Below are 72,089 nucleotides of genomic sequence, written 5' to 3'. Positions count from 1 at the left end.
AAGGTTTACTAAAGGCAAACAGACTGTTCACTTTGCAGTGATTTTTTTCACTTTTCAAGGGAATATATATTTTTAGATTAGCTAATGAGGTAAGCTTTGCTACCTTCCTTCATCCAATCATGTGCAAGCAAAAATACATTTTTTTTCTTCCTTGCACATTATTCAGTATTCTTTGTAAAGTGAATTTTCTCCACATTCACTAAACTATGGAAAAATTCCCCTTCAAAGTGATAATTACCTTGCAAACTTAACAGCTTATTTCTCTTTAGTAGGGATGACCTTCGTGTTCGAGTTGAACCCATGTTCGACTCGAACATCGGCTGTTTGACCTTTCGCCGAATTACGAACGTAATGGGCCATTCGCAAATTCGAGTGGCGCGTCACGGCCCATATTTCACTGCGGCATTGCAGTGCATTGCTGGCTGACCCGCATGCTTGGCCAATCACAGCTCTGTCTGTTTAGCGAGCAATAATTGGCCAAAGATAGGGTGGCTTTGGCCAATAAGGGCTCAGGGGGTTTAGTACATACCCCACAATATATAAGGCCACCTGGAAGTCGGCCTTGTGTAGTGTGTTCCGGCGTGGTGATAGAGAGAGAGATAGACGGTGTCATTTAATTTAATTTGAGTTAGATAGAGCAGGCAGGAGGTTAGTCAGTTAGCTGCAGTCAGTGTAGTGTGTATATATATATGCATCCTAGGTGTTGTGTGTGTGTATATATATATATATATATATATATATATATATATATATATATATATATACTGTATTCAGTTTAGCTAGATTCGTTCCTGTGTTCTGTGTCCTTTGCACAGTGTGCACTTAAAGCTACCCCAATTGCTCTGGTGTTCTGCTGATCCTATCCACAGGAAGCTGTAGTAATTACAGTTGGTGTATTGTGTAATCTGCACAGTGTACACCTAAAGCTACCCCAATTGCTGGTGTTCTTCTGATCCTATCCGCATGCAGCTGTAGTAATTACAGTTGGTGTACTGTGTATTCTGCACAGTGTGCACCTAAAGCTACACCAATTGCTGGTGTTCTTCTGATCCTATACTGCAGGCAGATGTGGTAATTACAGTTTGTATACTGTGTACTTTGCACAGTGTGCACCTAAAGCTACCCCAATTGCTAGTGTTCTTCTGATCCTATCCGCAGGCAGCTGTAGTAATTACAGTTGGTGTATTGTGTAAACTGCACAGTGTGCACCTAAAGCTACACCAATTTCTGGTGTTCTTCTGATCCTATACCGCAGGCAGATGTGGTAATTACAGTTGGTGTATTGTGTACTCTGCACAGTGTGCACCTAAAGCTACCCCAATTGCTAGTGTTCTTCTGATCCTATACCGCAGGCAGCTGTAGTAATTACAGTTGGTGTACTGTGTACTCTGCACAGTGTGCACCTAAAGCTACCCCAATTGCTGGTTTTCTTCTGATCCTATACCACAAGCAGGCAGCTGCATTAATTACAGTTGGTGTACTGTGTGCTCTGCACAGTGTGCACATAAAGCTACCCCAATTGCTGGTGTTCTCATACTAATAATACTGCAGGCAGGCAGTTGATTCTGCTAGCTGCAGTATAATCAGTATATACGTCCCAGCTTTGTGCAGCTACATCTCCCTGCAGGCCATTAGTATGTCTGGAAGGCCAACAAGAAGAGGCAGACAGTCATGAGCCAATAAAAGAGGGCAAGCAGGCTCTGTGTCGAGAGGCAACAGTGCTGGTTTTGGACACGGTGCATCCTCATCAGCACGTGGCCATGGGACACGCTTGTCCTATTTTTACGGCAGCTTGCCGCGTTGAGCTGCAACATGCCAAAGACTTGGTAGAGTAGATGACCAAGCCATCCTCATCCTCTCTCACCCAGGCTCAGGGTACTTTGTCTGGCAAAGCAGCTGCTAACGTGGCCTCTTCCCTTGGCTCAATAGCATCATTCACTCCTTCCCTAGCCCCACCATGTCCTCCTGAGGAGTCCCCCGAACTGTTTGACCACAGTGTTAGGTACATGCTCCAGGAGAATGCCCAGCATTTTGAAGGCTCTGATGATGATAGCAAGCTAGAGAAAGGCAGTAATGTGAGCCCAGAGAGAGGGGATGCCTAAGAAGGACAGCATTCTGGCAGTCATGTTCCCCCAGCTGCAGCATACTGCCAGGTTTGCTCAAGTGATGAGGAGGGAGGGGATGATGAGGTCACTGACTCCACGTGGGTGCATAATAGGAAAGAGGAGGAGGAGGATTCACATCTCCAAGGAGACAGGATGCCCTCCAGGGGCCATCTTAAGAGTGGCACACCTACTGCATCACACTGCAGAGCTATGCATATGCAGGGCACTGTCTATGCGTGTTATTCCAAAAGTTCTTTGGTGTGGGCCTTTTTTGAGACGAGTGGATCAGATCGCACTGCTGCTATTTGCAACATATGTCTCAAGTGTATCTTGCGTGGCCAAAACATCAGCCACTTGGGAACCACATGCTTGACCAGACATATGTCGACCTGCCATGCAGTTCTTTGGCAAGTGTACCTAAAAGACCCACACCAAAGAACAAAGCGGACCTCTCTTTGCTCCTCATCAGCTGGAATCTCCAACCCCACTATACCTTCAGTCCTCTCTGAAACCTGCACTGCGAGAAATGAAGGTGTAGAATTAGGTGTGTCACAGCCAAGTAATTGTGGGCAATCTGCTAGCAGTACACCGACGTCCGATTGTACCAGGTAAATTTCCCTGCCCCATCTGCTGCACCGCCAAAAGAAGTTCACTCCCAGCCATCCACATGCCCAGCGGTTAAATGCTAGCTTGGCTAAATTGCTACCACTTCAACTGCTGCCTTTTCAGTTGGTAGATTCTGCCCCCTTCAGTGAGTTAGTGGAATGTGCAGTTCCTCAGTGGCAGGCTCCCAAATGCCACTTTTTCACACGGAAGGCGATTCCGGCTCTCTACTGGCATGTGGAAGGCAATGTCTTGGCCTCACTGGACAGGGCGGTCAGTGGTAAGGTGCATATTACCGCTGACTCATGGTCCAGCAGGCATGAACAGGGACATTACCTATCTTGCACAGCAAATTGGGTGACTCTACTGGCAGCTGGGAAGGATGCAGGACAAGGTGCAGTAGTGTTGGAGGTTGTTCCACCACCACGCTTCCAAAATTCTTCTACTGGTGATTCTGACACACCTCTCTCCTCAACCCCCTCCTCTTCTTCTTCCTCCATGGCCTCTTCCTGTGCTTTGTCCTCAGAACCAGCGGTGCTCCATAGGCGTTCAAGAGGCTGCACAAGTACACAGGCAAAAAGATGCCATGCGGTGCTTACGACGGTGTGCTTAGGGGACAGGAGCCACACTGGGGCAGAGATTCTGTCAGCTCTGCAGGGGCAGGCCGAGAGGTGGTTAACACCACAACAGATTAAGCCAGGAATAGTGGTTTGCAATGTCACCAACCTCCTCTCCGCCCTCCGACAGGGACAACTGACCCATGTGCCCTGTGTGGCTCACATCCTTAACCTGGTGGTGCAGCGGTTCTTGGGCAGGTACCCGGGCTTACAGGATGTCCTGAAGCAGGCCAGGAAAGTCTGTGTGCATTTCCACCAATCATTTAATGCCTGTGCTTGGCTGTCTGAGCTCCAAAAGGAGTTGAACCTGCCCAAGAACCGCCTTATATGTGACATGCCCACCAGGTGGAACTCAACGTTGGCCATGCTGCAGCGGCTGCACGCGCAGCAGAGGGCCATCAATGAGTACCTGTGCGACTACGGCACCAGGACAGGGTCAGAGGAGCTCAGTTTTTTCTCACCACGCCAGTGGGGCATGATCAGGGATGCATGCACTGTCCTGTCACCGTTTGAGGAGGCCACAAGGATGGTGAGCAGTGACAGTGCATGCATCAGTGACACTGTACCTCTTGTCCACCTGTTGGAGCATACGCTGTGTGGAATAATGGACAGGGCACTTGAGGCAGAACAGAGGCAGAAAGAGGATGACTTCCTTGCCTCTCAAGGCCCCCTTTATCCAGACAGTGTTCCTGCTGTCCCACCCATCACACAGGAAGAGGAGGAGGAGGATGATTGTGTCAGCATGGAGGTGGAGGCTGGCACTCAGCATCAGCAGCAGCAGAAGTCTTGTAGGGATGATTTACAGTCCCAAGAAACCCATGGACTTGTACGTGGCTGGGAGGAGGTAGCTGAAGATCATGTTGTCCTTAGTGACCCAGAGGACTCCGGACCGAATGCCTCAGCTAACCTACGCCGCATGGCCTCCCTGATCCTGAAAAGCCTGCGGAAGGATCCTCGTATTCTTCGGATCAAGGAGAGGGATCATTACTGGCTGGCAACCTTCCTTGATCCATGTTACAAGGGTAAGGTTGCAGACCTTATCTTGCCGTCGCAGAGGGAACAGAGTATGAAACATCTTCGGGAGGCCTTGCAGACTTGTTGTGCAACGCGTTCCCAGAGACTGGGAGGTTACAAATTCCTAGTCCTGGACAACGTGTTGCTGAGGCTTTGGTCAGTCATAGAAGGAGCAGTGGAGAAGGTGGCCGTCTGACCGATGCATTCAGACAATTTTTTAGTCCGCAGCCCCAAGGTATGATCGGTTCCAGCAACCATCGACAGCATCTGATTTACATGATGCAGGAATACCAAGGGGCAAGATAAGACTTGGACACCTTTCCCACCAAAAATCCTCTGAGTTACTGGGTCTTGAGGATAGATCACTGGCTAGAGCTTGCACAGTATGCAATTGAACTACTGGCCTGTCCTGCAGCCAGCGTTCTTTCGGAATGCACATTTAGTGCTGCTGGAGGCTTTGTAACCAATCACAGGAGGGTACGCCTGTCCACCAACTCGTTTGATCGACTGACCTTCATAAAAATGAATCAGTCTTGGATCACCACCAGCCACCAAGCACCTGATGCAACCTGATGTAACTGAATATTTTTTTTGAAATGTTAGATCCCTTTAAGACTGCCTATGCTGATGCTGAGTGACTATCCTGTTATGCTGAGTGACTATCCTCTTCCTTCTCAATGATCATGCTGATAGTTTGTAAGAACACTTTTTTTTCTGGGCCCAATTTTTCAGACCCTGTTTAACAGGGGCATGTAATTACAATTTTTGATTTAATACTTTGCAGCAGGGCTCATTCCCACGCTCCAACTAGAGGGGTTGCCGTGTTGTGGCACCAGCACCAGTGCCTAAGGCACAATTTTTCAGCCCCTGTTCAACAGTGTCGTGTAATTACAATGTTTGATGCAAAATTTTGCAGGAGGGTTCGTTGCTGCGCTCAACTTCAATATCTGTGAGTGGTTGCACTTTTGTGGCACCAGCACCAGTGCCTAAGGCCCAATGTTTCAGCCCCTGTTTAACAGGGGCGTGTAATTACAATTTTTGATGCAATACTTTGCAGCAGGGCTCATTCCTGCACTCCAACTAGAGTATCTGTGAGGGGTTGCAGTGTTGTGGCACCAGTGCCTAAGGCCCAATTTTTATGCCCATGTTCAACAGGGACATGTAATTACAATTCCTGATCTAATGTTACACAGCAGGGCCCATTCCTGCACCCACCAAGAGTAACTGTGAGGACTTACAGTGTTGTGGCAACACCACCACCAAAGGCCCAATTTTTCTGATTACAATTCTTGATATTATAGTTCACAGCAGGGCGTTCCAGCGCCCAACAAGAGTAACTGTGAGGGCTTACGGTGTTGTGGCAACACGAACACCTTAGGTCCAAATTTTTGCAGAGCATATAGGGCAGGCCTCTACTTTCAAACATCCAACTTACAAACGTCTCCTACTTGCAAACGGAAGGAGACAACAGGAAGTGAAATGAAATCTACTCCTAGGAAGGGGAATTCTCTCCTGTAAGAGTTGAAATGGGAAAAACGTGTCTCCTCTCCACTGATGCTTTATCACCAATCCTTGTTTCACTAAAAAACCCAAATCTTCACAAAAAAATTGTCATTGGGACAGAAAGTGAGGTGAAATCTTCTAAAGAGGTGCACAGACAACAAAGAAAAATGTTACAGAGGATGATAACCCTTCCCTATGTTTTCCAAAAAGCTTAAATATAATTTTTTTGACTGGAGCTACACTTTAAAAATGTACCAGTTCAAAATTACAAACAAAATTAACAACAAACCTACAGTCCCTGTCTTGTTTGCACCACCTGTATACTGCTGTTCAGAGTATATAGGGCCTGGGGGCCCCCACACCTTTGGGGGTAGCCATGCCATTTGTCTCACTGATTTTCATCCATATTGCCGGGACCAGACATTACATTAAAGCCAAAGCAGTTTAAAATGACTTTTATTCCTTTAAAAATGTCATTTGTGCAGGGACTGTTCTAAGCACGGGAAACACACGTCACTTTACAGGCATACTATAGACCCCCCCCCAGGTATGATATTTAAAGGAATATTTCATTTTTTGTTACGTTAAGCATCATTAAAATCACTGCTCCCGAAAAAACGTGCATTTTTAAAACTTTTTTTGCATTGGGGCAGGACCCAAGTCCCCAAACCCTTTTTAAGACAATAACTTGCATATTAGCCTTTAAAATTAGCACTTTTGATTTTGAACGTTCAAGTCCCATAGACGTTAACAGGCATCTAAAGTTCACACAAATTTTCGGTCTGTTCGCCTGGGGGGGGGGGGGGTTCAGATCATCCCTACTCTTTAGTAATCAACCCCTATGGCTCTGCCTCCTAGTTTCCCATAGTTTTCCAACTGCCTTGACCTTCTTCCCATGCTGTAATCTACTTGATTCATGCCACCTTTTGTTTTCACTTTGACTTGTCAGCAGTGAAGCCACTGGTTTCTGTTGGTACTGTAAATTCCAAATGTCTCTGGCCAGCAATCTGGTTTTGGATATTTTTCAGCTGTCATTGATGTTCTAATTTTGATATGATTTTGCTAGACTCATAACACATTCCTCTCGCGCTTTACCTTTTTATTCAGTTTCTCCAGAAGCAGCTATGCTCTGACCTTCACAGCTCCAGCTGGTGAGAGCATTTTTTCTTATATCTTTATTGTTTTCCAACTTTTACAAGTGAGAAGGAAAAAAAAAGTCAAATGAAACAAACATACATACTTTTCATCTAGTACCGTGTTTCCCCAAAAGTAAGACAGTGTCTTACTTTCTTTTTATCCCCAAAAGCCCTACTATGTCTTACTTTCGGGGTATGTCTTATATTGGAAAAAAAAATTCGAATTTTTTGTTTTAACCATAAAATTAACATTTATTAACAACCTGAACAGTATTGTATTCACCACAAAACAGTTTTATAAAAGGAAGTGCCAAGAATGTCTTGTTACAACATTGCATAACATGTAAAACAATGAAAAATGGTAAGAACGAACAGTGGAATACTGGAAGATAAAACAGATTTATTCCATGACAACCATGTCATCATCCTCAGGAATATCATCATAAACATCCACACTCTTAGGTTCCTGTGGATTTTCTTGGGACTCTCGGGACGACATTTCTTGCCGAATCATAGTATTTTAAGCAGGAGGCGGCAGTGACAAGTGCAGGGGACGGCGCGGTGACGTATGGAGAGGGGGACGGCTCAGGCGTGGGCAGGAGGCGGCGCTCATTAAGATCAGAGGGAAATGGCAGACGCGGCGACGTATGGAGAGGGGGACGGTGCGGACGTGGGCAGGAGGCGGCGCGCAGCTAGATGAGAGGGAGGCGGCAATACCTCCGTGTTTCCCCGGAAGTTAGACATATGTCTTACTTTCGGGGTACGGCTTATATTAGCCGACCCCTCTGAAACTCCCGATACGTCTTACAATCGGGGGTGTCTTACTATCGGGGAAACACGGTATGTATTCCCTGTCCAATATAAACTTTTAGAGAAGTAAGTACAACAACATAAACTATACTAAATACACAAACATTAACTATACAAGCATACTTCTAAAAACAGTATCATTGAGGCCGCGTACACACGGGCGGACTGTTCGCCCAACTTTGTCCGCTGAACAGTGTTTCAGCGGACAGTCCGCTCGTGTGTGGGCTTCAGCGGACTGTTTCAGCGGACAGTCTGACGAACAACGTTTTTCGGAAATTTCCGTAAGACTGTCCGCCCAAACTTGGTTTCAGCGGACAGTCCGCTCGTGTGTAGGCTCGTTCGACAAACTAAGTTTCGCGCATGCTCAGAAAGGATTTACACGGCGAAGGTTGCATTGCAGTGTATAGGACGTCGTTTTTCTAGTCCCGTCGTACGTGCCGTTCACGTCATCGCGCACGCTTTCAGTGGACTGTTCGTTCATCGTGTGTGGTCAAGTCCGTTCATGCAAATTTTGAGCGGACTGTTTGTCGGATTGTTTGACGAACTAAGTTGGGCGAACAGTCCGCCCGTGTGTATGCGGGCTGAGAATTCATTGCTACATTTAGTCCTTTTTTTACCACACTTATCTTTCTCCTTGGAGCAATGCTTCCTGAGCATTTGTACCTTAACCAAAATATTAAGGGCTCATTCATACTATATTGGTCTTTTGCATTACATTAAGCATGTTGTGCCATTCATTCATTTAGAATGGGCTGCCAAGACACCAGAATGGACAAAAAAACAGCAATTTATCTGTCAACCGACTTTAGAGCCTCTGCTGTGGCATCTCTGTCTCCCATGTAGGTGTATTCCACTTAGGGTCCAAGGCAGCCTAAAAGTCCATCCTGACTCCATGAAATCCACAGAATGTTTCTGATGCAGAACACATATTGCAGCCCATGTGCATTTAAACCTATCAAGTAACTTTGAGTGCCACTCAAAGCGATGATAACAATACTCCGGTGATCCAATGGACTGGTGTCTGTGGTATTTATCCAAACCAACTAAGTAATATTGAGTGCATATATGCTGCATTTCCTCTCAGCCCATGCACAAGGTAAGGATCAAAAAAACCTTAGCTTCGCCCCCCCCAGCCACGCCCCCAACATGTTTTACCTTGCCCACAGGGCTTAGTCATAGCGTTATGACTAAGTTCTATGAATGAATGAATGAAGTCCTGTGGTCGAGGTGAAATAAATTAAGGGGTGTGGCCGAATAGGAGCCAAGGCCATTTTTGACCATTGCCTTGTACAAGGGCTGATAGTCAGTGCAGCATCTTTGCACTCAATATTACCATGTGCGTTGAAGCTATGTTGTCTTAGTGCATTAAGATACCATTCAAAATAAAGCTGATCTTGGTATATATTTTCCATATTGTAGAGGACCCTGACTATGGGAAGTGATGTGCATTCCATGTCTAAGATAAAATGCTACATAACATTTGATAATTCTTTCTAAAGGCATTCTTAATATCTTTGTTTCTCAAGCTATATATTATAGGGTTCATTAATGGTGTCCCCACAGTGTATAGCAGAGATAAGACTTTGCTTATTTTCAGGGATTGCCCCTTGATTGGAAAGCCATACATAGAGATCAAGGTTACATAATAGGTAGACACAACAGTGAGGTGGGAGCTGCAGGTAGAGAAGGCTTTCTGCCTCCCAATATTGGATGGAATCCTTAGAATGATCTTGATAATTTGAATGTATGAGAAGGTGATAATAATAAAAGGAATAACAAGTACGGGAAAGCTAAGTAGGGTAACCTCCAACTGAACTAACGAGGTGTCCGAACATGATAATTCTATCAAAGGGGAGTAATCACAGAAGAAATGGTCAATAATATTACTGCCACAAAACTCAAGTAACCCTAGAGAAAGGGCATTGATGAAGGATATAAAAATACTCAACATCCAACATGTCACAATAAGTTTCTTGCACATTATGTTATTCATGATTGAAATATAGTTTAAGGGGTTACAGATGGCCAAGTAGCGATCGTAGGACATGACTGTTAGAAGAAGACACTCTGAACATTCTGAAAAGGAGAAGAAGTAGAACTGAGAGATGCAGCCAACAAAAGATATATAAGTTCTCAAGTTGACCACCACATGAAGCATTTTGGGCACAATATTTGTACTCAGTATTAGGTCTGATAAAGAGAGTAGGGTAAGGAAGAAGTACATGGGAGTTTGGAGGTTTTTGGTGTTGATCACCAATGTGATGATGAAAAGATTTCCAAATATGGTCATAACGTAAATCAAAAGGAAAAGAGCGAAGAGATAATTCTGTAAACCATAGAGCTCTTGAAATCCCAGAAGAATAAACCCCATAGACAAAGAAGTGTTCATCTGTAGATGTAAGAATTGTTGCATGGTAATGGTAAAAAAAACATATATATATATATATATATATATATATATATATATATATATATATATATATAATATATATATATATATATATATATATATATATATATATATATATATATTTAAATGTTGACGTTTTGTGGTGGTATATGTAGGTAATGGAGGCAATATTGTTTACACATTCTAAAACAAGCAGTAATTGAATACAATTTTACAAAAAATAAAAAAATAACGTTTTATAGTCTTAAGCTGGCCATACATATAAAGATTCCCTAATTTCCCCACCCTCACTTAACAGCTTATCTTCCCTGCTGGCTGCTATATTCTGACAGTTGGCGCTCACGGATGTTAAAATACCCAGGCAGTGACTGCAGCCGATTGGCTGACTTTTTCTACCAAGATTCTTAAATTTCTTATGCCACGTACACACGACAGGACTTAAGTCTGGCAGACTTTCGACGGAGTTCTGACGGAGTTCTGACAGAGTTCTGACGGACTTTCCGAATGAACGGACTTGGCCACACACAATCACACCAAAGTCCAACGGATTCGAACATGATGACGTATGACTGGACTAGAATAAGGAAGTTCATAGCCAGTAGCCAATAGCTGCCCTAGCGTCGGTTTTAGTCCGTCAGACTAGCACACACACGAGCGGATTTCTGGGTCCGGCAGAGTTCTGTCAGAAAAATTTGAAACATGTTCCATTTCTAAAGTCTGTCAGACTTTTGCAAATCAAAAGTCCACTGCAGCCCACACACGTTCGAATAGTCTGCCGGAATCATTCCGTCAGACTTTTGATGTTGAAAAGTCTGGTCGTGTGTACGGGGCATTAGTCGTCACCCACAGCTCCAATTTCAGCTGAATTGGATGAATGAGCCGAATTTGAGCTGTGTTTTGCCAGCTTAACCTCTTAAGGACTAGAAGATTTACCCCTTAATGACGAGGCCATTTTTTGTGATATGGCACTGCGTCCCTTTAACTGACAATTGCGCAGTCTTGCGATGCTGTAACCAAAGAAAATTGGCGCATTTTTTTCTCACAAATAGAGCTTTCTTTTGGTGGTAGTTGATCACCTCTGCGGTTTTTATTTTTCATGCTATAAATAAAAAAAAGAGCGAACATTTTGAAAAAAAAAAACAATATTTTTAACGTTTTGCTATAATAAATATCCCCCCCCCCCCCAAAAAAAAAAAAAATAGTTTAGGCCAATATGTATTTTTCTACATATTTTTGGTAAAAAAAATTGTAATAAGTGTATATTGAATGGTTTGTGCAAAAGTTATAACGTCTATAAAATAGGGGATAGATTTAAGGCAGTTTTATTATTATTATTTTTTTTACTAGTAATGGTGGTGATCTGTGATTTATAGTAGAACTGCAACATTACGGTAGACAGATCTGACACTTTTGACACTTTTTCGAGACCATTGATTACTTTATCAATGTCACTGGCAGGGAAGGGGTTAATACTAAGGGGGGCGGGCATCAAGGGGTTAAATGTGTGTCCTAGGGAGTGTTTCTAACTGTGGGGGGAGTGTAGTGACTGGAGGAGGAGAGAGATTGCTGTTCCTGATCACTAGGAACAGAAAATATCTCTACTTCCCTGACAGAACGGGAATCTGCCTGTTTACATTGACAGGATATGCGGGAATGATGGATAGTCTCTCACCGCTCCTTAACTGTACCACCACTTTACAAGGATCAATGTAAGATGTTCAGCATCCTATATGTACCTCTCTCTTGACTTAATCATGGAACTGGTCACTAGTAGTGATGGACGAACGTTTCGCCCGGCGGTCGTTTCGCGGCGAATTTCCGACATTCGCGGTCCGCACGTTCGAACGCCTTTTTCCGTCGTTCGCCGCGGCGGACTTACGTGTTTAATGTATACAAGAACTTTAACCTTTGGTGACACGTTTATCATGTGATACAGGACAGCCAATTGAGACATGACAGCACATGGACACTTGGACATTCCCCCTAACCTATAAATACACCCGATCCGGTGGCCATTTTACATTCTTTCTTCTGTTACGATAGGGACAGGTTCCTGTGTGGAGTAGGGAGAGATAAACCACTAGCTATTTGGTACACAAAAGTTCTTTTCAGGACTGGTATAGGTGTTAGGTGTTGATAGGTTTGCTGTGCTGCTGATTCTTGCAGCAGCCTGAGTGTCTTTTGTTAGTTTAGAGAAAGGGAAAGGACGGTGTATGCTACAGGGACAGCCAGATTAGTCTTTCATCATCATCATCATCATCATCATCATTAGCTGTTACTATCAAGGTCCACAAAAGAGCTGTTCCAGTAACCACTAATCGTTCTCTTTTTTTGCCAATTTGTATAGGGACAGGAAGGAAGCAGTGTTGTCAGGCAGTGAGGGTAATTTTAAAGACTTGCTGTTATTATTAGTTCCACAAAGGTTCTTTTCAGGACTGGTATCAGTGGTACAGTAATAGGCTTGTACATGTATAATATTCTTTCTTCCAAATATAGAAAGGATATTATACTTGACTGCTGCCCTTCTGCTGCAGTCTGCTAAACATTCACAACTCACTTGTTCCACAAAAGTTCTTATAAGGACTGGTAACTTGGTATAGGGTGCTACGGTACATAGGCTTGAGTGCGGTACAGTCTGCTGTTCTGTAAGGACCGCTATCGGTCCACAATAGATAGGGTTGACGTGCACCACTGCTGACCGCTGCCCTATACTGCAGCAGTCCTTCAGCGGTATAGGGACTGACGTACAGTCTGCTAATCACTAACACACAACCTGCTTGTTCCACAAAAGTTCTTATAAGGACTGGTAACTTGGTATAGGGTGCTACGGTACATAGGCTTGAGTGCGGTACAGTCTGCTGTTCTGTAAGGACCGCTATCGGTCCACAATAGATAGGGTTGACGTGCACCACTGCTGACCGCTGCCCTATACTGCAGCAGTCCTTCAGCGGTATAGGGACTGACGTACAGTCTGCTAATCACTAACACACAACCTGCTTGTTCCACAAAAGTTCTTATAAGGACTGGTAACTTGGTATAGGGTGCTACGGTACATAGGCTTGAGTGCGGTACAGTCTGCTGTTCTGTAAGGACCGCTATCGGTCCACAATAGATAGGGTTGACGTGCACCACTGCTGACCGCTGCCCTATACTGCAGCAGTCCTTCAGCGGTATAGGGACTGACGTACAGTCTGCTCACTTCCTTGACCCAAAAAAGCACACCGTACTATATGCCCCTACCCTCCTCTTTGAAGAGGTTGAGCGGTGTCATATTTCTACTGGGGCTGCTTATGATATCCCTGTGCTGTGCTGACTTCCTCCTGGGGGTTCTTATTATGAAGGGATCACACTATCCCTGTGCTGTGCTGACTTCCTCCTGGGGGTTCTTATTATGAGGGGATCACACCATCCCTGTGCTGTGCTGACTTCCTCCTGGGGCTGCTTACGGTGCTGCTGTCAGTGCTGTATGTCACGGTGCTGCTGTCAGCGCTGTATGTCACGGTGCTGCTGTCAGCGCTGTATGTCACGGTGCTGCTGTCAGCGCTGTATGTCACGGTGCTGCTGTCAGCGCTGTATGTCACGGTGCTGCTGTCAGCGCTGTATGTCACGGTGCTGCTGTCAGTGCTCTGTATTACGGTGCTGCTGTCAGATGCCTCTATCACGGTGCATGTGTCATTCCGGTATGTCACGCTGCTGGTGATCATCTCCTGCACCCTCTTCTTTGCCTACCCTGGTCCCTGACCTTCCCTCTCCTCCATTGCCTTCATTAGCTCCATAGTCCTGAATTGTTAGAACAATTTCCCAAATAAAATAAAAATGCTTGTAGTTATCGATCCCAAATTCACCTCATACATGTATTATGTCATTGTCCAGATGGTGGGACTACGTTTTACCCCCTAATAATTACCACGTGGCCGCAAATTCGACATGAAGGTTTGCAAAGTTCGCCTCCCATTGAAGTCAATGGGGCCCGCGGCGAACGTTCGGTTTCGCGAACGTTTGGGTCCGTTCGCATTTCGCTTTCGCGAAACGTCCCGTCGGAAGTTCGTCCATCACTAGTCACTAGGCAAGACAAACTGACTTTTATTTTCCCCAAACTGCTCTCAATGGACTGTGTGTAATTACACACCGCCCATTGAGAGCAGTTTGGGGAAAATAAAACTGTGACTTTTTATATTTGGCGTGTTTACTCATCCTTTGATGTGAGTGCAATGTGAGAGGTTTTTTATGTGTGATTTAAAATTTTTATACTGTATCACGCTATAGAAACAAATCTGTTCTATGTTGCATGAGAGCATCTATGGAAACAGCCGTGGTATCTATGGAAACAGCCGTGGTATCTATGAGAACAGCCGTGGCATCTATGAGAACAGCCGTGGCATCTATGAGAACAGCCGTCGCACCAGCCCTGTATTCTGAATTGGAAATGTGGATATCCCATTTAAACCCTGTAAAGGGGAAAAGCGTATCCAGCCAAACACGAAAGTGTGAGGCATATACAGCGGGTGAGTGTAACCACATAAGGGGAGAGGAGTCACATCTAGAGCGGTGTGGTGGAGGAGTGTAGATGTAACCTGTTTTTTATTCAAGTGACACTGGTTAACGTTTTTTCACTATTTCATTATTTGGATTATGATCCGAAGATAGAACTTGAAACAATTCATTTGATTCTCGTTCTCTGTTTATTTTCAGTGTTGAACAATATTTAGTCACAGGGTGATTTGTTTTAATACATTGTATGTATTTGCCATCACTATTCATCTGGTGACATGCACTATATAATAATTTGTGTTAATTGATTTTGAAGCAATTTATATTTTTTTATTTTTATTTTTTTTCTATTTCTGTATGCACAGGGCAGGGTTTGCACAGTGAAGTAACATTTAGTAATTCATGTTCACTGGAGTGGATCTATAGTATTTAATATATATTTTTTAATTCACTGGTGTGGATTTATATTATATTCAACGCTGCTTATTCTATCGTTTAAATAAGGATTATTGTACACATTTTGTTTTTATAAAGTGGCGGCTTGGTTTAAAGTTTTTGCTCAGTGCAGTGGTGATACACAGTAGTGTGAGTGTATCTTTGTTTTCCCATCTTATATGATATCTACGTTAATTGCCCATTGTTTTCGGATGCTAAACCCCTCCCCATCCCCTTTCCTGTCAGTCCCTTCTGCCCTGATTGTGGAATCTGCATGGTCCCCTTGGTGTTCCGGAAAGAGTGAGCCCTGGCATTTGCTGCCACCTCCAATGCAATTGTGTGACATCACTGACAATGGGGGGGGGGATCAAGGGACACCATCGGCACAAAAGAGGCTCCCCACAGAATCCCTAAAGGGGCTTAACTGTGGGAAAAAAAAGGTTGGGGAGAACTGTAAAGGTAATTGCATCTCCCCACTGTACCTTAACCACTTCCCGACCAGCACGCGACGATGTACGTCGACAGAATGGCACGGGCAGGCATATTGGCGTACATGTACGTCCAATCTTCAATGCCGCCCTGCCATCAGTGGCGCGCCGCCGGTGGCGCGCTCCCACGCTGGTCGGGACGGCTGAATGGAGGAAATGCCGTGTAAACAGCATTTCTCCATTCTGCCTAGCAACTAGTGACGCTGATCTCTGCTCCATGTGATTGGAGCAGAGATCAGTGTTCACTAAATAAAAGCCCGACCACCCACAGTTAGTAACACACCCCTAGGAACACTTAACCCCTACACTGCCACCCACTGGTGAACCCCTTCACTGCCAGTGTCATTTACACAGGAATCACTGCATTTATATAGCAGTGATTACTGTATAAATGACAATGGTCCCAAAAATGTGTCAAAAATGTCCGATGGGTCCCCCACAATGTCGCAGTCACAATAAAAATCGCTGATCGCCGCCATTACTAGTAAAAAAAAATAATAAAAAAGTATTAATAAAAATGCTATAAAACTATCCCTATTTTGTAAACGCTATAACTTTTGCGCAAACCAATCAATAATCGCTTATTGCGATTTTTTTTTACCAAAAATATGTAGAAGAATACGTATTGGCCTAAACTGAGGGAAAAAAATGTTTTTTTATATATTTTTGGGGGATATTTATTATAACAAAAAGTAAAAAATAATGCGTTTTTTTTCAAAATTGTTGCTCTATTTTTGTTTATAGCGCAAAAAATAAAAACCGTAGGGGTGATCAAATACCACCAAAATAAAGCTCTATTTGTGGGTAAAAAAGGACGTCAATTTTGTTTGGGAGCCACGTCGCACGACTGCGCAATTGTCAGTTAAAGCGACGCAGTGCCGAATCGCAAAAGTGGTCTGGTCATTGACCAGCAAAATGGTCCGGTCTGAAAGTGGTTAAATTAGAATTTTTTTTTATATATTTCCAAGAATAAAATCCCCCTGAAGAAGACCAGAAATGAAAGGGTCACAATGCATTGAGGTATTCATGGGGATAGTAATGTTGTAAACGTAATTGACAAACCACTTTTTCCATTGGGTGTTTTTTGTCATGGGTGATGTTTTATGTTGCTGTTTGTGTCGAAAACCAGGGTTTGTATTTTAAAATGTAATTAATTGTATATCTGAAGCTATCATTTATTTCCTGACCTATTAAAATATTTTTACATATTTACCTTGTTTGGCACTCCATACTCTATTTTGGTTCACTTAACATATGGCTTTTCTCACTAGCTAAGGCACTAAATGCTCACCATCAAGTCATCTGTATTTTTCAGTATGATTCATTGTTTTTTTCAACACCAGTTTTCTAGTGTCTTGTATCACATTCAAATCATATTCCTATACCCTTAATTTTTTTTATCATCACATACACTACCTCAACTAATGCACACACCCACTTTATACTTTGATTAATTGGCTAATAATACCCAATTTTCCATTTCATTCAAATTCATTTTTTTTATGTTAATTAAAATCAATTTACAAATTAACCCAACAAATGAATAAACTATGTAATAAAATGAATAGGTAATTCAAATTAACATGAATTTAATATTTGATTCAGTACCAGCCACCATTACTAGTATAAAAAATAATAAAAATGCCATAAATCTATCCCCTATTTTGTAGACGCTATAACTTTTGTGCAAACCAACAGCTTAGCATGACCGCGCAATTGTCAGTTAAAACAACGCAGCGCCGTATCACAAAAGAGTTTGGTTTTAAGAAAAAAAATTGAAAAATGAAAGTTCACTTGCAAATGATTAGGTGGCCTAAAAGAACATACACTATATTGCCAAAAGTATTGGGATGCCTGCCTTTACACGCACATGAATGGCATCCCAGTCTTAGTACGTAGGGTTCAATATTGACTTGGCCCACCCTTCACAGCTGTCACAGCTTCAACTCTTCTGGGAAGGCTGTCCACAAGGTTTAGGAGTGTATGTATTTTTGAGGTCAGGCACTGATATGGGCGAGAAGGCCTGACTCACAGTCTTAGCTCTAATTCGCCCCAAAGGTGTTCTATCGGGTTGTGGTCAGGACTGTACAGGCCAGTCAAGTTCCTCCCTCCCAAACACGCTAATCCATGTCTTTATGGACTTTGAGCACTGCTCCAAAAAATTTGGTTGAGGAGTGATTAAGGGGACTCTTAAGGTGTCAGCATACCAAGACATTTTGGAAAATTTCATGCTCCCCTCAACCCTTTCCTGTTCCAACATAACTGCACACCAATGCACAAAGCAAGGTTCATAAAGACATGGATGAGTTGGGGTGGGGGAACTTGATTGGCCTGCAGAGTCCTGAGTCCTGACCTGAACACAATAGAACACCTTTGGGATGAATTAGAGCAGAGACAGGCCTTCTCTTCCAACATCAGTGCCTGACCCCACAAATGCGGTTTCGGAAGAACGGTTAAACATTCCCATAGACACACTCCTAAACCTTGTGGACAGCCTTCCCAGAAGAGTTTTTATAGCTGTAAAGGGTGGGCCAACTCAATGTTGAACCCTACGGACTAAGACTGGGATGCCATACATGCATGTAAAGGCAGGCATCCCAATACTTTTCACAAAATAGTGTAGCTTCATTGGGCTATGTAACCTTTTATTTCCTTCAGTAAACCTATTTTTTTTCTAATCGTAGCAAAATAGCATCCCATTGTAGTTTATTATTTCTATTGCAAGAGTTTTGTAGAACACATCTTTTTATTACAAAAGAACAATAAACTTGCATGTTTGTTAAAAATTCTATATTTCAATTACAGCATAAGCCATGATTTACTACACACATACTTACCATATCTCCTAAAGAAAGAAAAATGCAATGTAGCTACAATTCAATTAGGTGCAATCCAAAATATGCATATCAGAAACATACAGAGTAGATCTAAACTAAACATAATGCATATTTTTCCATAAAATATGCTTAAAAGAAATGTAATAAATAAAAAGTAATATATATGAATTTTGCAAAATGATTTAAACTATTTGGACCAAATAAGCTATAAAATAATAAATGATCTGTTTAGTTCTCTGTCTGTAGTATCATTTATACGCATAGTGACATTCTACTGATAAAAGAACGTGCCACTATTTATATACAGAAGAAGCATACACCACCATCTGGGATCATTGCAAGTCTATAGAGAGTACTTCTAATTATTGTGTTTACTTTATATTATTATGTTTTAATGAAAATAATAGAGTAAAATAAATAGGAATAAAGAAAATAATAAAGTATTAGAAAGTAGTCATATCCTTCATAATAAAACATTACAAAAGTTATAAAAAAAAATATATAGATATCTATATAAATAAATATCAACTTTCATTCATACAAAGGAATATTTAAAGCATATGTTTACAAATAAAGGACAACTAAGAAATTCACTTACTTGGATAAAGAAAAATAAATAAATGAATAAAATAAAGTATATATAATCCCTAACAATAAACCTCTCTTTGATATAGTTTAGAGTTTTGGGGTGCAATCATTTTAATAAAGATATCTTTGCTATTTTTTATTGAATTTTTTTATTTTTTTAAGGATTCACTGTTACATAATACAATAGTACAATCGTGTATATCACGTAAAATGGTATTTAAAAGAAATGTGTATGTAACAGCAGCATATAAAGTCAGGATTCACATGTTTTAAAGAGTAACTCCATTTTGCTGTGAAAAAAAAGAAATCCTCTCTTGGTGATCAATGTACATTGTAGGAATTTTAACACATTGTTTTGCAGATTCCCACCTGCTTCTGCTCTGAAGAAAAAGTTGTGTGTTTTATGTCAATGTGCAAAGTGAGTTTGAATGTGAGTGATTTTTTTTATTAATAATCAGCTCCTAATGAGCAAAGTTGCAGCGTCAGCATCTCTTTAGAAAATATTAAAACTTCTCACCCTGACATTTTTATTGCAGAGGATGCCTAAAATTTTATTTGGCATCTTAGTGCAGACTTCTGAGAAAATTAGTGAGCCAGGAGCGGGAAATGACATCTCTGGGTGCGTTCTGTACAAAAACTGTGTACAGAAGGCCTCTAGGTTGCTATATTGCATTGAATTTAAAAGCGCTGGAAATTGAACAGAGGGGGAGATTTTTCATCACTTGACCTCTATAAGGTTTTACCCCCCTAATGACTAGACCAAATTTGCTATTCAGCACTGTACTAATTCAAGCACTTAAGGGGCGCGCTACAGCTGAATGATGGCTACAACGCAGTCTTCCAGATCTAGAAGGATGTCCATTGATGTCCTCGCAGAACTGCGCCTCCCGTGCCCCTGAACCTGACGCACTCTGTTATTGCTGTGTCCTTTAGACACAGCAGATCACAGATCGGGATAAAGCGCCAAATAAGGTGGCTCTTTAACATGTGATCATCTGTGTCCAATCACAGCTGATCACAATGTAAACACATTTGCCGGTTATCGAAATTCTTTTCCTGTCACAGCTAGAGGAAAGGAGAGATGGTAACTGGCAAATGTGAAAGGGACATCTACTTTAAAAGTCAGGGCACTGATCGTCAGTGTCCTGATTAACAGTGCAGCCCCAACAGTGCCTATCAGTGCCCATCAGTGCCATCTATCATTGCCTCCCCATTAGTGCTGACAATCAGTGCCCATCAGTAGGGGTGAGCTGAACATCCCCGGTTCGGTTCATAGCAGCACATGCAAAGAGGCAAAAAATGAGTTTGAACACTGGAACACCTTTAACCACTTGCTTACTGGGCACTTAAACCCCCCTCAGTCCCAGACCAATTTTTAGCTTTCAGCTCTGATGCACTTTGAATGACAATTGCGCGGGCATACAACACTGTACCCAAATGAAATTTTTATCGTTTTTTTCCCACAAATAGAGCTTTCTTTTGGTGGTATTTAGTTAAAGCTCGGAGTTTTATTTTTTGCTAAACAAACAAAAAAAGACGCAAAAAAAAAAAAAATCATGTTTAATAGTTTGTTATAAAATTTTGCAAACGGGTCATTTTTCTCCTTCATTGAAGTGCGCTGATTAGGCGGCACTGATAGGCTGCACTGGTGGGCATTGATGGGCTGCATTGGTGGGCACTGATAGGCTGCATTGGTGGGCACTGATAGGCTGCACTGGTGGGCACTGATAGGCATAGTTAAGGCGGCACTAATAGGCACAGATAAGGCGGCACCGATGGGCACAGATAAGGCGGCACTGATGGGCAAAGATGGGCACAGATGGGTGGCACGGATAGGTGGCACAGATGGGTGGCACGGATGGGTGGCACGGATGGGCACTGATAGGTACCACTGATAGACGGGACTGATGGGCACTGATAGGTGGCACTGATAGGTGGCTCTGATAGGTGGCACTGCTGGGCACTAATGGGCGGCACTGCTGGGCACTGGTAGATGACACTGATGGGCACGGATAAGTGGCCCTGGGGTGCAGCACCTTTGAGGCAGATTGTGGGCACTGCTGGGTGGCACTGTGGGTGGCACTGTGGGTGGCACTGCTGGGTAGCACTGTGGGCACTGCTGGGTGGCACTGTGGGCACTGCTGGGTGGCACTGACGGGGGGCACTTACTTTTAAAACATTTGGCACTGCAGGGGGCAGGTGGGCACTGGCAGGGGGCAGGTGGGCACTAGCAGGGCTGGCCCTGATCGGGAATGATGTCCCGATCACGGCCGCCGGTGATCGGCTTTTGTTTTTCTCCTCGCGCTGAAAGCGCGAGGAGGAATAATAGCCGATTACCGGCTCCATTATATCACATGATCAGCTGTCATTGGCTGACAGATGATCACGTGATAAGGGGTCGGGATCGACCCCTTGCACGGATCGTGATCAGGTGAGTCTCATGGACTCGCCGATCACAGAGTGCGCCGCGCGCGCCCCTCAGGGGGCGCGCAGGCCGCTCGTGCACGGGACGATGTCAATAGACGTAGTCCCGGCAAAGGAGATCCGCGCTGTAGCCGTCATTTGGCTATAGCACGGATCTCAAGTGGTTAAAGTCTATGGGACATGAACGTGAACAAAACAAAAGTGCTAAATGTAAAGGCTTATATGCAAGTTATGCCCCAGGGGACATGTATTGATGCAAAAAAAGTTTTAAAAATTGCATTTTTTTCAGGAGCAGTGATTTTAATATGTTTAAAGGGAAACGATAAAAAATGAAAAGTTCCTTTAAATTTTGTGCCTGGGGGGTGTCCTTACTATGCCTGTAAATTAGCACATTTTTTGTTAAACACCGGCAGAAAAATTGGGTGTTGAAAAATTGAAATAATATTATAAAAATTTTAATTACATGCCCCTGTTAAACAGGGGCATAAAAATTGGGCCTTGGGTGGTGGAGGTGCCACAACATTGTAACCCCTTACAGATACTCTTGTTGGGCGCAGGAACAGACCCTGCTGTTAAATATTAGATCAAAAATTGTAATTACATGCCCCTGTTAAACATGAGCAGAAATATTGGGCCTTGGGTGGTGGTGCCCTAAGCCAAAAATATTGCGGGAAGCTAGTCTCTGGCCAGGTGCACTGTTTGATCCATTACAAACCCTCCAGTAGCACTGAATGTGCATTTAGTAAGCACACTGGATGCAGGACAGGCCAGTAGCTCAATTGCATATTGAGCAAGTTCTGGCCAGTAGTACATCCTCAAGACCCAGTAACCCAGTGGATGCTCTTTTGGAAAGTTCTCCAAGTCTGCTCTTTCCCCTAGATATTCCTGCACCATGTAATGCAGACACTGGCAATGGTTGCTTGAACCGATCAGACCTTGGTGCTGAGGACTGAAAAATAGTTTAAAGGCACTTTCTCCACCGTCCCAGCCGCGTACAATTCCTTGGGTTTCTGGGGACTGAAAACCATCCCTTGAAGACTGAGGCTGAGTGTTATCTTCTACATTCATGCTGACACAATCCTCCTCCTCCTCTTCTTCTTGTGTGTTTGTGGGGCCTGCAGGAAAGCTATCTGGATAAAGGAGGCCTTGAGAGTTAAGGAAGTCCTCCTCTTCCTCCCGCTGTTCTGTCTCAAGTGCCCTGTCCATAATTCCACAAAGTGTGTGCTTCAACAAGAAGACTAGAGGGACAGTGTCACTAATGCATGCATTGTTGCTGCTCACCATCCTTGTGACCTCCTCAAATGGTGACAGGACAGTACATGTATCCTTGATCTGTAGCCACTGGCTTAGCAAAAAGAAGCCAAGCTCCCCTGACCCTGTCCTGGTGCCATACTCACATGGGTACTCATTGATGGCCCTCTGCTGTGTGTGCAGCCGCTGCAGCATTTCCACCTGGTGGGCATGTCACAAATGAGGCAATTGGTGGGCAGGTTGCATTAACTTTGAATGTAAGCCATCCAAACACTGGCATTGTATGACCAGTGGAAATGACCACAGATTTTTCTGGCCTGCCTCAGGAGATCCTGTAAGCCTGGGTGCCTGCTCAAGAACTGCTGCACCACCAAATTCAGGACAAATTCTGTGCCAAACATGGAACATGAGTCAAGAGTCCCTGTCAGAGGGCGCAGAGAAGGTTGGTGCCATTGTCACATTCAACCATTCCTGGCTGAAGCTGGCGTGGTGTCAACCACCTCTGAGCCTGCCCCTACAGAGCTGACAGAATCTCTGCTCCAGTGTGGCTCTTCTCCCCTAAGACCGACTCAAGCACCGCATGGCATCTTTTAGCCTGACTGCTGACTGAAAAATTTGCAGAAGAGGCCATAGAGGAAGAAGAAGAGGAGGGGGGAGGAGAGAACTGTGGCAGAATCACCACTAGCATTTTGGAGGCATGGTGGCGAAACAAGCTCCAACAACACTGAACCCTGTCCTGCACCCCTCCCAGTTGCCAGCAGAGCTACCCAGCGTGCCGTGAAGGAAAGGTAACGTCCCTGCTCATGCCTGCTGGACCATGAGTCAGCGGTAATATGCTTACTGCTGACCGGCCTGTCCAACAAGCCCAAGACATTGCCTTCCACATGCCGGTAGAGAGCCGGAATGGCCTCCTGTGAAAAGAAATGGAATTTTGGAACCTGCCACTGAGGTACAGCACATTCCACAAATTCACGAAAGCAGGCATAGTCTACCAGCTGAAAAGGCAGCAGTTGCAGTGCTAGAAATTTGGCCAAGCTATCATTTAGACGCTGAGCATGTGGATGGGTGGAACTGAATTTCTTTTTACGGTTCAACAACTGAGGTAGGGAAATTTGCCTGCTAAAATCAGGTGGTGGTGTACTGCTAGCACATTGGCTGCAAGTACTTGGGACATCTATTTCTATACCTTCATTCCTCTCAGTGCAGGTTTTTGAGAGGAGGTATAGTAGGGTTGGAAATCCCAGATGAGAAGCAAGGAGAAGTCTGCTTTTTTCTTTGATGTGGGTCTTTCAAGTGCTGTTGCCAATGGACTGCATGGCAGGTTATCATATGTCTGGTCAAGCATGTGGTGCCCAAGCGGCTGCTGTTGTGACCATGCTTGATCCACTTCAGACATAGGTTGCAAACAGCAACAGTGTGATCTGCTGCACACGTGTTGAAAAAGGCCCACACAAAGGAATTTTTAAAAGTTAGGGGGAAGTCAGCAGTGCCCTGCACCTGCGGAGCTCTGCTGTGTGTTGCAATAGGGTGGCTGCCCTTAAGCTGCCCCCTAGAGGACATCCTGCCTTGTTGGAGTTGTGCCTCCTCCTCTCTTCTATCAGGCACCAAAGTAGGGTCAGTGACCTCATCATCCCCTCCCTCCTTGTCACTGGAGCAAACTTGGCAGTATGCTGAAGCTGTGGGAACATGACTGCCAGTTTCTTGTCCTTCTTGGGCTCCCCTCTCTCTAGACTCATGTTACTTCCTTACTCAACCTAGGAACCAACATCGGAGCCTTCTAATCATTGTGCATCCTCCAGAAGCATGCACCCGACACTATGATCGAATAGTTTGGGGGACTCCTCTGTTCATGATGGTGGGGCTACAGAAGGAGTGAATGTGGACAAGGAGCTGGTGGAATAGGCTGATTTGGAAGCTGCATTGGAAGGCAAACTACTCTGAGCCTGGGTGACAGTGGATAAGGAGGATGAGGACGACTTTGTTATCCACTCCACCAACTCTTCTGCATGTTGTGGCTCAATAACACGGCCAGCAGCAGAAAAAAAGGACAAGTGTGCCCCACGGCCACCCGCAGAGATTGCACCATGTCCACGACCAGCACTGTTGACTGCAGACACAGAGGCTACTTGCCCTCTTTTAGTAGCCTGTGAGCGTCTGCCTCTCCCTGGTGGCTTTCTGGACATGATGTATATTTTTTTTGCGACAGCACACTATACTGTATTGTGTACACCACCAGAAAAGTAGTAGAAAGTGCACTAAGGCTGCACTGTATTGTGTACTGTGTACACCAACAGAAAAGTAGTAGCAAGTGCACTAAGGCTGCACTGTATTGTGTACTGTGTACACCACCAGAAAAGTAGTAGCAAGTGCACTAAGGCGTTACTGTATTGTGTACTGCACCAGAAAAGTAGTAGCAACTGCACTATGGCGGCACTGTATTGTGTACTGCGGAAAACCACCAGAAGTGTAATAGACACTGTACACACTGTATTAGATACTGTGTACACCGCCTACACTGTATTGGCAACTATACTACGGCTGCACTGTATTGTGTACTGTGTACACCACCAGAAGTGTAGTAGCAACTGCACCATATTGTGTACTTTGTACACCACCAGAATAGTAGTAGCAACTGCAATAAGACAGCACTGTATAGTGTACTGCACCATATAAGTAGTAGAAACTGCACTGTGGCTGCACTGTATTGTGTACTGCGTACACCACCAGAAGTGTAATAGAAACTGTACACACTGTATTAGATACTGTGTACAGCGCCTACACTGTATTGGCATTAAAATACCATTCAAAATAAAGCTGATCTTGGTATACATTTTCCTTATCTTAAAGAGGACCCTGACTATGGAAAGTGATGCCCATAGTATTCTAAGATAAAATTCTACAAAACATTTGATAATTCTTTCTAAAGGCATTCTTAATATCTTTGTTTCTCAAGCTATATATAATAGGGTTCATTAATGGTGTCCCCACAGTGTATAGCAGAGATAAGACTTTGTATATTTTGAGGGATTGCCCCTTGACTGGAAATCCATACATAAAGATCAAGGTTACATAATAGGTAGACACAACAGTGAGGTGGGAGCTGCAGGTAGAGAAGGCTTTCTGCCTCCCGATATTGGATGGAATCCTTAGAATGATCTTGACAATATGAATGTATGAGAAGATGATAATAATAAAAGGAATAACAAGTATGGGAAAGCTAAGTAGGGTAACCACCAACTGAATTAACGAGGTGTCCGAACATGATAATTCTATCAAAGGGGAGTAATCACAGAAGAAATGGTCAATAATATTACTGCCACAAAACTCAAGTAACCCTAGAGAAAGGGCAGTGATGAAGGCTATAGAAATACTCAATATCCAACATGTCACAATAAGTTTCTTGCACATTATGTTATTCATGATTGAAATATAGTTTAAGGGGTTACAGATGGCCAAGTAGCGATCGTAGGACATGACTGTTAGAAGAAGACACTCTGAACATTCTGAAAAGGAGAAGAAGTAGAACTGAGTGATGCAGCCAATAAAAGATATATAAGTTCTCAAGTTGACCACCACATGAAGCATTTTGGGCACAATATTTGTACTCAGTATTAGGTCTGATAAAGAGAGTAGGGTAAGGAAGAAGTACATGGGAGTTTGGAGGTTTTTGGTGTTGATCACCAATGTGATGATGAAAAGATTTCCACATATGGTCATAACGTAAATCAAAAGGAAAAAAGTGAACAGATAATTCTGTAAACCGTAGAGCTCTTGAAATCCCAGAAGAATAAACCCCATAGACAAAGAAGTGTTCATCTGTAGATGTAAGAATTATTGCATGGTAATGGTAAAAACTATATATATATATATATATATTGTTTTTATTTTATTTTTTTAAATGTTGACACAAGTGGACGTTTTGTGGTTGTATATGTAAGTAATGGAGGCAATATTGTTTACACATTCTAAAACAAGCAGTAATTGAATACAATTTTACAAAATATAAAAAAAAAAAAAATAATGTTTTATAGTCTTAAGCTGGCCATACATGTAAAGATTCCCTAATTTCCCCATCCTCACTTAACAGCTTAGATGGATGAATCTTCCCTGCTGGCTGCTGTATTCTGACAGTTGGCACTCATGGATGTTAAATACCCGGACAGTGACTGCAGCCAATTGGCTGCAATCACTGTTTATCTGACTTTTTCAACCAAGATTCTTAAATTTCTTAGTCTTCACCCACAGCTCCAATTTCAACTGAATTGAATGAATCAGCCAAATTTGAGCTGTGTATTGCCAGCTTAACCTCTTAAGGACTGGAAGATTTACCCCCTTATGCTGGATTCACACCTATGCATTTTTAGTGCTTTTTCCATTTTGAAGATTTGTACTACAGTCCATTCACCATGGTTTCCTATGGAACACGTTCTGTTGTGCAAATCTGCAAAATGCAAAATGCACTAAAAATGCATAGGTGTGAAACCAGCCTTAATGACCAGGCCATTTTTTGCGATATGGCACTGCGCCCCTTTAACTGACAATTGCGTGGTCGTGCGACGTTGTACCCAAAGAAAATTTACACATTTTTCTCACAAATAGAGCTTTCTTTCGGTGGTAGTTGACCACCTCTGCGGTTTTTATTTTTCATGCTATAAATAAAAAAAGAGCGAAAATTTAGAAAAAAAAAATCCAATATTTTTAACTTTTTGCTATAATAAATATCCCCCCCCCCCCCTAAAAAATAGTTTAGGCCAATATGTATTTTTCTACATATTTTTGGTTAAAAAAATTGTAATAAGTGTATATTGAATGGTTTGTGCAAAAGTTATAACCTCTTCAAAATAGGGGATAGATTTAAGGCATTTTTATTATTATTATTATTATTATTTTTTTACTAGTAATGGCGGTGATCTGTGATTTATAGTGGAACTGCAACATTACGGTAGACAGATCGGACACTTTTGACACTTTTTTAGGACCATTAATTACTTTATAAATGTCACTGGCAGGGAAGAGGTTAATACTAGGGGGCCATCAAGGGGTTAAATGTGTGTCCTAGGAAGTGTTTCTAACTGCACAAACAACAACATAAATCATCACTCATGACTATGATTTATTTCCTGACCTATTAAAAGATGTTTTACATAATTACCCTCTTACAAACTTTTTTCTGCCTAAAACAAAACAAACGATAAAACTTTTTTGTATTGAGTTTTGTATGTTTTGTAATACGATGGTTAGCTTTTCAGTGACTATCCGGTGGAGTGGTTTGCACTCCATAAAAATACCTAATTTACTAATATTTCCCATTTCGGGGTTAATAAAAATCCCCCTGAAGAAGACCAGAAATGAAAGGGTCGCAATGCATTGGGGTATTCATGGGGATAGTAATGTTGTAAATGTAATTTGCAAACCACGTTTTCCATGGGGTGTTTTTTTGTCATGAGTGATGTTTTATGTTGCTGAGTGGTTTGCACTCCATACGAATACCTCATTTACGCATTATTCCCATTTTGTTTTTTTATTTAAAAAACAAATGAATATACTGTAATTTTAATTTCACTACAGGCATTGCTTTACCCTCATACACGTTGAACATTCGTATTCAGCGTCCTACACTCCTTGTTTGTTTGGCACTCCATACTCTATTTTAGTTCACTTAGCATTCAGCTTTTCTCAATAGCAAAGGCACTAAATGCTCACCATCAAGTCATCTGTATTTTTCAGTATGATTCATTGTTTTTTTTCAACACCAGTTTTCTAGTGTCTTGTATCACATTCAAATCATATTCCTATACCCTTAATTTTTTTTATCATCACATACACTACCTCAACTAATGCACACACATACTTTGATTAATTGGGTAATAATACCCAATTTTCCATTTCATTCAAGTTATATTTTTTTTTTTATGTTAATTAAAATCAATTTACAAATTAACCCAACAAATGAATAAACTATGTAATAAAATGAATAGGTAATTCAAATTAACATGAATTTAATATTTGATTCAGTACCAGCCACCATTACTAGTAAAAAATAAAAAATAATAAAAATGCCATAAATCTATCCCCTATGTTGTAGACGCTATAACTTTTATGCAAACCAACAGCTTAGCATGACCGCGCAATTGTCAGTTAAAGCAACGCAGCGCCGTATCACAAAAGAGTTTGGTTTTAAGAAAAAAAATTTGAAAAATGAAAGTTCACTTGCAAATGATCAGGTGGCCTAAAAGAAAATACACTATATTGTCAAAAGTATTGGGATGCCTGCCTTTACACGCACATAATTGGCATCCCAGTCTTACTACGTAGGGTTCAATATTGAGTTGGCCCACCCTTCACAGCTGTAACAGCTTCAACTCTTCTGGGAAGGCTGTCCACAAGGTTTAGGCGTGTGTCTGTGGGAATGTTTGACCATTCTTCAATTTTTGAGGTCAAGCACTGATGTGGATGAGAAGGCCTGGCTCAGAGTCTCAGCTCCAATTCATCTCAAAGGTGTTCTATCGGGTTTAGGTTAGGACTGTGCAGGCCTGCATAGTCCTGAATCATGACTTGAACCGGATATAACACCTTTGGGATGAACTAGAGCGGACATAGGCCTTCTCTTCCAACATCAGTGCCTGACCTCACAAATGCGCTTCTGGAAGAATGGTCAAACATTCCCATAGACACACTCCTAAACCTTGTGGACAGCCTTCCCAGAAGAGTTGTTATAGCTGTAAAGGGTGGGCCAACTCAATGTTGAACTCTACGGACTAAGACTTGGATGCCATTAAAGTTCACATGCGTGTAAAGGCAGGTGTCCCAATACTTTTGACAATATAGTGTAGCTTCATTGGGCTATGTAACCTTTTATCTCCTTCAGTAAACCTAATTATTTTTTTTTCTAATTGTAGCAAGATCGCATCCCATTGTAGTTTATTATTTCTATTGCAATCGTTTTGTAGAACACATCTTTTTATTACAAAAGAACAACAAACTTGCATAATTGTTAAAAATACTATATTTTAATTACAGCATAAGCCATGATTTACTACACACATACTTACCATATCTCCTAAAGAAAGAACAATGCAATGTAGCTACAATTCAATTAGGTGCAATCCAAAATATGCATATCAGAAATATACAGATTAGATCTAAACTAAACATAATGCATATTTTTCCATAAAATCTGTTTAAACAAAATGTAATAAATAAAAAGTAATATATAAATTTTGTAAAATGAATTAAAATATTTGGACCAAATAAGCTATAAAATAATAAATGGTCTGTTTAGTTCTCTGTCTGTAGTATCTTTTATAAGCATAGTCACATTCTACTGATAAAAGAACGTGCCACTATTTATATACAGAAGAAGCATACACCACCATCTGGGATCATTGTAAGTCTATAGAGAGTACTTCTAATTATTGTGTTTACTTTCAATTTTTTTTTTTTTTTTTTTTTTTTATGAAACTAGAGTAAAATAAATAGGAATAAAGAAAATAATAAAGTATTAGAAAGTAGTCATAGCCTTCATAATAAAACATCACAATATGGCTAACTTATTTAAAAAATATAGATATCTATATAAATAAATATCTATCAACTTTCATTCACACAAAGAAATATTTTTACAAATAAAGGACAACTAAGAAATTTGTTTACTTGGATAAAGAAAAATTAATAAAATAAAGTATATATATAAACCCTAACAATAAACCTCTCTTTGATATAGTTTAGGGTTTTGGGGTGCAATCATTTGAATAAAGGATATTTTTTTTTATTTTCTATTGTTTTTTTTTAAGGATTCACTGTTACATCATACAATGGTACAATTGTATATATCATGTAAAATGGTATTTCAAAGAAATGTGTATGTAACAGCAGCATATAAAGGCAGGATTCACATGTTTTAAAGAGTAACTCCCTTTTGCTGTGAAAAAAAAATAAATTCTCTCTTGGTGATCAATGTACATTGCAGCACATTTTTTTGCAGATTCCCACCTGCTTCTGCTCTGAAGAAAAAGTTGTGTATTTTATGTCAATGTGCAAAATGAGTTTGAATGGGAGTGATTTTTTTATTAATAATCAGCTCCTAATGAGCAAAGTTGCAGCGTCAGCATCCCTTTAGAAAATATTAAAACTTCTCACCCTGGCATTTTTATTCCTTTGGACACAGCAGATCACAGGCTAAAGGACCAATTAAGGTGGCTCTTTAACATGTGATCAACTGTGTCCAATCACAGCTGATGACAATGTAAACACACTTGCCGGTTATCGAAATTCCTTTCCTGTCACAGCGTGAGGAAAGGAGATATGGTAACTGGCAAGTGTGTAAGGGACATCTACCCTAAAAGTCAGGGCACTGATCGTCAGTGTCCTGATTAACAGTGCAGCCTCAACAGTGCCTATCAGTGCCCATCAGTGCCGCCTATCAGTGCCTCCCCATTAGTGCTGCCAATCAGTGCCCATCAGTAGGGATGAGCCGAACACCCGCCGTTCGGTTCACAGCAGAACATGCAAAAAGGCAAAATATTTGTTTGGACACGTAAACACCTTTAAAGTCTATGGGACACGAATGTGAAAAAACAAAAGTGCTAATTTTAAAGGCTTATATGAAAGTTATTGCCATAAAAAGTGTTTGGGGACCCAGGTCATGCCCCAGGGGACATGTATCAATGCAAAAAAAAGTTTTAAAAATGGCAGTTTTTTCAGGAGCAGTGACTTTAATAATGCTTAAAGGGAAACAATAAAAAATGAATTATTCCTTTAAATATTGTGCCTGGGGGTGTCCTTAGTATGCCTGAAAAGTAGCACATTTTTTGTTAAACAGAGGCAGAAAAATTGGGTGTTGAAAAATTGAAATAATATTCAAAAAATTTTAATTAAATGCCCCTGTTAAACAGGGGCATAAAAATTGGGCCTTGGGTGGTGGAGGTGCCACAACATTGTAACCCCTCACAGATACTCTTGTTGGGCGCAGGAACAGACCCTGCTGTGAAATATTAAATCAAAAATTGTAATTACATGCCCCTGGTAAACATGAGCAGAAATATTGGGCCTTGGGTGGTGGTGCCTTAGACCAAAAATATTGTGGGAAGCTAGCATCATCAAGATTTAGGAGGAATAGGATAGTCAGCATAGGCGAGGGATCACACATCCATAGCAAATTCAATAAGTTACATCAGCATCAGGTGCTTGATAGCTTCTGATCCAAGACTGATTATATTTTATGAAGGTGAGCCTATCAATGGAGTCTGTGTACAGGCACACTCTTTTATCCGTTACAAACCCTTGAGCAGCACTGATTATGCATTTAGTAAGCACACTGGATGCAGGACAGACCAGTAGCTCAATTGCATATTGAGCAAGTTCTGGCCAGTAATCCATCCTCAAGACCCAGTAACCCAGTGGATGCTCTTTTGGAAAGGTCTCCAAGTCTGCTCTTTCCCGTAGATATTCCTGCACCATGTAATGCAAACACTGGCAATGGTTGCTTGAACTGATCAGACCTTGGTGCTGATGACTGAAAAATTGTTTAAATGCATTGCCCAGCCGGCCACTTTCTCCACTGCTCTTCCTCTGACTGAACAAAGCCTCAGAAACACATTGTCCAGCACCAGGAAATTGTAACCTCCCAGGGTCTGGAAATGCATTGCCCAAACCATTCTTCAAGGACTCCTGTTAATACTCTGCTCCCTCTGTGAAGGATCAGAGGATGTAACATGGCTCAAGAAGGGTTGCCAGCAAGTAATGATCCCTCTCCTTGACACCACGAGTCCTAGGGTACTTTCGCATGCTATGCAGAATCATGGAGGCCATGCAGCGTAAGTTTGCAGAGGCATTATATTCTGAGTCCTCTGGGTCACTAAGGATCACATGATCCATAACAACCTCCTCCCAGACACGTACAACTCCTTGGGTTTCTGGGGACTGAAAAACATTCCTTGAAGACTGCGGCTGAGTGTTATCTTCTACATCCATGCTGACACAATCCTCCTCCTCCTACTCTTCTTCCTGTGTGCTTGTGGGGCCTGCAGGACTGCTATCTGGATAAAGGAAGCCTTGAGAGGTAAGGAAGTCCTCCTCTTCCTCCCACTGTTCTGCCTCAAATGCCCAGTCCATGATTCCACAAAGTGTGTGCTCCAACAGCAAGACTAGAAGGACAGTGTCACTGATGCATGCATTGTCGCTTCTCACCGTCCTTGTGACCTCCTCAAATGGTGACAGGACAGTACATGCATCCTTGATCTGTAGCCACTGGCTTAGCGAAAAGAAGCCAAGCTCCCCTGACCCTGTCCTGATGCCATACTCACATGGATACTCATTAATGGTCCTCTGCTGTGTGTTCAACCGTTGCAGCATTTCCACCTGGTGGGCATGTCACAAATGAGGTGATTGGTGGGCAGGTGGCATTCCTTTTGAATGTAAGCCATCCGAACACTGGCAATGTATGATCGGTGGAAATGACCACAGATTTTTCTGGCCTGCCTCAGGAGATCCTGTAAGTCTGGGTGCCTGCTCAAGAACCGCTGCACCACCAAATTCAGGACAAATTCAGTGCCAAACATGGAACATGAGTCAAGAGTCCCTGTCGGAGGGTGCAGAGAAGGCTGGTGCCATGGTCGCATTCAACCATTTCTGGCTGAAGCTGGCATGGTGTCAACCACCTCTGAGCCTGCCCCTACAAAGCTGACAGAATCTCTGCTTCAGTGTGGCTCCTGTCCTCAAAACCATCTTAAGCATCACATGGCATCTTTTAGCCTGACTGCTGACTGAAAAATCTGCAGAAGAGGCCATGGAGGAAGAATCCCCTTCTGCCACAGGAGAGAGCTGTGGCAGAATCACCACTAGCATTTTGGAGGCATTGTGGTGAAACAAGCTCCAACAACACTGAACCCTGTCCTGCATCCTTCCCAGCTGCCAGCAGAGTTACCCAGTGCACCGTGAAGGAAAGGTAACGTCCCTGTTCATGCCTGCTGGACCATGAGTCAGCGGTAATATGCACCTTACTGCTGACCGCCCTGTCCAACGAGGCCAAAACATTGCCTTTCACATGCCAGTAGAGAGCTGGAATGGCCTTCCGTGAAAAGAAATTGAATTTTGGAACCTGCCACTGAGGTACAGCACATTCCACAAATTCACGAAAGCAGGCAAAGTCTACCAGCTGAGAAAGCAGCAGTTGCAGTGCTAGCAATTTGGCCAAGCTATCATTTAGACGCTGAGCATGTGGATGGCTGGAGCCGAATTTCTTTTTACGGTTCAACAACTGAGGTAGGAAAATGTGCCTGCTAAAATCAGATGGGGGTGTACTGCTAGCACATTGGCTGCAAGTACTTGGGACACCTATTGCTATACTATCATTCCTCTCAGTGCAGGTTTTTGAGAGGAGGTATAGTAGGGTTGGAGATCCCAGATGAGGAGCAAGGAGAAGTCTGCTTTTTTCTTTGATGTGGGTCTTTCAAGTGCTGTTGCCAATGGACTGCATGGCAGGTCATCATGTCTGGTCAAGCATGCGGTACCCAAGCGGCTGCTGTTGTGACCATGCTTGATCCACTTCAGACATAGGTTTCAAACAGCAACAGTGCGATCTGCTGCACACGTGTTGAAAAAGGTCCACACCAAGGAACTTTTAAAAGTTAGCGGGAATTCAGCAGTGCCCGGCACCTGCGGAGCTCTGCTGTGTGATGCAATAGGGTGGCTGCCCTTAAGCTGCCCCCTAGAGGACATCCTGTTGGAGTTGTGCCTCCCCCTCTCTTCTATCAGGCACCAAAGTAGAGACAGTGACCTCATCACCCCCCCCCCTCCTTGTCACTGGAGCAAACTTGGCAGTATGCTGCAGCTGAGGGAACATGACTGCCAGTTTTTTGTCCTTCTTGGACACACCCTCTCTCTAGGCTCACGTTACTTCCTTCCTCAACCTAGGAACCAACATTGGCGCCTTCCAATCGCTGTGCATCCTCCAGCAGCATGCACCCGACACAATGATCAAATAGTTTGGGGGACTCCTCCGTCCATGATGGTGGGGCTATGGAAGGAGTGACTGTGGACAAGGAGCCGGTGGAATAGGCTGATTTGGAAGCTGCATTGGAAGGCAAACTACTCTGAGCCTAGGTGACAGTGGATGAGGAGGACAAGGACAGCTTTGTTATCCACTCTACCAACTCTTCTGCATGTTGTGGCTCTCTGGACATGATGTATATATTTTTTGCAACACCACACTATACTGTATTGTGTACTGTGTACACCACCAGAAAAGTAGTAGAAAGTGCACTAAGGCTGCACTGTATTGTGTACTGTGTACACCACCAGGAAAGTAGTAGCAAGTGCACTAAGGCTGCACTGTATTGTGTTCTGTGTACACCACCAGAAAAGTAGTAGCAACTACACTATGGTTGCACTGTATTGTGTACTGTGTACACCACCAGAAAAGTAGTAGCAACTGCACTAAGGCTGCACCATATTATGTACTGTGTACACCACCAGAAAAGTAGTAGCAAATTCACTAAGGCTTCACTGTATTGTGTACTACACCAGAAAAGTAGTAGCAACTGCACTATGACTGCACTGTATTGTGTAGTGCGTACACCACAAGAAGTGTAATAGAAACTGTACACACTGTATTAGATACTGTGTACACCGCCTGCATTATATTGGCAACTGTACTATGGCTGCACTGTATTGTGTACTGTGTACACCACCAGAAGTGTAGTAGAAACTATGCACACTGTATTAGATATTGTGTACACCGCCTGCACTGTATTAGGCACTATATTGTGTACATCAATAGAAATGTAGTAGAAACTGTACACCGCATGCACTGCATTAGCAACTGTACAATGGCTGCACTGTATTTTAAACTGTGTACACCACCAGAAGTGTAGTAGAAACAGTACACCACAGAATGCACTGTAGATATAGGCTACACTGGACGCAGAGTATATATATATATATATATATATATATGGTCTGTGGAAATTAAAGATTAATTCCTCGATTAATGGATTAATTTTTTTGATTGATCAAAATTCTTTTGATCGGTACTCACCTCTCTGCCAGCTTTCGTGTCTTCAGGGAGTTCCTTCGGAGATTCGGTGACGTCACAGACATGAACGTCACTGGACTCCTCCCCCCTTCCCCAAGTGCCTCCGTCTGCTAACGAAGGGGGAGGAGGAGTCTGGTGCTGCCCTACAGAACTAACATGATTGTCGGCTTTACATGCTGTGTTTTTATCATCTTTATGTGAGAAGTTTGTGTTTGAACACAAAAATGTAATCTTATACTTAAGCAGTGAGCACTTCTACCCATGATCTGGCGTCCTTGCTGAGATCTAAGGAGACGTGAGAGAAGTTTATGGTTAACCCTTTTGATACCCGCTTGCATGACCACCTGTTTGCACAGGGGTCCATGCCATAAGGTGAGAGTGATTAGTTAGACCGGAGGTGGAGGGATTGTCATGTTACTGTGGAAAAAAAAACTACTTACTTCAGTGCTACAGTTTGAATTTAAAACGTATTTGTGTGAACTGTGAAGTTAAGTCATGGATTGTGGAAACGAACTAGTGTCGGGTGATTGTATATAGTGTATACCACATTTTCCACTGACTAATGCAGAGGTGCAATGCAAGGAGATCAGCTAAAAGTAGTTGGATCTGTATGTGCGTTATAATTAATTGAAATTAGTAAATTAATTGATAAAAAAAATCAATTAATTGAACACAAAAGTTTTAATAAGTAACAGCCCTAATATATTTATATTGAATAACCTGGCTACTTAATCTAAATCAAGCTATCTCTCTGTCCACACAAACAACACTACACACGGCCGCTGGCCAATTATGGCTCTCTTAGCAGAGGGCGCTGTGATTTGACAAAACATGCAGATCAGGTGCATGCTATTGCAAATCATCATACAGCAATGTACGGCGATCTCGCAGTGCCTTATGGGGCAGTTTGTGGTGCTCAAATTTACTGAGAATGCCCCATAATGTTTGCTCTCTGGCAGATGGGCGAACACCCGATGTTCGAGTCAAAATTATGTTCGACCCGAACATCAAGCTCATCCCTACCCACCAATGCTGCCTATCAGTGCTTCCTCATTAGTGCTGCCAATCAGTGTCCATCAGTGCCGCCTATCAGTGCTTCCTCATTAGTGCTGCCAATCAGTGTCCATCAGTGCCACCTATCAGTGCTTCCTCACTAGTGCTGCCAATCAGGGCCCATCAGTGCCAAGTATCAATGCCTTCTCATCAGTGCTGCCAATCAGTACCCATCAGTGCTGCTAATCAGAGCCCATCAGTGCCACCTATCAGTGCCGTCTCTCAGTTCTGCCTATCAGTGGCATCTATTAGTGCCCATCAGTGCTGCCTATCAGTGCCCTTCAGTGCTGCCTATCAGTCCCTCCTCAATAGTGCTGCCAATTAGTGCCCATCAGTGCTGTTAATCAATGTCCATCAGTACTGCTAATCATCGGTGCTGCATATCAGTGCCCACCAGTGCCGCATATCAGTGCCTCATATTCAGTGCTGCCTATTACTGCCATCAGTGCCACATATCAGTTCAGCCTCATCAGTGCCTCCTCATCAGTACCCACCAGTGCGGCCTCATCTGTGCCCATCTGTGCCACCTCATCAGCACATATCAGTGAAGGAGAAAAATTACCTGTTTTCAAAATTGCAGAAATTAAGAAAGATTTATTTTCCCCAAAGTTTATGGTATTTTTTTCATTTGTTTAGCAAAAAAAAAAAAAAAGTGGTGATTAACTACCACCAAAAGAAAGCTCTATCTCAAAAAAAAGATACAAAGTTCATATGAGTACAGTGTTGCATGACTGCACAATTGTCATTCAAAGTGTGACAGAGCTGAAAACTGAAAATTTACCTGTGCAGGGAGGGGGTTTAAAGTGCTAAGTAGACAAGTTGTACTGCACACAAATTAAATTGATGTTATTTTTTTTCACATAAATATAGCTTTCTTTTGGTGCTGTGCTGTGTCCAATACCAGTGCCAGTCAGCAGGTGGCATGTGCATGCATAAAACCTGAAGGCAAGCTGGTGGTGCACATGTACCAGCCTGCCTGTGCCACCAGTTTGCAGTAAAACTGCTTTGGGTGGGTGGCAAATGGTTAATAACATTAAATTACTATATGGCTATGTAGGAATTGTATATGATATATTGTTTTTTTTTTTCCAACTGTACAAGTGGAGAAAATGTAAGAACATAAAATAAAACCAAAAGCAGTGGTATTTATGCTCTTAAAGTTCCTATGTTAGTGAATCATACTGGATAAGGGTCTGGCATGGATTTTGGAGGGCCCCATGCTGTTTATTTATTTTTTTTAAATCAGTCGCTGGGTGCTGGCTAATGTAACTGTAAGGCCGCGTACACACGGGCGGACTGTTCGCCCAACCTTGTCCGCTGAACAGTGTTTGGGCGGACAGTCCGCTCGTGTGTGGGGCTTCAGCGGACAGTTTCAGCGGACAGTTGGACGAACAAGGTCTTACGGAAATTCCGAAAAACTGTCCGCTGAAACAAGGTTTCAGCGGACTGTTCGCTCGTGTGTAGGCTTGTTCGGCCAACTAAGTCTCGCGCATGCTCAGAAAGGATTTCCACGTCGGAAGGTTGCATTGCAGTGTATTGGACGTCGAAATTTTCGATCCGTCGTGCGTGCCGAAACGTCATCGCGCACGGTTTCAGCAAACTGTTCGTCCGTCGTGTGTGGCCATGTTGGGCGAACAGTCCGCGCGTGTGTACGCGGCCTCAGCCCTTGTACACACGGTCGGAGATTCCGACAACCAAATCCATTGGATTTTGTCCGTCAGATTTTGTCCGAAACTGTTGTATACACACGGTCGGACGAAGTTGTCAGAAAATCTGATCGTTCAGAACGTGATGACGTTATTTTGTTACGACGGGACTATGTTCAGGCTAGTAGCCAATAGCTTTGATGTAGGAATTTGATCTGAGCATGCGTGACACTTTGTCCGATCAAAATTCTCTACACATGATCGGAGTATGTCCGATCGGAGCATTTTGTCTGAAAATATTTCCGTCAAGTTGGAAAATTTGGTCCGACGGATATTCCGACGGAAACAGTCCATTGCAGACCACACACAGTCGGAATATCCGACAAAACGCTCCAATCGGACACATTCCGTCGGAATCTCCGATCGTGTGTACAAGGACTAAGTCATTGTAAATGGGATGTGACTCGTTTTTTTTTTATTTTAGAATTTTTTTGCTGTAGCATGTTTTATACATGCAGTCACAGGAATGAATGGAATGTTAACCTGTGACTACATCTGTCTGTATTACAATAAAGACGTTTTATTGCTATCCCGTTGCGATGTGCCGCTGTCTTTTCCAAGTTCTTGCTTATCACAGTAGTGAGCCGGGCCCAGCACCTGTAGGGTTGCTTGCTGTGGGATCTCCTTGGCTCACCTGGAGCAGTGATTTCTCTTTTGCCTTTCTGCCTTCAGAAGCAGAGCACACATGCTCCCGTAGCAGTAAATGTGCTATAGGGTGGCTGTTAAGTGGATAAGCATGCGGAACATTGAATATACCTGTCTAAAATTCAGATTCAGGGGGATCTTTGTAGGTAACATAAGAAACTCAAACCCCCCAGCTGTAAACATGAGTAGCTCAGTTAAGAAAAGGATGGCTAGCCAGTATTTTGTTGTCAAAGTCACCACCCTGGGGAAGGGAGAGAATTCTATCCAATGCCAAAAATGATAGCCCCTGTGATTGTAAATTAGGGCAAAGCATCTAGATAGTGGACTGTGAAAATTATCATTAGAAAATCTTGTACACATAAATTATTTTCCACAACCATCATTTTGTTTTGCCCACATAGAAAGCTTAACAATTATATGGTTGGAAAATGAAAGTGGAAGTAACCCTCCTATCGTTTTCAGCCAAGGAAGCTGCCATCTTGGCCTCCCTTTAATCTTTAGCTGCCATGAAGCTGCACATGTGATCAGTTATGACACCAGCCATTGGATGGTTTGACAGTTTGGGTGAGAGTGACAGTTAACATTGCCGGCATGCTGGGAATGTAACTGTTTTTTCAAACTGTTAGATCGATGGGTTTACTTCCACTTTAAAAAAAAAAATGTCAGTTTGTGGTAGAATCACATTTTGAATAGTGTTAATGATCTCTGTCCTGCACTTAAAGGGCATAAAAGTAAAGAAGTACATGAGTCACTTGTATGTGTATTCTTTAACCACTTCTTTAACTTGGTCCGAGCCTCTTTTTGAGATTTGGTGTTTTCAAGTTAAAAACATTATTTTTTTCTAGAAAATCACTTAGAACCCCCAAACAATATATATTGTTTTAACACTCTAGAGAAAAAAATGGCGGTTGTTGCAATACATTCTGCCACACCGTATTTGTGCAGCGGTCTTACAAATGCACTTTTTTGGGGGAAAAACTACACTTTTTTGAATTAAAAAATAAGACAACAGTAAAGTTAGCCCAATTTTTTACATTGTGAAAGATAATGTTAAGTAAATTGATACCCAACATGTCACGCTTCAAAATTGAGCCCGCTGGTAAATGGCGACAAACTTTTACCCTTAAAAATCTCCATAGGTGATCTTTAAAAAATTCTACAGGTTTCATGTTTTGAGTTACAGACGAGGTCTAGAATTATTGCTCTCGCTCTACCGATCGTGGTGATACCTCAGAACATTTTCGTATGCGTTTGTTTCTGCACACGAGCTCGGCGGGACAGGGTTTAAAATGTTTATTTTTTTTCTTATTTATTTTACCTTTTAATTTTTATTTTTACACTGTTCTTTAAAAAAAAAAAAAAAAGTGTCACTTGTATTCCTATTACAAGGGATGTAAAAATCACATTTAATAGAAAGAAAGCATGACAGAACCTCTTGAATATGAGATCTGGGGTCAAAAAGACCTCAGATCTCATATTTACACTAAAATGCAATAAAAAAAAACATGTTGTTTAAAAAAAAAAATTAAAAAAGAAATAAAAATGTCTCTTTAAGAGCTGTGGGCAGAAGTGACACTTTGACATCGCTTCCACGCTGCAATGGTATGGAGACAGGTGGGGGCCATCTTCCCCTCACTCATCTCCATATTTAAAAGGAGAGCAGACTTGCCCCTGCCGGAGGCCCTGGTAAGTGATGGAGGGCACCGGAGCGTGGGGGGAGGGGACCTCTCCTGCCGCCGATAAAAGTAATCTTGTGGCGAATCTGCCACAGAGACCACTTTTATCTGAAAGTGGGCCACCCGCTGAAGAAGGGGATACTGAGGTTATGGTAGCCATCTGCTGCAATAACAACAATATCACTCTTCAAAGTACAGACCTATAACGACGGCGGGCGGTCCGTAAGTGGTTAAAGCATAACTCCACCTTTGTTGAGAAAAAAACATTCCCCTCTGGGTGATCTCTGTACATTGCAAGGATCCTAACAACCTTTGTTGCATATTCTTACCCTTTTGTTATTCTGAAGAAAGCCCTGCGTGTTTGTCTGCACCTCTGTACTGAACGGGTCTAATGGAAGTGGTTTCATAATTAACTGTCATCCGTGGAGCTACAGGGCACTAATGAGGAAATCTGCTGGGCCTGCAACCCTTTAGATGTGCTCCTATTGCAAGTATCTCTCCAAAAATGAAAATTTTGTTTCAGGGGATGCCTGAAATCTGACTTGTATCTTTCTGGGAAAATTGGTGAGCCAATCACACAAGCAGGAAATGATGTTTCTGGGGCGTGGTCAGTACACACTCTGTGTACAGAACAACTCCAGGTCTGCCCTCATGTAAATCTCTGCACAAACTGTTGGTGCTATATCAATCCTGTATAATAATAGTAATAATAATTATAATAGGAATGCTAGTAAGAATCTACCTGATTGTTATCTTAGAGGGCTTCTACTATCAGCTGCTTCAGCAGTATTGGCTTACCCAGGTGCACTGCTTTACTAATGTCTCTCTCTTTCATGGTAATCTCCCACCTTTATCCAATCAGACCCATTACTGGTGCTACCTAGTCCAGTCTCTAAGGACCCTTTCACATGGGCAGGATACATTTTTGCTCAGCAGGGGATCTGCCTGCTGATCCCCTGCTGAGCTGAGCCGAGTGGGCGTATGACAGGTCTGTGCCTGACCCCCTTATGCAGAGCAGTCAAAGATACAGCCTGCTCTGCTCTATGGGCAGCCGGATGTAAACGGACCATTCCAGGCTGATCCAAACAGCCAGAGGGGAACATACCCCCCCCTTCCGTTTTTTTTTTTTGACAGATTGGATCGGGCACAGAGGGTATTAACAAACACAAGAAAATTTACATCCGGCGCTCCAAAGAGGAGAATGGAGGGTCCGATTGACAGCAGCTAAAAAAACAGATAGCCGGACCTGCTTAAATCTTTTGTATGAAAGGGGCCTAAGTAATTCTTTGCTTGCCAACAATGGCTCTGTTAGTGTCTTTTAACATGTTTTGACAATCAGCTCTTGTAAGTAACCACATGTTGGCGTTGACTTACTAAAGGCAAATAGGCTGTTCAGTTTGCAAGTGAATATTCCCCAGAGCTTAGTGAATGAGGTATAGTGCAAGGAGTACCCAATGGAAGTTCTAAGAAATAATAAAAAACTAAAGTTTTTCCTTTGTGTGATTGAATTATTGATGTTAACAGAGAGTCACCTCATTCACTAAGCTTAGGGGCAAATGTGCTTGCACAGTGAAACTTCCCTTGAAAAGAGAAGCGTCTACATACCTTTACCTTCACAATTGGGTTGATTTACCTTTAGTAATCAATAGACATGTGCACTGTCTAAATATTTCTTCGTTTTCGCTTGATTTTTTTATTTTTTTTGCTTTATTTTTTGTTTTTTCAGGTCATTAATTATGATCACAATTCGTAAATTTGAAAATCCAAAAATAAGAAAGAAAATCTGAAAATATGAAAGAATAACTAACTAGAAAAATAGAAGTAGCCTCTACAACAGTAATGGTAGTAAAACATATATGGAAAATTGTACCATCATCCAGAAACTTAGAGCTTTGACTGCGAAACTAGTTGAGATGTACCCGTGATCAACTATCTCACTGTGATCTTCCCTCATTTGGGGACCACTGTTTTGGTGATACACATGGATGGTTACCATGCTTTTATTCTGTATTTGAGTATTTGTTTTGTTTTAATACTTTTGTATTAATAAACCTTTATATAAAATATTTTACATACTTGTTTACACATTTGAATTTACCTCAGCTTATCTTGTACCAAGATAGTCCAATTGCCCCTGTACTCTAAGGAGACCTGATTGGGGACCGAGCTTCCGACCCCTATATCTCTAACTAACTAATAATAACTCACTATCAAATTATAGGTATTGGAATTTCCTTTCAAATTTGGCTGTTAGTGAAAACAACGAATACAAATGTATTCAAAAAATAACGAATGCCACATCTAAACAAATGAGACAAAACAAATTAATAATATAATAATTTTATTATTATTATTGTTATTTATTATTATTAATTTGTTATGTTCCATTCATTTAGATACGGCATTCATTATTTTGGATAATTCATAACTTCAGATAAATTAGTATTTGTTACCTTCACTAACAGACAAATTTGTTTTCAATCTCTTTTTATTAATTTTTAAAACCATTGAAACAAATACATACGTACGCATATTAATCACATTATAAAATTGGATATTATAATACATCATTTGTGAGGAAAAATAAAATCTTATAGTCATTTTCTACTTTACAATTCTATTCCTGTATTTTAAAATCAACTTTTATGATTAATATATAGAACATTCCTATACCGACACATTCTATTCCTTGAAGTATTGAGGCTGAAGCAATTATTCCAGACGGGGGTGGCTTAAATGGTTTTGCGTGTGGAAGGCATCCAATTTTTGCCGTGATTGTAGCACCCCGCCTATATAATGCACCTCTAAGAATGCCAAGCCACGCCCCTGATGATGTCAAATGTATGACGAAATGCATAGACAGAAGCTTGTGATGGGACATGATGAGAGTGTATGCCGGGATGTGGTGGCCATCTTGCTGGCGGTTTTAAGCTACTATACAGTGCCTGTTTTTCATCTTGAACATGTGAGTGCAATATAGCATTTTTATTAATAAAGCAGTTTTTTAAAGCTTACTACACTATGAGGCGCATTTATTTCTATTTCATGGGTCAATTCATATATATGGATTCAACGTTATGAGAACGGGAATCGAGTGTGGAGAGTGTTATATATCCTGCATCCAGTCTGCTATATTTGCTGGTGTCCGATGGTCTATGGCGGTTTGAGGTTTCCCTCTTCCATGGAATGCTTATTCGACCCCTGTAATAAGGGTCCAAAGAGGAGGGTAAGAGACAGTGTGTCTGGGTACCGTTGGTGGTGATTTTCTCCCATACCATTCTCTGCTGTACCCTATGGACCTTATTACTAACATTTTCTATGTATGATCACAAAGGATCTATGGACATTTCTATGGAATGTCTATGGACATTTTGTAGTGCTGCACCTATTTTATATCTATCAACTCATCTAAAAAAATGAAAAAAGAAAACTATAACACCTGGACATCTAAAAAAAAAATAAAAAAATAATAAAAATGAGGAGGGGATATAGTCATATTCATAAATATTATATAGAAAAAAATCTGCGCTAGTGTGTTATCAAAAAGTAAATACAGCAGATGTGCACTAAAACCTAAATACCATGTCAATCAAAAATGTATGTCCTAAAAGTGCAGCTCTAAATAAAAGCACCATGTGCAAAACACCATTTTTGACATTGACAGTGCAAAACCTTTGAAGTGAACAGAAAATCCAATCAAAATATTATTCAATCCAAAAAGGTCCTTATGTAATAGTGCAAAATATATTATATTCATAAATTGATCACTAGTGTACTCCTGTGCAAACAATTCATGCATGCCAGTGTCCCACGCTGGATAGATTGATCCTGACAGTGCAGTGCTCAGACATTCACTGTTGTGACACCTTCAGCATAAATCAGATGAGGGCTTACCAGATCACCAGCAATCTCTTCCTTATTCAGGAAGATCATTCAGTGCTTATTGGGATCTCTGATCATCAGCCGAAAATCCAGAAATGTTCCCCCCCGCCAGCCTCACTGTGTTCCCCTTATGGTGACAAAGATGATCCAGCTCACCATATCAAAAGGGAAGGATGGATGAATCCTCAGTTTAATATGGTTAAAAAATAGGTAGACTCCTCATAGTTTAACCTCCCTGGCGGTAATCCCGAGTCTGGCTCGGGCTGTGATTTCAGTACCACGAGCGGTAACCCTGAGCCAGACTCGGGATCGCATCGCTGGATACAGGGAGAGTTACTTACCTTGTCCCCTGGATCCAGCGATGTCCCCCCACTGTGTGTGCGAGCCGTCCTCCGCTCGATTCACACAGTGGGCGAGTGCCGCTGAGTTCCGTTCCCTGCAACGTTACGACGCACGGGAGCGGCGACAAATTAAAAAAAGTTAAAATACACAAAACACATACAGTACTGTAATATTACAGATTACAGTACTATATTAAAAAAAAAAATACACATCCCCTTTGAGGTCTGTCCAGTGCCCTGCATGTAGTTTTATATTATAAATACTGTCCATAGCAAGCAAAAAGTGTCCCTTTATGTCAAAAGTGATTTTAGACCAGCTAGAAAACAGCGATAATAAATTAGAATCACTTGTACAATTGAGCGATTTGTGAGGAGATCCTTCATCAAACACTAAATCTAATGACAGCGACAATTCTGCAAATGAGCAAATTTCTGTGTTTTTGGATTTGATTACATTATTGAATAATAATTATTATTATTATTTGTTATCATTATTTATAGTTATTTATTATATTATAAACTTTATCATACCCGGGATGTCTACTAGACTCTGGTTTGAACAGATTTAAGTGAGTTATTCCTAAGCCCCTGTACACACGGTCGGAGATTTCGACAACCAAATCCGTCGGATTTTGTCCGTCGGATCTTGTCCGAAACTGTTGCATACACACGGTCGGACAAAGTTGTCGAAAAATCCGATCATTCAGAACGTGATGACGTAATTTCGTTACGATGGGACTACATTCAGGCTAGTAGCCAATAGCTTTGATGTAGGAATTTGATCTGAGCATGCGTGGCACTTTGTTCGATCAAAATTCTCTTCACATGATCGGAGTATGTCCTATCGGACCAGTTTGTCGGAAAATATTTCCAACAAGTTGGAAAATTGGGTCTGATGGATATTCCGACGGAAACAGTCCGATGCATACCACACACAGTCGGATTATCCGACAAACCGGTCCGATAGGATACATTCCATCGGAATCTCCGACCGCGTGTACAAGGGCTTAGAATTGCAGGCCTACAATATAATACGCCAAATTTCCATGCGAAATAATTGTACCACTTTCAGCACCTAAAATCAGAAATAATCACACCGCCAGGGAGGTTAATAAGGTCTCAACAGTTTTATTTTAAAATCAGTGCACTTACATATAAAACAAAAAATTTAGCTGTCTGTAAATCTCTCCACTATAGCCAGTGCTATCCTTCAAACAGTCATACATTCAAAACATTTAAAAAAAAAAAAGCATCTGTGCAGCAGTGTATGTGCACATACATATTCCTAAATATTGTTTAAGAATTGCTGAGAGCCGTAACTCTTCCCAATGTTGCCATTTTTTTGTTTGTTTATTTAAATTCTCCACGAACATAATCATTTCCTCCATGGATTGCATCCCGTTCATCTTACATACCCATTCTACTATTGTAGGACTCTTTGCTTTTCGGAACAGCCAAATTTGAAAGGAAATTCCAATAACCTCTAATTTAATAGTCAGTAACAGTTACCTTATTATTAGTTATTATTTCAGATTTTCAAATTTTCAGTTTTTTTCAAATTTCAAATTTACAAATTTGCAAATTTACGAATTTTCCTATATTCGAATATTTCAATTTATGAATGTTCAGAAAAAAATGTTAAATGGGTTTAAGTTAATTCATATATTTCCAAATTACAGAATTTGTCGAAAAATGTGTTAAACAATGAATTTGGAACGGAACAAATTGCACTCCTAATCAACCCCATTGTATCATAGTTAACCACAGCGGTAATCCTGAAGCTATAGAGTTCTTGAAATCCCAAAACAAAAAAAAAATCATAGATATGATGCAGTGATTTGTAGAAACTATACAATAGCTCCCCCTTAACATTTGTGCCATAAGGAATTAATAATTGCAATCAATAAATGACCTGTGTTATAAGATTTCAATGGCTTGTACAAGAGCAACTGGGCACTCGGCTTTTACAGTATTTAGAGACTGTCACTACATCTGGATTTTCAGCAGCTGTTCATCTGATCCAATGCATATGTGGTTGTAGCTGTGCCTAACATACAAAGAAGTGGGATGATCCATAGGGGAAGAAGGGCACAAATATAGAGTATACCTTAGGTATTTCAATCAGGATATTTTAGCGCATACACAATACAGCAGCTAAGGTCTAGACCTTGTTAAATACGGCTAAATTTGCCAGGGTGACCAATGTTGATCTAACATATGCGGGCAACAATAAATCAGCTTGCATTCTTTAAAAAGTAGAAAAGCACTTTTACAATGTCAGTATGTACAGCTTTTCCTGCACACAGATAAATATTTCCGTATGACTGATTTAATTACTTGGTTCCTCAAGCTGTATATGATGGGGTTCAGCAATGGTGTGACCACGGTGTACATCAGAGATACCACCTTGTTCATGTTCAAAGAGTGCTCTCTTGAGGGAACCACATACATGACAAACAGTGCCCCAAAGTAGGTACATACAACGGCCAGATGAGAGCTACAGGTGGAGAAGGTCTTCTGCCTCCCGGTGGCTGAGGTTATGTTTAAGATGGTCAGAAAAATATACACATAGGTAACAGTGATAAACACAAATGGTATAAATGTCAAAAGAACAGAAAAGAAGAACACATCAAATGTAATAATGGAAACGTCTGAACAGGATAATTCAAGTAGGGGGCCAAGATCACAGAAAAAGTGTTCAATTACATTGGGCCCACAGAACCACAATGTTTGCAATAAGAAAACTGTGATGAGTGTTATAACAAATCCTAGTGACCAGCACGTTACAACCAGGTAAAAACAGAGATTAAGATCCATAATTGTTGTGTAATGCAATGGCTTACATATGGCAAGGTAGCGGTCATAGGACATGGCTGAGAGGAGAAGACACTCCGTGCTTATCACAGAACCATACAAGTAAAGCTGAGCAATACAGCTTCCAAGAAGTACTATACTGCCCTCTGATAATATTATATGGAGCATGCTAGGAACAATATTTGAAGTCAGCAACACATCTAAAAAGGATAAGTGACCAAGAAAGAAGAACATAGGAGATCGAAGATGACTGCTGGTCAACACCAACAGAATGATGACCACATTTCCAGTTATAGTCAATATGTAAATCAAGAGGAACCAAAAGAAAACAAAATGCTTGGAAGCATGAATGTTTTCAAAGCCAAGGAGCATTATTTCATTTATGTGTGTCCCGTTCATAGTTTACACTACAAAAAAAAAAAAATAGAATAGAATTGCATTATTTCTAAAATTCACTACATATGTGTAATCTTTTGGAAGTATAACAACCAATTCCATTTTACTTTAGAAAAACACTTTATTTTAGGAAGAAGTATGTCAGTTGCATATATATAATAAGTGCAGCGCTGGAAGAATTGCATGTATGCAAAATACAAACACAATAGTGTCAAAAATGTGCAACTATTAACATGAATGAATATACTCAATAAAGTGCATTCAAGCTATACATCAACATAATAAAGTGCATATGCACTAAAGGATTAATTCCCTAAATTACAAAAATGACTTGAGTAATCCAAAAAAATGTATGATATAAAGGACAAGTCCACAAACATCCATGTAGGAATAAGCTCACAACACACTATCAAGTATGAAGGAGTAAGGAAAAGTCAGTGCAGATAAGGATGATAGTGGGCAACAGTTTGTAGAAGAGACACCCGGGACTGTGCATCCATCACCCAAGGAGAGGGGTAGGTACTTCTTACCGGAAGATGTGGACACGCACACCAGCTGCGGAGAGTCAAACTGGGGTTGAAGTCCCTTAGGATGTAACGCGTCGGATTATTGCTTGTCAGCTCTGCACATTGTGCTTGTTCATATTGCTTTGTGATCACATTGTTTTTATTCTGCACATTGCTCAGATGTTAGTACCTTTTAAATCAGGGGTCTCAAACTGGTGGCCCTCCAGCTGCTGCCAAACTGCAATTCCCATGAGGCATTGCAAGGCTGACAGTTACAAGCATAAATCCCACAGACAGAGGCATGATGGGACTTGTAGTTTTGTAACAGCTGGAGGGCCGCCAGTTTGAGACCTCTGTTTTAAATAAACCTGCATAAACATGACCTACACCATGTGGAAGCCTTCTCCTTTTTTTATGAGTCTATTTCCAATCGGTTGATGGATGAGAGATTTGTGGGTGTCGCTTGGATATCTGGAGACCATGGTTCCTGATCCTTTTTCCATTCCATGCCAGTTCAACCACCGCTGGCGTGTGTGTCCATTTTTTCTGGTAAGAAGTACCTAACCCTTTCCTTGGGTGGTGGATGCACATTCCCAGGTGACTCTTCTACAGACGGTTGCCCACTATCATCTTTATCTGCACTGACTTTTCCTTACTCCTTCACACTTGATAGTGTGTTGTGAGGTTTTTCCTACATGGATATTTGTGGACTTGTCATATTTTTGGATTACTCAAGTCGTTTTATCATTCAGGGAATTAATCCTTTAGCACATATGCATTTTATTATGTTGATGTATTATTTGTATGCACATTTTTGCATTAGTGTTTATTTTTTTACACTATTGTGTTTGTATTTTGCATACATGCACTTCTTCCGGCGCTGCACTTTTTACATATATCCCTTCACAACTTGTCATGTTGTAGTGTTATCAGCTATTCATGTCCTTTGTCCGGTTGCGCAGTCATTTTGATACTCCAATGCCAATTACTTGACAGCGCATGGTTTAGTGAAACGCTATTACCAAAATATCAGCTAAGCTTCAAATTATTTCAAAACTTGTTTTAAATTTTTTACATCTGCAGCTTTCATTAAAACATTTCCGTGTAATCCTCTTGTGAAGGCACTTTCTTTCATTGGGTGACAACGGTCTTCCAGTTGTGCTCCTGTGTTGTCACCCTATCGCATGTTTAGCACTAGAAGTGGTTAAGAAAACACACATTGCACAGGGGACGGTCCACCATTGTCTAGTAAGTCAGTCTGGGGTAATGATGGCCTGCCAGCACTGCGAGAGAGCGTGTCCGGACAGGAAGGAAGAGCCTGAAAGAGGCAAAAGAGGATAAGAAAACAGTGGGGTTGATTTACTAAAGACAAATAGATTGTGCACTTTGGAATTAGCAGTTTCTCCACAGCTTAGTAAATGAGAAAAAGCACTGCTTACTTTCATCATCCAATCATAGTTACATAGTAGGCGAGGTAGAAAAAAAGACACAAGTCCATCAAGTCCAACATCTGTGTGTGATTAAATGTTAGTATTACATTGTATATTCCTGTATGTTGCGGTTGTTGAGGTGCTTATCTAATAGTTTTTTATAATTATTAATGCTCCCTGCAGAAACCACTGCCTGTGGAAGAGAATTCCACATCCTAACCACTCTAAAGCCCCATACACACTATCAGATTATCTGCTGAGTTTTTCCTTCAGATTTACCAAAACCATGTAGTAGAAGGGCCTGCCTGATTGCATACACATTGAAACTCCTAAGGTTTGTCCTCATATTATATGGTTTTGGTAAATCTGAAGGAAAAACTCAGCAGATAATCTGATAGTGTGTATGGGGCTTTACAGTGAAGAACCCTCTACGCAGTTTATGGTTAAACCCCTTTTCTTCTAATTTTAGTGAGTGGCCACGTGTCTTATTAAATTCCCTTTTGTGGAAAAGGTTTATCCCTATTGTGGGGTCAACAGTATTGAAATTATATCCCCTCTCAAGCATCTCTTCTCCAGAGAGAACAAGTTCGGTGCTCGCAACCTTTCCTCATAACTCATATCCTCCAGTCCCCTTATTAGTTTTTTATGGACTCCCTCCAGTTCCAGCACATCCTCCCTGAGGACTGGTGCCCAGAACTGGATGACATACTCCAGATGTGGCCGGACCAGAGTCTTGTAGAGTGGGAGAATTATTGTCTTATCTCTGGAGTTGATCCCCTTTTTAATGCATGCCAATATTCAGTTTGCTTTGCTTGCAGCAGATTGGCATTGCATGCCATTGCTGAGCCCATCATCTACTATTACCCCCAGGTCCTTTTTCATCCTAGATTCCCCCAGAGGTTCTCCTCCCAGTGTATTGTGTATTGTAATTTGTTCAGATCTTTTTTCAAGATTTCCACATCCTGCAGAGAAATTATTGCCCTGCTTAACTTAGTATTGTCCGCAAATACAGAGCCTGAACTGTTTATCCCATCCTTCAGGTCATTTAATTTATTCATAAATAGGATTGGTCCCAGATCAGAACCATGGATTATTTTTATAAATTACAGTTTCACACTATGAGAGCCCCCCTTCTGTCATTTATTTCTTCCCATCCATAGAGGATCATCCTAAGTACAGCTGACCTTGGAATAAACCACCTAGTGGTCTATATTTCCCCCAAAGCGCAAGAGGCCACTCTAGCGATAGATGTCCATGAGTCCCTCAGCCGTCCGGGACTCTCTCTCCTGATTGGCTGAGACACAGCTATGATGCCATTTTCTCCTGCTGCTGTCAAAGTCAGTTAGTCAATCAGGTCAGGAGAGCGGGGGGGGGGGGGGGGGGAACCGCAGCTCCATGTCTGAATGGCCTATTAGGAACTGCAGCTTGGCTTGGGTGCCCCCATAGCAAGCTGCCAGGATCAACAAAGAGGGACCCAAGAAGAGGAGGATCCAATGCACAGAGGAAGTAAGTAACATATGTGTTAATTAAAAAATCACAATCACTTTAAGCTCTGGGACAACTGCACTTGTAAACCCTGTGTTTTTCATAGGGAAAAAAAATAATTATTTATAAGTATTTTTATCCAGGATTAACATAACTTTCATCTAAGAGTCACACATTTTCACACATAAGATTATACCGTATCAGAAAGGTGTGAAACTTGTGTGAATTTTGGGTGAAAACATTCATATATAAAAAAAAACATTCAGACCCCTAAATGTCATTTTGCTATGGTTTAGAATATATTAAATAATTGAATTATTTAATAAGTCATTGTTGACCTACTAAAGGGTAGAGAATGGTAACTTACAAAAGGTTAATGTTCACTTAGCTCAGGGAATGAAAATAAAGCCGGGTTCACTTTGAATGGCCAGCCACGTGCAAAGAAAATACTGACATTTTGACATTGAATGTAATGACATGTGATATATATTTTTTTAACTTACCAATATTATATTTTCAGGTTTCCTTGTTACATATAATGAAGCTGCATTCAAAGATTCTACACAGTGTATAATAGCATTTACTATGGGAAGGCAGAAAAAATACAGAGTGGGATAAAGAAAAATAAGATAGACAGAAGAGTAGACGGAGTAACACTATTTGTGGGTAACCTCACACTTTCATGGACTGAGAGTTTCATGCACTAATTTCCATATTCATTGGAGCCTTATATATACAATTGAGAATTCTCTATGGAAGAAAACCTTGCTATAATAAGTAATCCCCAGAAAACAGTGTATTAGTAAAAATATGAATTATTTAACTCTTCCTGGCTTCCCAGTCTGTGATCTCTAATGACTTTAATTGTTACAAGCTCATAATTAAAAAAATGTAAATGTCCAGTTAAAGTGGTTTTAAAGCCACGCTATTGTAGTCATACAATCCCCTGTGTTATATAAAGTTAAGTTAAAGTTTATAATGTGCATTATAAAAAAAAAAAAAAAAAAGATGCAGCTTTTTACCTTATTTTAAATATTAGGAACAGCGATCAGTCTCCTCCTCCAGGCAGTTCCATCCCCCCAGGCAGTTCCACCCCCCGCAGTTAGAACACACACGAGGGAACACAATTAACCCCTTTATCACCCCCTAATGTTAACCCCTTCCCTGCCAGTGCCACTTATACAGTAATCAGTGGCTATTTTTCGCTCTGATTGCAGTATATCTGTCACTGGTCCCAAAAAAGTGTCAAAAGTATCCGATCTGTCCGCCCCGCAACGTTGCAGTCCTGCTACAAATTGCTGATGGCCACCATTACTAGTAATAAAAAAAAAATATATAATAGAAATGCCATAAATCTATCCCCTATTTTGTACACGCTATAACTTTTGCGCAAATCACCAAAAATATGTAGAAGGACATATATCAACCTAAACTGATGAAGACATTTGTTTGTTTGATTTTTAATTATTTATTATAGCAAAAAGTTAAAAAAAATTTTTTTTCAAAATTGACGCTTTAAAAAAAAAAAAAAAAAACGCAAAGGTGGACAAATACCACCAAGAGAAAGCTCTATTTGTGAGAAAAAAAAGGGCATTCATTTTGTTTGTGTACAGCGTCGCACGATCACACAATTGTCAGGTAAATCGACGTAGTGTTGTATCATCACAAAATGGGCCAGTCATTAAGGGGGCAAATCCTTCCGGTCCTTAAGTGGTTATTGGAACATGACATGTTGGCTTAACCACTTGACCTCTGGAAGGTTTTACCCCTTTATGACCAGAGTATTTTTTGCTATTCACCACTGCACTACTTTAACTGTCAATTACATGGTCATGCAACACTGTACCCAAATTAAATTTATATAATTTCTTTCACACAAATAACGATTTATTTTTCCAGTATTTGATTACCCATGGATTTTTTTATTATTATTATATAAACAAAAAATGTCCTAAAAGTAAGAAATAAAAAATACAATATTTCCTACTTTCTGTTAAAACATATCAAATACAAAATTTAAAAAAATAAAATACATTTATTCATAACTTTAGGCCAAAATGTATTCTGCAAAATGTCTTTGGTTATTATTTTTATTTTTTTTAATAAGTGTATATTAATTGGTTTGTGTGAAAGTTATACTGTCTACAAATTATGGTATTGTGTGGTGGGCAATCTGATTGGAAGGGATGCTAACTGGCTCTGACATTGCTAGTGACACCAATACTGTACCCAGGGCAGGACTTAGGGTGTTGGGGGCCTCTGGGCTTAAGTCATTTTCTGGCCCTACCTTCTATACAGTACTGTATTTATCAGCGTATAACACGCGCCAGTGTATAACATGCACCCCAAGTTTAGGAGGGAATTTTAATTCTGGGGACTCCTCCATGCATGATGGTGGGGCTACAGAAGGAGTGACTGTGGACAAGGAGCCGGTGGAATAGGCCACTCTGGCAGCTGCATTGGAAAGCAAACTACTCTGAGCCTGGGTGACAGAAGATGAGGAGGATGAGGACGCCTTTTTTATCCACTCCACAAACTGTTCTGCATGTTTTGGCTCAATAGCACGGCCAGCAGCAGAAAAAAAGGACAAGCGTGCCCCACGAACACCTGCAGAGGATGCACCGTGTCCATGGCCAGCACTGTTGAGTGTAGACACAGAGGCTGCTTGCCCTGTTTTAGTGGCCTGTGAGTATCTGCCTCTCCTTGGGGGCCTTCAGGACATGATGTATACAGTATTTTGTTTTGCAACACCACACTACACCGTATTAGATATTGTGTACACCACCAGAAGTGTAGTAGTAGAAACTACACACTGTATACTCCGCCTGCACTGTATTAGCAACTGTACTATGGCTGCACTGTATTGCGTACACCACCAGAAGTGTAGTAGAAACTGTACACACTGTATTAGATACTGTGTACACCTCCTGCACAATGGCTGCACTGTATTTTAAACTGTGTACACCTCCAGAAGTGTAGTAGAAAATATACACCACAAACTGCGCTGTAGATATAGGCTACAATGGATGCAGAGTATATGTGTAAAGGCTGACCGCAGGGTAAGCCTGTATTTGTAGGAGGAGTCAGGCTGCATAAAGCCTGCCCTCCTCTGCCTCCTTCTCGTTGGACATCGGGTCTCGTGTGGCTGACGTCACATCCGGCGGGTCGGAGGAGGATGTCATTCTGCTGCTCTGGCGCTCATGGAAGGGCTTCCCTCTGTGATTCTGCCATGAGCGTTTGTCCACTGGGGGGGCTTGCACCCGCTGATTCTCCTGGCGGGGGGAGGGGGGAGGTTTTCGGCCTCGCCGGCTCCCCCTCCCCCCCCCCACATATGCAGTGCGGACGCTGTTTCTCCTTTGGCCGCCGTCCGCTCCTCTCCTCGGGCTGTTTCCGGCTCCAGAGGGTGCTGCCCATCCGCTCCTCCCGGTGTTCACGCCGGGGGGAGGGGGGTGTTCGGCCTCCCGTCTGTTTCTCTCCTCGGGCTGATCCGGCGCCTTGAGGGAACTGCCCGCTTCTCCCGGTGTTCACGCCGGGGGGAGGGAGTGTTTGGCTGCCCGTCCGCTCCTCTCATATATATAAAAAAAAAAAAAAATAATAAAAAATTTATTTTTCTGCAAGTGCTGTCCACTGGGGGGTTTGCACCCTCCGATTCTCCTGGCGGGGGGAGGGGGAGGCATTCGGCCGTGCCGGCTCCCCCCCCCCCCCCTCACATACACAGTGCTCCCGCTGTCTCTCCTGGGGGGGAGGGGGAGGTGATCAGCCACCTCTCCCGGGGCAGATCCAGCTGCAGGGGTGGGGGGTCCCTTTCTTATACCAAAATGTCATATGGTTTTTTTTATCCTGAAAGCACTTGTCTGGACAGAAATATGGGAGAGGCTCCAGAGTGTTGGAAAAAAAAAAAGCTGCAATTTGCAGATATACACTCACTGGACACAAAAAAAAAAAAAAAGAGGCTGCATATAAAGATTCTTTATGCAACAGAACCTAAAAGTCAGAAGTTTCCAGAATACTATAGGTATACTTAAGGCACCTTTCTAAAACCTAGCCTTAAGAGGAACTCCTCCCCCCATGTGTTTTTTTTTTCTCTCCTTTTTTGTCGGTGTCATACTGTTCACATTTTCGTTAGCCCATTAATTGCTAATGTCATTGGGAGCTGGCTGTCTCTGGGTCAAGCAGTCATCCCCATGATGATGGGCAACCAGGGTATATACATGTATGTTGTGGTCCTTTAGATTGCCCAACCCCCGCCTGAGCTCCACGTGGCGTGCCCAACCCCCGCCTGAGCTCCACGTGGCGTGCCCAACCCCCGCCTGAGCTCCACGTGGCGTGCCCAACCCCCGCCTGAGCTCCACGTGGCGTGCCCAACCCCCGCCTGAGCTCCTCGTGGCGTGCCCAACCCCCGCCTGAGCTCCACGTGGCGTGCCCAACCCCCGCCTGAGCTCCACGTGGCGTGCCCCCGCCTGAGCTCCACGTGGCGTGCCCCCGCCTGAGCTCCACGTGGCCTGCCCCCGCCTGAGCTCCATGTGGCCTGCCCCCGCCTGAGCTCCACGTTCTCGTGCTATTCACGGTTTTCTCATGCAGTTTTACGTTCTGGTGCATTTTATGGTTTTCCCATGCGATTCGGTCCCATGCGTTTCCGGTCTCAGGCCATTCACGTTCTCAAAGCATTTGCGTTTTCATGCATTTGCATCTTCTTGCAGTTGCGTTTTTTCATGCATTTGCGTTTTCATGCATTTGCATCTTCTTGCAGTTGCGTTTTTTCATGCATTTGCGTTTTCATGCATTTGCATCTTCTTGCAGTTGCGTTTTCATGCAGTTGCGTTTTCATGCAGTTGCGTGTCTTGCAGTTGCGTTTCTCGGGCAGTTGCGTTTCTCAGGCAGTTGCTTTTTCTTGCAGTTGCGTTTCTCAGGCAGTTGCGTTTCTCAGGCAGTTGCATTTTTCATGCAGTTGCAGCTTCTTGCAGTTGTGTTTTTCATGCATTTGCATCTTCTTGCAGTTGCGTTTCTCAAGCAGTTGCGTTTCTCAAGCAGTTGCGTTGCTCAGGCAGTTGCATCTTCTTGCAGTTGCGTTTCTCAGGCAATTGCGTTTCTCAGGCAGTTGCATCTTCAGGCATTTGTGTTTCTTGCATTTGCGTTTCTTGCATTTGCGTTTCTTGCATTTGCGTTTTGTTTCGATTACATTTTCATGCAGTTATGTTCTCGTTTGTTTACATTCTCATGCAGTTATGTTCTCGTTTAGTTTTCCATTCTCATTCAATTTGACGTTCTCATGCTTGTTGGTTTCAAGCACGTTGCTTACTGTTCTTACGCAATTTTGTTTTTCATGCGTTTTGGGTCTCTCATGTGATTTACTTTTCTTATGAAGTTGTTGTTTCTCATACAATTGATGGTTTTCCATGCAATTTTACGGTTTCTCATGCAATTGCGTTACTCGTGCGTTTCGCAGGCAGTTGGCGGTTTTTAAACGACGTACAGTTCTTACGCATTTATGGTTCTCATGAATTTATGGTTCTCAGGCATGTTAAATTTCTCAGGCAATTTACGTATTAGATGTTATTTACGTGTCTCACGCAACTTCTTGCCTTTCCCATGTTTCTAACGTTTCCCCATGTTTTTATAGCGTTTTCTGACGTTTCCCGTGGTTCTGACGTATTCCCGTGGTACAGTTGACGGTTCATGCAACTACGGTTTCTCATGCATTTTTATGGTTTCTCTCGCTTTCCAGGTTTTCTCTCACTTTCCAGGTTTTCTCTCACTTTCCAGGTTTCTCTATCGCTTTCCAGGTTTCTCTATCGCGTTCCAGCGTCATGCGTTTTGCGTTTCATGCTTTTGGCATTTCATGTTTTGCGTTCTCATGCAGTTATGTCCTCGTTTCGTTTTACGTTCTCATGCACCCATGTTCTCGTTTCATTTTAACATTCTCATACACTCATGTTCTCGTTTCGTTTACGTTCTCATGCATTCATGTTCTCGTTTACGTTCTCATGCATTTTATGTTCTCGTTTCGTTTTACGTTCTCATGCGATTATGTTCTCATTCGATTTGACGTTCTCATGCTTTGTTTTCACACACGGTTCTCACTCGTTTTACGGTTTTACATGCAATTGCCGTTTTCTCATGCAATTCAGTTTATGCAATTCACGGTTTCCATGCAGTTGGTGTTTCTTGAAGTTACGGTTCTTACGCAATTTTGTTTTTTCATGTGATTTAGGTCTCTCATGTGATTTACATATGAAGTTGGGTTTCTCATACATTTGATGGTTTTCCATGCAATTTTACAGTTTCTCATACAATTGCGTTCTCGTGTGTTTTGCTGGCAGTTGACGGTTTTTAAACGACTTACAGTTCTTGCGCTTTTATGGTTCTCATAAATTTATGGTTATCAGGGTTTTTACGTTTCTCATGCAATTCACGTATCGGATGTAATGTTCGTGGCTGTTATTTACGTGATGCAACTTCTTGTGTTTCCCTTGTTTCTGACGTTTCCCCATGTTTTTTCTAGCATTTTCTGACGTACAGTGGTGTGAAAAAGTGTTTGCCCCCTTCCTCATTTCCTGTTCCTTTGCATGTTTGTCACACTTAAGTGTTTCGGAACATCAAATCAATTTAAACAATAGTCAAGGACAACACAAGTAAACACAAAATGCAATTTGTAAATGAAGGTGTTTATTATTAAAGGTGAAAAAAAATCCAAACCATCATGGCCCTGTGTGAAAAAGTGATTGCCCCCTAAATCTAATAACTGGTTGGGCCACCCTTAGCAGCAACAACTGCAACCAAGCATTTGCGATAACGTGCAATGAGGCTTTTACAGCGTCCTGGAGGAATTTTGGCCCACTCATCTTTGCAGAATTGTCCTAATTCAGTTACATTAGAGGGTTTTCGAGCATGAACGGCCTTTTTAAGGTCATACCACAACATCTCAATAGGATTAAGGTCAGGACTTTGGCTAGGCCACTCCAAAGTCTTCATTTTGTTTTTCTTCAGCCATTCGGTGGTGGACTTGCTGGTGTGTTTAGGATCATTGTCCTGCTGCAGAACCCAAGTTCGTTTCAGCTTGAGTACACGAACAGATGGTCGGACATTCTCCTTCAGGATCTCTTGGTAGACCGCAGAATTCATAGTTCCTTTTATCACGGCAAGTCTTCCAGGTCCTGAAGCAGCAAAACAGCCCCAGACCATCACACTACCACCACCATATTTTACTGTTGGTATAATGTTCTTTTTATGAAATGCAGTGTTCCTTCTACGCCAGATATACTTGGACACACACCTTCCAAAGAGTTCCACTTTTGTCTCATCGGTCCACAGAATGTTGTCCCAAAAGTCTTGGGGATCATCAAGATGTGTTGTGGAGAAATTGAGACGAGCTTTGATGTTCTTTTTGCTCAGCAGTGGTTTTCTTCTTGGAACTCTGCCATGCAGGCCATTTTTGCCCAGTCTTTTCCTGATGGTGGAGGCATGAACGCTGACCTTAACTGAGGCAAGTGAGGCCTGCAGTTCCTTGGACGTTGTTGTGGGGTCTTTTGTGACCTCTTGGATGAGTGGTCGCTGCGCTCTTGGGGTAATTTTGGGCGGCCGGCCACTCCTGGGAAGGTTCACCACTGTTCCATGTCTTCGCCATTTGTGGATAATGGCTCTCACTGTGGTTCGCTGGATTCCCAAAGCTTTGGAAATGGCTTTATAACCCTTTCCAGACTGACAGATCTCAATTACTTTCTTTCTCAATTGTTCCTGAATTTCTTTGGGTCTCGGCATGATGTGTAGCTTTTAAGGATCTTCTGGTGGACCTTACTGTGTCAAGCAGCTCCTATTTAAGTGATGCCTTGATTGTGAACAGGTGTGGCAATAATCAGGCCTGGGTGTGGCTAGAGAAATTGAACTCAGGTGTGGACAACCACAGTTATAGTATGTTTTAACAAGGGGGCAATCACTTTTTCACACAGGGCCATGATGGTTTGGATTTTTTTTCACCTTTAATAATAAACACCTTCATTTACAAATTGCATTTTGTGTTTACTTGTGTTGTCCTTGACTATTGTTTAAATTGGTTTGATGTTCCGAAACACTTAAGTGTGACAAACATGCAAAGGAACAGGAAATGAGGAAGGGGGCAAACACTTTTTCACACCACTGTATTTCTATGGTTTTGACGTATTCACATGTTTCCTTACGTGTTGTCCGGTGTTTCCTTCCGTATTTCCCATGTGCCGCACGTTTCATGTCTTATGCCTTTCATGTCATTACCCTTGTGTAATTTCATGATTCTCAGGCTTTTTTACGTTCCTCATGCTTGTTAGTGTCGGATGTATTGTACGTGTCTGATGCTATTTACGTGTCTCATGCATCTTCTCGCGTTTCCCATGTTTCTTTTGTTTCTCGTGTTCTTACATATTCCTATATGCCGCACGTTTTGTGTCTTATGCTTTTCTTTTCTCTTGTGTACCCCCCAGGGTTTTCTTTTGTGTTTTTCATCAATTTGTGCAACCTGCATTTCCTAGGCAGGTCGTGTTTTCTAGCGGCTGCGGTTCTTAAGCCGCTCACGGTGATCAGTTCACGCTTCTCATGTTTTCGTTCAGTCACGGTTCCTTATCGCAGGTTTCGTTTTTGTCGCAGGTATTTTTTGTTTGATCACGATTCTCTCACTAGTTGTGTTCCTGATCAGTTGGGTGCCATTCCTCACTATTTATTTTAATTTCCTAGCTGCGTCTCCGGCCAGGAGTTGTCCTGGGGTATGGAAGTTTGGTTAGTCAGGTTTTCACTGATCCACAGTTTCTACTGGCTCAGGGGCTTTCATGGATCACGGGGCCCGGGCCAGTATCTGTAGGCTCGGGTCTCAGAAGCAGGTTCCAGTGACGCACTTTCTTGTCAGTTCCAGTTGTGGTAGATTGGTTTTCCATTTAGTTGGCACTGCAGCCTTGATCATTGGGTTTTGTTTTAAATTCCAGGAAGGCCCATGACACTGCTTGGCATGTTTCCAGGTTAGGTTTCCAGTCCTGATGGTGAAACGTCTAGTTCCTTTTGCTTTTCTGTTTTGTTTTAGTTTCCTTTTTTGCCTCCTCCAGCTTGTATCAGCCTTCAGCACTTTCTGGGCGTATCCAGTTAAGTCCCAGCATTTCATGTTGGATGATCTGTCAGGTTGTTTTATTTTCGGCTTTTCCGTTTGAAGCCATCCAGGTCTCCAGCGGTAGGGACTCCCTGCTGTGCTTAGTTGACTTTCCATGGTGGGTTTCAATTTATGACGTTCACGTACTCTCAGGTTTATCTTGCGTTGGTCGCTGGGTTGGGCTCAAGGGGGTGCTATAGCTGGCCTTGTGGTTCCTGAAGCCAGGGGAGGGGCTACTGCCTTTCTTAGCGTTTCCTTCTCTGCGGCAAAGGCATAACTCATTTGCCACCACTCCAGGTTAGACGTTATTCACTGGGTCATCTGGTTGTTGAGCTTTCTTCCTACTGTGTTATTTTTGGCCCCTTTTAGGCATACTGACCACGTGACCTTTGGCACACTTCAGGTCTTTGTTTCCTTGTTGCTTTTTGTTCCTTTCCTCACCATCCACAGAGTGACTCTGAGTACAAGTGTAAAGGCTGACCGCAGGGTAAGCCTGTATTTGTAGGAGGAGTCAGGCTGCATAAAGCCTGCCCTCCTCTGCCTCCTTCTCGTTGGACGTCGGGTCTCGTGTCCCACCCACCCATTCCCCTTTTTCTTTTAATTTCATTCTTTACATTTCACACTTGAGTATGCCCCCTTTTAGGCATACTGACCACGTGACCTTTGGCACACTTCAGGTCTTTGTTTCCTTGTTGCTTTTTGTTCCTTTCCTCACCATCCACAGAGTGACTCTGAGTACAAATATATATATATATATATATATATATATATATATATATATATATATATATATATATACACTCTGCTAGAGACACTCATACACTGTCGGGTCTCCTCTCCCTCACGTGTATCGTCACTGCCACGTGACTTTCTCAAATGGTTGCTAGGAGAACTTCTCCTTATAAGCGAGAGTGTGTAATTACACACTCCCCACCTTGCAGCTGTAGTCAGTGATCATCCTTCCATTCTGCGCTAGCTTAGACACCTTTATTATTATCTAGCAATCCAAAATAAAAGATACTTTATATTACAAATGGCAAAGCACAATAAGATACAAACTAAATATATAAATAATCAGGGATCAGACAAAAGATATAAGAGGCTTCCTCCGCTGGATCTCAAGAGAAAGTGCCATCATGGACCAGCTGATTATCAATCAGAGCATATATCTATACAATGAATACATAAATAAAGAATGCCATACCTTTTAATATTATATCAATACGAATTAATATTTAAAAACTGATTATCAAAAATGTTAAAATTAAATATTCTTTAATTAAAAAAATCTAAATTGAAAAATAAGAAATAAAAAAGGTATAAAATTAAAAAATATATAAGAAATATATATTATATAAAAAAAAAAAAACAGAGGAGAGACCCAAAAAAAGGAAAAATAGAGAGAGAAAAAGGGGAAACTAAGTTCACAAATCCCCAAAATGACAATATGACCATCCAAAATCCAGAATTCATATATATTAATGTTATAAAAATTATACAGTACTAAATTAAGTGTAAAAATAGAATAAAACATAAAGATAATCGAAAATTATAAAAAAATACAATTATTATTTTATATATAAAAAAATTATATAAAATTATATAAAAATTCATATATATAAAGAACCCAAAACATTTCCCTAAATAAAAGATACGCATCTATGGTAAAACAAAGAGGGACCTAACCAAATAAAATCTCATATCTAGAAATCTGAAATAAAACAATTCAAATCAAACTCAATGTTCAAACCTCTAGGTGTCAAAGTGCCCATTTCATTACAGAAGATTCTACCAGAAGATTCGCTCTTACTGAGGTCTCGGATTTTATTACTTCCTCTCCAGTGGGGATCAAATCTATCAATTGCCCAAAAACTTAGTTGGGAAGGATCTTTACTATGGACCACTGCGAAATGGCGTGAAACACTATGTTTTGGGAAGCCACTGCGGATATTCTGAACATGTTCCCGTAGGCGCTTCCATAATGGCCTTTTGGTCCTGCCAACATATTGTAGTGAGCATGAACATTGTAAAACATAGACCACTCCTTCAGTTTTGCATGAGATAAACTTTCTAATCTCATATTCCTTATGTGTAATTGAATTTGGAGCATTCTTTTCCATTTAGCTTAGTATGTATACAGGCATAGCATCTACGGAATGGAAAAAAAGCCTTTTTCATTAAAAGACGAGAAAAAAAAAATGATTTTTTCGGGGGATCTGGTATATTTTTTGCCACTAGGTCTCTCAATGTCAGGGACTCTTCTATACGTGAATCGAGGTTTAGCTGGTAGAATCTTCTGTAATTGTATGTCGGCTAATGGTAATGGCCAATGTTTATTGATGATTCATTCCACTTGTTTATGTTGACTACTACAATTCATCAAGACGGATAACCATTCTGATTGGTTCGGGATTCTCACTTTATCCTTTATCAGGTCAGTTCTTGGGATATTGTAGAGTTCCTGTATTTTATCCTGTATGAAATTTTCATTATACCCTTTATTGACAAATTTCAAGTCTGCTTATTAAGTCTGCTTGTTCCAAAAAAGTTTCAGTAGTAGTGCAATTCCTTCTCAGTCAAATTAAATGTCCCTTAGGGATGTTAATCAACCACAGATCATGGTGACAACTATTGGTGGGTATATAGCTATTCCTTTCGACTGGTTTGATATATGTTTTGGTTATTAATTTTCCATTTTCCTGTTGGATTGTAAGATCCAAAAAGTGGGCCTCAGTCCTTCCAACTTCATAAGTGAATTTGATGTTCTATTGGTTCATATTCAGTTTGTCCAAAAAATGTATCAGACTACTTTCCTCTCCCTTCCAAATTATGATACAGTCATCTATATATCGTTTGTATAGAATAAGCTTGTCTGGGGTATTTTCATATATTACTTGTTCTTCCCACTTGGACAAATATTTGCAACGCTCGGTGCATATTTGGCCCCCATAGTGATGCTGTTGAGCTGTCTGAAGTATTCATTATTAAACCAAAAATGGTTATGTTGTAGGCCAAATGCTAGACATCTAAGTACAAATCTTCTTTGTTTTGATATCAGATTTAAGAATTTTTCAAGTGTCCACTTAGTGGATTCAATTGCTCCATCGTGACTATTATTTGTGTAGAGTGATGATACATCTGCTGTTGCGATCAAATATTTATGTTGTGGATCCAGTTTCAGCAAATTAAATATCTGGATCAGGTGTTTCGTATCTCTTAGAAATGCTCGCGTACATGGAACAAGTGGTTGTATAAATTTGTCTACATATTCACCAAGTCTTGAGTTGAGAGATTGAAGTGTGTATATAATGGGTACCCTACATGTATCAGGTATAAGATATCTCTCTTCTTTTTTTGTGAGAATATTCTTCAATCCTCCTCTCAATACCAAATTGCACAACTCCTCTTTATATTCTTTAGTGGGATTACCTTTCATTTTAATGTATGTATTTGCATCATTAAGTTGGTCGGTTAATTCTTGATTGTAGTATTCTTTGGATAGAACAACAATTGCCCCTCCTTTGTCAGCAGGTCTAATTACAACTTGTTTATTTTTCTCCAGTGCCTTTTTCCCTGTTTAATGCACTGAGATTCTTCTAGTTTCTTAATATGCAGCTTTTCTAAGTCTTTTATTATCTTATTGATTGCACTCACTTTTTTGATATAGTATATATTTAGCACTTTGCCTTTGTCTTTGGAAGATAGTGCAGCACTATTTACTGTGATAAACTAATTTTTGGTTGGCTGGCCTGTTCTTAATGCTTGCAGCTGTTTTTCAGATTTTTATTTTATTTAATTAATCTTTGGGTTGAATATTTTTTCCTATTAATTTCTTTTACAAAAGTTTTATTATTAATTAACAAGTTTACATTCCAATACAATAGGCTTGCATTCAGATTACAGTACAGGTGTTTCACTGTTTAGTGTAAATTAAAGCAGACTGTTGCCTAAGTAATGCCAACATTTCCTGTGTCCAGTCAAACCCGGGTGTTTATGTGACTGCAACAGAAGCGTGTCGTACAGTACATAGACAGCCTATAGTAATCATCTACAGTAAATTGGTAAGATGGAAAAAGAAGAGGAAGGGAAGAAGATGTTCTAAGAGTCAAGAGTTGATTAAAAGATTGTAGAATAAAAAGCAGGGGAGATCAGAGCTGAGTATATCATAGATATCAGACCAGGAGAGTGGGGCCTGGATTTACAGATGCTCTCAAACGGTGTCAACCTGTATGGGGCATCTTGAGACTTAATGAGACTCTGGAGGAAATGATGGATCTGTAGATACCTGAAATACTCTCGTAATGGTATGTCATGTGACGAGCGTAAAACTTCAAATGATAAGATCCTAGTGGGAGTAAGCAAGGAGTGTACGTCCCCGAATCCATTCATGGTCCACCACTGGAATTGTGCTGGGTTATCAAGGCCCGGGGGGAAAAGTGGGCAACGAAGAAGTCACAGTAACGGAAGATGGGGAGAAGCCAGCCCTGCCGAGTACTTCACCGAGTCCCAAACTCGTAGCGTGTGATTCATACAAGGCCCTGTAATCTTAGGGCAGTGCATAGGTGGGAGCCATGGTAATGAAGAGATTGGGACGGGGTCAGTCTCAAGCAGATCAATAGTAGCCCATAGCGGGAGTTGATATGTCTCATGGAGGTGAGAGAGCAGAGCAATGGTAGCAGCTACGTAGTAGTCTCTTATATTTGGGACAGAGAGGCCCCCATTACTTCTGTTGGCGAACATGATTTGTTTATTAATACGGGGGCGAGACGACCCCCAGATAAATTGCAGGATCCTATGCTGATGGGTATTGAGGACATGTGAGGGAATTGGGATAGGAAGAACCCTAAAATAGTATAGTAGCTTTGGGAGATACGCCATTCTGATGGCAGTTATTCTCCTGAACCATGAAAGAGGTAAGGAGGACCATGCTGACAACATATCCGTTAATTTTTTGAACAATGGTGGATAATTCGCCTCATATAAAGCCTGATATGTCGATGTGAGACAGATTCCTAAGTAAGGCAAGGAGGAGACCCACTGGTAAGGAAAGGCCGACTGCAAGTCCCCCAGCAACTCCATAGAGAAGTTAGTCGACAATGCCTTCGACTTTGATGAGTTAATCTGGAGTCCTGAGAGTGATGCAAAGGTCTGTAACAGTGTGTGTAAGTTTGTATTCAAAAGTGTTTATTAGAAAATAACAATCAGAATAAAGGATACACAGTGGTAAAGCATGTAAAATCATACAAAACAAAAGATGCAAATTACATAGTGTACATCGTATAGGTACAAAATTGAGTGAACATGGCAAAATAGGCAAAAAAAAGAACACTATGGAATCAGTGTGAATAACCTGAGTGGTAACTTACGCGATAAATGATACCACATGGATGGAAAGTGAAAGAGTATTTCTAAAGAACCAGGAAAGACAGAAGGAGAGAAAATGAGAAAAAGAGGGGGGAACATCCAGGAATAAAGAAAAGGAGAGAGGACAACAGGATATCAAAGTAAAGAGAAGGAGAGGTCAGCACAGTTAATAGAGGAGTCTAAAGGTAGACCATGGTTTCCATTTAGTATCGTATAAGGGGATAGAATCATGCAAGGTATGGTGAATTTTTTCAACATGCATCATGAGGTCTATACGGGAGAGAATCTGGGGGAATGACAAAGAGGGAGATTTCCAATTAAGTGCTATAGACCATAACATGGCTAGACATATCGAATGAATCAAACATCTCAAAGGTTTAGGAGTATCAGGTGGGGCAACAAATAATAAGGCGTGAGATACATCAAGGTCTATAGTATAACCGGCTACCTTATTGATCACATCAAATAGCAAACCCCAGACCGGCTGAATACGGGCACAGTCCCAAAAAACGTGTTTGAATGAACCTGGACAGGGACATCCCCTAAAACAGGTGGGGGAGACCTGGGGAAACATGCGGTGTAACCGATGAGGGGTATAATACCACCTGGTAAGTAACTTAATAGCCGTTTCTCTGAGGGAGAGAGATTTAGAGCATTGGCGCATGTTCCTCCAGGCTCGGTCCCAGTCCAAGGCGTCATAATCCGAGCCAAGTTCAGTTTCCCATTTGGCACGGTATGGCAATACCACGGTCATAATCGTTGAGGACATGGTCTCGTAGAGGCTGGAAATAAGGCCCCTCTGCCTAGGAGCAGTGAGGCAGATATCCTCAAAAGAAAACCCCTGGGGACGGGTGTAAGGGCCAGGGTAATGTTGTGAGAAAAAATGGCGTATCTGCAGGTAATGAAAGAATTCTGAATTCGGGATGGGATGATGGGATTGTAATTCTTGAAATGAGACAAAACGGGAGCCCACCATGAAGTCCTTCAAAGTAACCAGGCCAAGTTCAATCCAAATACGGAACGCGGTATCAGGATTATGGGTTGATATGAATCTAGGGTCACCTAAGTAAGAGACCCCAACAGGGGTCTGGGGGGCTAAGCCGTATTTACTGCCATACATCTGCCAGAGGCGCAGGGCATCCAAGACACAAAGATTTTCATGGATATGGGGGCAATGCGGAACATATGGGGACCACATAACATTTGATAGGACCAAAGGACGTATGGATTCCTGCTCAAACTGAACCCACGGTACCCTAGAGTTCCTAATGGACCATTGGGCTTGCTGGGAGAATCTGCTGGCCAGGTAATAAAGCCAAATTTGTGGGACACCTAAACCACCACTTGAGGCAGAACGGTACAGAACAGTTCTCACGAATCTGGGGGGTTTATCCTGCCAAATAAATCTATTAAGACATGATTGAAGTCGATTTATATAAGATTTTGAGACTCTAATTGGGAGGGATCTGAAAGCATATAATAAACGGGGGAGTATAACCATCTTAACAGCCGTTATGCGCCCCAGAAAGGAGATGTGTAAATTAGACCAAGATTTCAAGGTGGACTTAATTTTGGTAAATAACTGAGGATAATTGGAGGAGAAAAGGAGTTTATAATCGTTAGAGAGGGATATTCCTAAATAAGAGAGGTGGGAGGAAGGCCAATGGAAGGGAAAAGTCTGTTTGAGGTGAGAGAGTTCCTGTGGGGGGATACCTATGGGGAGGGCTTCAGATTTAGATATGTTAATGGATAGGCCCAAAATAGTAGCAAATTTCGACAAGGTCTCAAACAGATTGGGAAGGGAAACTAATGGATTAGTCAGAAACATCAAGACGTCATCTGCATACATACAGAATTTACTAGTGAAGGTACCCTTTGAATATCCTGAGATATCGGGGTTGTTCAAGATAGCTATAGATAGGGGTTCGAGAGCCAGGGCGAATAGAAGGGGGGATAAAGGGCACCCTGCCTAGAACCCCTTCCCACATCAAAGAAGGCTGAGCAGCAGCCCGGGATCTTTATCCTAGTTTTGGGGTCCTTGTATAAAGAATGGAAAGAATGCAAAAACCCGCCACAGAAGCCCAACCTCTGCAATACCCTAGTAAGATAGGCCCAAGAGACACTATCGAATGCCTTCTGGATATCCAAACTGAGGAGCAGAAGACCCCGAGAGTGTATACTAGCATCTTGAATTATGTTAGTCGCTAATCGAATGTTATCTGTGATTAATCTGTGGGGGATAAAACCAGACTGGAATGGGGAGATAAGTCGGGGAATTTGAAGAGCCAATCTGTCTGCAAGGATTCTACTAAATATTTTTAAATCATTATTCATGACGGAGATTGGCCTATAATTTTGAGGGAGTGCATGGTTCTTGTTTGGTTTGGGGATCATGGACATTGTAGCTAGTAACATTTCCTCCGGGAAGCAACCGCCCTTCATCACCCAGTTAAAAAAGTAGGCGAGCCTGGGGGCCAAAACCGAAGCGAATTTCTTATAATAGATAGCTGCAAAGCCATCAGGGCCTGGGGCAGAACCTCTTTTTAGGGATTTAATTACATTTAAAACTTCCGCCGTTGTGATAGTAGCGTTCAGACTCGACAATTGTGACTCAGACAGGGTCGGCAGTGGCACCCCATCCAGCCAAGTGTCTATTTCTTGGGTTTTAACAGTTGGGTCGCGGGCTAACAGGGAGGCGTAGAATTTTTCAAAGATCGCCAAAACTTCCTTTGGGTGTGATGTGAGATGGCCATCACTAGAAGTTAATTTGTAGACATGTGTGGGTCTTTGGGAATGTTGCAATTTACGCGCGAATCTGGAGGAGGCCGCACTTTCTGATAGGATATGGTTTGCTCTCGCAAATCTAAGAGTTTTTTCAGTATTATTAGTCAAGAGACAGTCCAATTCTAAACGTTTATGATCAATCTCCTGTCTAGTAGAGTCTAAGTGTAAAATGGAGGAGTTCTTATAAAGGTGATCCAGCTCTTTTGTCAAGGTTAGAATTCTACCGTTTAATAGTTTGTTGCGGGCAGCCGAGATCGCAATCAATTTACCTCTCAGAACAGCTTTATGCGCTACCCAAACAGTGGACGGGGACATTTCTGGTAAATCATTAAGCGAGAAATAATCTTCAATCGCTTCTTCCACTGTTGAGACCGTGTCCGCTTCAGTCAAAAGGGACTCATTAAGTCGCCAAGAATGTGATGTGGGGGACAACCTAATGAAAGTCGTGGTGAAGGCGGTGGCCTGGTGATCCGACCAGACACAGGGGTAGATACGGCTCTGAGTCGAGTTGGCCAGGATAATAGGGGAGGCAAAGATATAATCCAGCCTAGCTGAGCTGTTATGTGGGTGAGAGTAGAATGTAAATTCCCGAACTCCCACATTATGTGCGCGCCAGGTATCAACAAGTTGACACTCTAATAGACCGTGGGTGAGTGACTTAGGGAAGGCTCTAGTGAGGGGGGTGTGAGAGGAGCGATCCAAATTCGGATTAGCGACCAGATTAAAATCCCCTCCAACAATCAGGTGCGGTGAGTGGAAGGAGGCTAGTTTAAGAAAAAAGGACTTGAAGAAAGCAGCTGGAGCATCATTAGGGGCATAAACACTAGCGATGGTCAGTTCTCTGTTGTGTATCAAACCTTTGATAATGACATATCTACTATCAGGATCCTTATAAATACGTTTTACCTCCATAGGAAAGGAGGAATGCAAGAAGATGGCTGCGCCCCTAGATTTAGAGTGGTACAGAGAGCAAAATGCTTGTGGGAAGTCCCTATGAAAAAATTTGGGGTGGGAATTATGGGAGAAATGGGTTTCCTGAAGGAGGAGAATTTTAGCATTAACTCCCTTGTAGAAGTCAAATGCCTTGCGTCTCTTGATGGGGGAGTTAAACCCCTTAACATTATGGGTCATACATGTAATTGCCATGACCTAGAATATAAGGGACGAGCTCATGGGGAACAACAACTGTCAAAAAGTAATCGGGAAAAATAGAGCAGAGGGGGCAACTCTGAGGGAGAGCAAATAGGGGCACAGCCATCATCCCGCCACCAGAGACAAATTCACATATTAAAGCCATATCAAGCATAAAAAATACAGCCATATACATAACCTTGTGTGGAAAGAGAGCGTAGGAAAAGTGCTAGACCAAACGGGATAGGGGAAAAGAGGAGAAAAAAAAAAAAGAAAAGGAAAAAACAAAAAACATAAAGAGATTGTAGAAATCAGGAGGGAAAATCCTTCTCAGGAAACCAGTACCCCGGAGCATAAACCAAATCCAGAGCGTATAGAGTCCAGATCCAAAGACTTTTAACCGGGGGTCAGGCTGGCAGGGGGACCGATGACCATCAAAAAATAGAGCACCGGGGCCCAAGTCCCTAGGAGAGACTCACAGCCTGAAAAACAGAGAACCCAAAGGTAACCACGAGACACCGAGGTCTCAGTCCCAGTGTGCACTTGCAAAACTAAATAGATAAAACAACAATGTGTAAGAAAATTGCTGGGGGGGAGAAGCATGTCACTGCACCAAGCGACAACAGCAACAGGCCGCCATTCCGGGAATAAAAGGAAAAATGAGGAAGCATGCCTGCAATCGTTGCAATCAAAAAAATGAAGTCATGGGGGAATGCAGAATAGAAGCTGGCCTCAACGCGGGCTTCTTCCGCTAGGCTCGCCAGCCCCATACCTAATCCGCCTCCTATCCCTCTGCGACGGCGGTGTTTGCCAGATAGGGGCCGGTCTAGGAGTCAGCAGGGGCCTACGAACCTCCGCGACATCAAGGAGTCCCAGTTTAACCAGTAGTTCTTGTCCTTCCTGAAGTGTAGACACGGAGTAAGTGCTGCCATTATGTGGAACGATCAGCCTGAACGGGAAGCCCAACCTATACCGAATCCGAGCGGATTGTAGTGCAGATGTGATCTCCTTAAGCGAACAACGTCTTTCCAGGGTAGCGGGTGAGACGTCCGGGAAAATCTGAATTTGGACGTCGTCTAGAAGAATTCGTGGTTGATTCCTAGCAGCTCGCAGGATCTCCTCTTTTACTAGGAAATCTTTGAGGCATAGGACGATATCCCTTGGCGGTTTGTCGGCCGGAGGCTTCGGACGAAGAGCTCGGTGGATGCGATCGCATTTAAAAGCGACGGCTTCGTGTTCGGGCAGAAGCGATTTAAACAGGCGGATAACTGCTGGAATTAAGTCCACTTCTGTTTCCGGGATTCCTCTCAGACGCAGGTTATTACGCCTATTTCTATTGTCGAGGTCCTCGAGTTGCATTTGAATGGTAGTGAAAGCAGAGGCCAGATTGTCGTGCTCCCTGCTCAATTCATTATGGGCTAAAGCCAGTTCGTCGTGCTTACTTTCAAGCTTCTCCGTTCTGGAGCCCAAAGCGGCAATCTCTTGCAATAGCACGTGGGACGTCTTGTGTAGCTCCGACTGAAATTTAGCTGCCATTTTATCATACATGGTCTCAAGGCTAGCGTCCAGATCGGCCTTAGATAGGGAGGTAGACTCACCGGCTCTGGTCAGCGGAGGGAAGGGGTCCGGGGAGGCCCGCGGCGTGGAAGGTGGAGAGGCGGGGAGGCCGCCCCGTCCGGCGCCATCTTGAGACATCACGCCGCTGTCCCTTGTCCGAAGGAGGTAGTGGGTTAGCGTATGTTGGCTCGATTTGCGGGTGTTCTTCTTTCGGGCAGACATGCACCGTGTTGAGGGGACCTGAGGGGTAGCAAAATTGAGGCGAAAAAGGCGATTTATAGCCCCCAGGGCGCTGATGAATTCCCGGTCAGTGCGGAGCTCTCACACTAGGCTGCCATCTCGCTCAGCGCCGCGCATGCGCCCCCAGTGTGTGTAAGTTTGGCAGGGAAGTTCTAGGAGAGGTGACAGGAAGAAGAATGTCATCAGCGAATAAGGAAATCTTATGGGGGCAACCTGCTATTTCAATGC

General features: G+C 42.1%; 3 protein-coding genes across 3 annotated transcripts; all 3 read right to left on the bottom strand.

The window, feature by feature from the left end:
• Positions 1 to 9,130: 9,130 nt before the first annotated feature.
• On the bottom strand, positions 9,131 to 10,177 carry LOC143963927 (olfactory receptor 11L1-like). Its single transcript, XM_077473660.1, has one exon. It carries the CDS (start codon positions 10,175 to 10,177, stop codon positions 9,245 to 9,247), a length of 933 nt encoding a protein of 310 aa, XP_077329786.1. The 3' UTR covers positions 9,131 to 9,244.
• A 14,918-nt stretch (positions 10,178 to 25,095) lies between these two features.
• Positions 25,096 to 26,531, bottom strand: LOC143963924 (olfactory receptor 11L1-like). The gene has a single exon (XM_077473659.1). The coding sequence runs from the start codon at positions 26,526 to 26,528 to the stop codon at positions 25,596 to 25,598; it is 933 nt and encodes a 310-aa protein (XP_077329785.1). The 5' UTR covers positions 26,529 to 26,531; the 3' UTR covers positions 25,096 to 25,595.
• A 19,735-nt stretch (positions 26,532 to 46,266) lies between these two features.
• LOC143963923 (olfactory receptor 11L1-like) lies at positions 46,267 to 52,367 on the bottom strand. The gene is made up of 2 exons (XM_077473658.1): positions 52,183 to 52,367; positions 46,267 to 48,269 (listed from the first exon to the last, which is right to left on the bottom strand). Exon 2 carries the CDS (start codon positions 48,259 to 48,261, stop codon positions 47,326 to 47,328), a length of 936 nt encoding a protein of 311 aa, XP_077329784.1. The 5' UTR covers positions 48,262 to 48,269; positions 52,183 to 52,367; the 3' UTR covers positions 46,267 to 47,325.
• Between the last annotated feature and the right edge of the window lie 19,722 nt (positions 52,368 to 72,089).

Source organism: Lithobates pipiens, unplaced genomic scaffold, assembly GCF_037356315.1.
Source record: "Lithobates pipiens isolate NorthernLeopardFrog02 unplaced genomic scaffold, aLitPip1_a1.2 Scaffold_8, whole genome shotgun sequence".
In the NCBI taxonomy this organism is placed as follows: Eukaryota; Metazoa; Chordata; class Amphibia; order Anura; family Ranidae; genus Lithobates; species Lithobates pipiens.
Note: the sequence above shows the minus strand (reverse complement) of the source record. Positions and strands in the feature narration are given on the sequence as shown.

Coding starts and splice junctions, on each gene's coding strand:
- LOC143963927 (XM_077473660.1), bottom strand. CDS start 10,177: ATGAACACTTCTTTGTCTATGGGGTTTATTCTTCTGGGATTTCAAGAG.
- LOC143963924 (XM_077473659.1), bottom strand. CDS start 26,528: ATGAACACTTCTTTGTCTATGGGGTTTATTCTTCTGGGATTTCAAGAG.
- LOC143963923 (XM_077473658.1), bottom strand. CDS start 48,261: ATGAACGGGACACACATAAATGAAATAATGCTCCTTGGCTTTGAAAAC.